The sequence below is a fragment of the Alexandromys fortis genome, unplaced genomic scaffold (genome assembly GCF_014885135.2).
Source record: "Alexandromys fortis isolate MF-2015 unplaced genomic scaffold, M_Fortis_MF-2015_v1.1 scaffold_6, whole genome shotgun sequence".
Classification (NCBI taxonomy): Eukaryota; Metazoa; Chordata; class Mammalia; order Rodentia; family Cricetidae; genus Alexandromys; species Alexandromys fortis.
The window spans coordinates 15,073,235-15,145,323 of record NW_026067902.1 but is presented as its reverse complement, the minus strand read 5'-3'; positions in this window follow the sequence as shown (position 1 = coordinate 15,145,323).

Here is a 72,089-nt window from a genome sequence, read left to right as displayed (position 1 = left end):
CATGCTAGGCAGTTCTAGCCATTAGAATCATCCAAGACTAAATGGAAAAATAATAAAAATTAAATTTGTTTAAAGACATCTCCTTCACATTGACTACATATTGTTACATCAGGCTGGGTTGTGGAGCATCAGAAACCAGATGCTGATGTGTGTCTAGGCTGCAAAGGGTCCCTTTGCTGGGGCTATACCACCAGCTCCTTATCACAGCCAGAAAGACACAATACGGGAAATGCATATTCTTTTCTTTACCAAAGGATGAATACAAAGTGACTCAAATCCTCTGAATATAACCAAAGATTTTATAAGGAGTTCCAGAAAATAAAGCCTTTATTTCATTTGATACTAAGCTCTACTATGAAGAGAAAAGCATGAGGATTAAGGACAACTGGTCAACTCCACAAAATCTGCAGCTCTTTGCTGTGACTCTGAATAACTGGCCTACCTTTGGAGTACAAAAAAAGAAGTAGAACCTCATGCAGGGAACACCCTGTGTAGACTGGTCAGACTGCAGCAGCATTTTTAGGCTCAACCTCAGAGTCAACCTTGAAAAGCAAGACAAAGACGGGGGAGGAGTGTGTGTATGTGTACAGATTACAGATGGAAACCCAGTAAAGACAAGAAGATAAGAATTAAAAGATACAAAGCAAACAGTTGAGAAAAAGGATCGTATAATTGAGTTCCTGGAGCCAATGAAGTACTAAGGACATGAAAATACGTGTGAAGGTATCTTTGTTTGTTTTATTTAAGGAATATTAGATATATGGAGAACTGTATGTCAATAAATTGTATATATTACATGGACCAGTTTTTACCGCATGTACTATGGGCTTTTATTATGGGAAATATTATTGTAAATAAAAAGACCATATTGGTAGTGTGAGGCACGATGTAGTCTAGAATTTAGGCTTGTGGATGTGCATTTGAAAATATAATTACTTCTACAATAAATCATACCAGAAATGGAAAGATACAGCATGCATGTTATGATTATCCCAGTAAGGAATTTAAAAGTTGTGTACAGTATTTCACTTAGTTATTTCCTGATTCGTTCTCCTGATTGATTTGCTTCCTGGTATTAACTGACTGGTATGTACTGTAAACTAAGATGAAGGCACAGAAAACTGTTCTTAGATGAGGAGGTCTTTGGGTAAAATCTTCTGTGGTGTATACAGGGCCAATCAGTTGAAGCTGCTCAACATCTAACACAGGCAGCAGTAATGATGCATATGATTTCTGTTGCCGTGGCTATCACAATTCACAAGCAGGTGAGCAAGTATGCTGGCAATGGAATTCTATGAGTAGAAAAAGATGCCATATACATAACACAGAGCACAGTGATGCCAGGACAGGCTGTGGGGGAGAAAAGAAGGGGTAAGCTCAGTCACTGAGTGACATCTCTCTGAAGAAGACTGCAGTTCTGCACAATTCTGGGAGTCGAGCATTGCAAACAGGCCAAGTATAAGATTGACTAAGGTAAGGTCCATCTTGAAAAATCTTCAACAATCCAAAAATGGCAATGGGAAGTAGACAGAGTGATTGGGCTTTGTAATAAAGAGAGAAACAGGAGGTGCCACTGTAGATGGGATCATGTGGCATGGGTCCTATGACAGAATCATTTTTGGTAACTTTGTAGTGCATTGGAAACCCACTGATCACTTTAAGTAAAAACTGAGCATGCTCTTGTTCATGTCTGGAAAGCTATTCAGAACACATTGCATGCACACTTATGGGGAAATCTTATTGCAAACAAAAGGACCATATTGGTACCAGGCAGCATGATGTAGTTTAGAATTTAGACTTGTGAATATGATGGTAGAACAGAACACAAAAGGCTGATGATAAGCTAGTTTTGATCATGAAGCATGGAAACAGACTAAAGGCTAAGGTTCCTGGAATGTGGTTCTTGACTGTAAATGTGTCTTGCATTTAAGTGTTTAAGGTTTTTTTTTTTTTCATTTCTAAAATAGTGCCAAGAACAGCACTTACAGGCAGAAGTAGTACAGCTTGTAACTATAGAAAGTAAAAAGCTCTTGAAATTGCAATGCTGTCTGTGACTTTAAGGTATGATTAAGAACACTGCAAATTGCTTTTCAAACATTCTATGCTATTACTAGCAGCTCTTTAATAACCTTTTATTTACGATAATTAATGTGATTAGTGTGCTAATTTTCTATAGTTGCAACCTGGGGCAATTGTGCAACAGTTATAATTTTAAAAATTGGGCAAATAAATAAATGTCAACCTATAATAAAATCCAAATGATTCCTTGATGAATGTTGATGGTGACTGGTAATTTACCTGATAAAATATTTTAACTGCCCAGTTACCTTGGAATAGCTGATTTCTCAAAGTAATTACTGTGCTGTGTGCAGAGGAGTGTCATCCTAGTCTAAGCACATAGAGAGAATTTTTAATTTGCCGATTTAAGCATCCTATTTATTAACGAAACAGTCATATTTCAAATCAAACAGTTAAGTCCGGAAGAGGAAGATGCACTTATTACTGGCACATCCCACTGAGGGCCACAAAACAGCAGGGGGACTTAAGGTTTTCTGGAAGAGCAGCCTCCATTACTTTGGATTACCGTGGAGCTCAGAAGACTTAATGAAATCCAAACAGGCTGTGCATTTTTTACCTTTTTAAAACTAATCTGCTGAACAACTTTCACAAATAAAGGTTAGAGCCCTCTTAGTATGAGAATCTAAAAGACATTGGATGGTTTCTTATCAGGAGCATCACCAATCATTACATATAACACATTTAACAAGGGTTCTGTTGGAAGCAGTGAGACCCCAGATGCTGAAACAACTTGTTTTCCCCTGATTTGAGTGCCTACAGCTGCTCTGAGCACAAGACCTTCAGGAGTTCCTGATGGCAGGAGAGTGGTTTCTGGTGGGTTTGGCTGGGGCGTGGCTATCTCTATATAATCTGCCCCTGAACACAAAAAAGGGGGCATTCTTGGGGAATTCAAGGATGGCCCGTGTCGCAGTCTCTCTGTCTGTGTGTGTTTGTGTATCTTAACCTCCAGCCCCTTGCCCGAAGCTTGGTAACTGGGTGCCAGCGCACCGAGAGCAGACACGGGGCCGCGGTGTGCGGCAAGTTATGTGCTTTTTCTCTTTGGTGAGATCATAGACTATGAGTTCCTGACATCTAGAGAAGCACACTAGTAAAGAGATGGTCTAAAATCACATGCTTAGCGACTCCCTGCTCATCTAATTTTTAAAAAGTTAATTTTTTTCTGACTTTGTGTTTTCTAAGTATCATAGATGCTATGAGCTTAAGAAAATGGTAAAAGAAAGGCTCTTGGAATCCTAGCTTTAGAGCAGAGAGAGTCAGAGACTGCTGAAATCAGATAGGTGGGAGGATGTAAGGAACACAGAAGAGCAAAGCAGCTTTGGAAACAAGTGCATCCTCGGGAAAACGTGAGTTGCCTCCTGAAGCTGATATTTAACATATGACCAACACTCATAGGTAAACATTAGTTGTGGCTTTGTGGACCTGCTCCACAGAATGACACATTATTTAAAGACCAGGCAGTCCCAATTCATCCTCAGATCTCCAGAGCAACAGCTCTGCCACAGTCATTGTTCTCATACATGTGGCCAGGGCAGTCCAGGGAAGGTTCATGTATTTTAAGTGATCCTTTCTATGTCTTATGATACACTAGAGATGTAAGATAAAATACATTCTTATTTAAAAGTTTAAAAGGAGGAAAAGATTGGTATGTTATCAGAAAATATATAAAAATAACTAATAAGCACATGAAAAGATGGTGAGCATCACTTTATGGAAGAACATGTATATAAAAACACATAGGCACGTGGAGAGAGAGACAGACAGACAGACAGAGAAGGGATGAATATGAAGAAGGGAAGGTTACTAGTGAAGATAAGGGAGAAATTTTAATAGAAGAAATGGGGGTGGGTTTAATCAAAACACATTCTATTCACATATATTTGATATATAAATATCAAATGATGAAAAATACACAAAAATTTAGATATAAGACAAAGCAAAAAGAGTGATAATATAATAACAGTTCTAGAAACACTGAGGATAAAAAATATAGTAAACCTTTTACACCATTTTCTAAAAACAACATCTTGCTGTAACATCCAACAATTGGTCACATGAAAGAAAAGTAAAGTGCAGACACTTTAAAAAGTTAAGGTAAATGTTTTCCAAGTAAATTAAGTGACCTATTTTAAGTTTTTAAAAATTTTACTGTAGACTCATGGGTTCCTTTTTATACCATAAATGTAAAGAGAATTTAAAATACAGGATTTTTGAGGAATTGAATTTGATTTTAACAATTTTACTTTGTTTGCAGGAAGATGTGTGTAGTTACAAGACATGATTTCAAATAAGAGAAGAAGTCCTAAGCAGCTCAGGCTACGTGCGGTCACACCTGAGAACCCCCGGGATAGTATAAGGTCATTCCTGCTACTCTACTGCTGCAGATGCCATTTTTCTCTTCCACAATTTTATCAAACATAAATAAGCAAAGACTAAGGATCTATCAGAACAATACACTCCTGAATGAAGCCCCAAACCAGGTGATTTCCAAAAACCTGAGGAATGATGTGTATTGGAATTCTAAAGCAATGTATAGGGATTCTAGCAAATTGAAACTGGCCTGCTTCTGTTTTGTTTCTTTTTTCAGTTTATTATTTATGTTTATTAGCATTCTGTTTGACAGAAGAAAGACTAGATGGGGAGATTTGTGAGGAAGAGCATTTAATGAACAGATGAGAGTTCAGGCCCCTTACCACTCACATGGTACCTGGGTGCAGCAGTGTGTTTCTGTAAACTATCTCTAGGGGCCAGTGGGTGGTATAGAAGGAACTTCCAGAGTTTGCTGTCCAGAAAGTTCAGTTAAAACTTTGAGCTTCTGGCTCAGTGAGATACTTTGTACTCAAAGAAAAATTATTACTATTACTCAAACTCAGCTATAAACTACAATAAGAACTTGTATGGCAATACATTCCACTGCGACATTAGGGAAATGAACATCCTGGGTTAGTCACATGCTTTCTAATTTATTTAAATCTTACTACCCAAAGTGAAGTCCGTACCTAACACCTTTATAGGACTAAGAGCTTGTGCCTAGAAAAATCATAGGGGCTAAGGGAGAGTCTGATGACTATGATGCTCCTAATCGGCATAGCATTAAACTTACTCCTAATGAGCAGTTGTCTCACACATAAATCAATCCGTATCTCAGCCTTACCTAAGCAGCTCCTTGTGCAGTAGAGAGTGACTTACACAGAGACCCACAAGTGGCCAAGGTGCAAAGAGTAAGAGACTGAAGAGTGCTCAGTCCTAAAAGATTCATCTATACATCACCTCCTCCTTCCAAGGTTTTAGGGTACGTCAAAAAGAGGCAGAAAGAATAAAAGAGCCAGTGGTAATGGGATAGAAATGATTATCTTCTGAATACAGCAAGGCAACTGCACACATGAACTTAAAGAGTTGCCATAGGATCAGTCAAAGCCCAATCCAGACCAAACCCTAGCATGGAGAGGGGAGCTGGTTAAGAAGCCCTTCTCCTAGCCATAGAGCTGCTGGGTTAAGGGATTAAATTGGGTTTCAAACAGGGACCAGATTCTTTATCCACATACAATGAACAACTTATAAATCCCAAGATAAGATTTTACAGCGTATTTTTTTAAATATTTATTTATTTATTTATTATGTATACAATATTCTGTCTGTGTGTATGCCTGCAGACCAGAAGAGGGCACCAGACCCCATTACAGATGGTTGTGAGCCACCATGTGGTTGCTGGGAATTGAACTCAGGACCTTTGGAAGAGCAGGCAGTGCTCTTAACCGCTGAGCCATCTCTCCAGCCCCGACAGCGTATTTTTTACAAGAGTGTTTAACCATTTATTTTGAGAGCAGCATGCAAATAAATGGTGGAGATAAAAAGATTTAAGAGTGGAGAGGAGAATGTCTAAGGTAAGAGACTTTGGGATCATTTGTTTGTGCAGAAGGCGACACAATTTGCGAGAATTTGTAAATCAAGTGCACCAAATTTTGTTCACTAATCCGTATTGAGGCCAAACTTTGGCAATAAAATATGAGTCCATGGAGGAAAAGAGAGAGAAAGAATGGCAAAGCAGACTATCTCTGAGGGAGGGATGTATAAGTTCCAAGAGGGAGCTGAGAAGAAAGCAAGCTGCAGAATGGGGAGTTGAAAGATACCTTAGAGAGAAGGCGGATAGGCTGTAGTTCCTAGGAGAATCATAGAGAAAGCAGGGAGGGTGGGAAGTAAAGAGAACCAGAGAAGCAGGCCAGAGCCAAGAGGTATAGGTAGCTGAGGCATGGTGATAAGAATTTCCATTCAGTGCATATCCAATCTTAATGGTAAACTTGTCAGAGAGAAAAAAAAATGTTTCAAATGGCAGAGGAAAGGCATCCTTTGTCCTTGTGAGTGGAGCTCAGTAGGGGCAAGAACAGCTTCCTGGTTCACTGGTGTGGCTTCTGTAGTATCAGTAAATAAGTCAGGCAGCTCAGGGTGAAAGTTATCCATAAGAAGGAGGAGAGCAGGCCAGAGCCCAGAGAGATGAGGAAAGCTGGTAGAAATCGGGTAAAGGGAAGCAGCAGCTGAATATCAGACTCTAGAATTTGGAATCAAATTTTGAGTGGCAGAAGCCAGCACAAACAGATAATCATGCATACTTTAGGAGAGTCTGACCAGCAGCTTGGTTCAGAATGGCGGAGTTCTCCAGAAGAGAGCTCATTTATGTCATTCCTGCAGTTTCAGCACAAAATGAATGAAAAAGAAAGAAGGAAGAAGAGGAGGAGAAGAAAGAAGGAGGAGAGAGAAGAGTGGAGAAGACGAAGGTAGAAGGAAGGGAGAGGATGAAAAAGGAGGAGAAGGAGAAAGAGAAGGAGGAGGAGGAGGAGGGGGAGGGGAAGGGGGAGAGGGAGAAGAAGAAGAAGAAGAAGAAGAAGAAGAAGAAGAAGAAGAAGAAGAAGAAGAAGAAGAAGAAGAAGAAGAAGAAGAAGAAGAAGAAGAAATATAAAGGAAAGGACATATGACTGCTCCTAGGTATGATGGAAGAGAAAGATTACTGTAGATATACTGGAGAGTGTAGTCAGAGGCAGGGACAGGGACATCTCAGACAATGACCAGACTGAGCCATGCCATATGAGGAGTAGGGAAGGGAAAGAGAAGACCAGGAGGCCCAAATATACAAAAAAGTAAGTAATCAAAATGGTTGGACTATATAGGAAAAACAGCTGAGCCTTCTATACAGTGGGAAAATGGTCTTTACCCTGTAAAGATTTGTCACTTGGATTGGTTTAATAAAACACTGATTGGCCAGTAGCCAGGCAGGAAGTATAGGTGGGGTGTCAAGAACATGAGAATTTTGGGAAGAGAAAAGGCTCAGTCTACAGTTGTCACCCAGATGCAGAGGAAGCAAGATGAGACTACATCACTAATAAAAGGTACCAAGACACGTGGCTAGCACAGACAAGAGTTATGGATTAATTTAAGATGTAAGAGTTAGCTAAAATATGCCTAACCTATTGGCCAAAGAGTGCTGGAATTAATACAGTTTCTTTGGTATTGTTTGGCTCTTAGCAGTCAGGAAACTAAGAAGCAGTCTCCGCCAACACCCCTGGGCTGGAGTTCAGGGTAGGGATAGAGTATGCAAGCTAGGGGGGCCCAGTAACAGATAGGGACTGTGATGAGGGGAAGACCTAGCAGCCAGGTCTGCTTTGTTGTGTTAAATAGGCATCTCAAACCTTTGTCCCAGGCTTGAAACATAACACAGGGGAGGGCCCAGTGTTTCTAAGAGCATAGGTCTAGTAAGTTGACCATGTTTTAATATAAGACACATATTCAAAAATATTTGAACAGCACAAATTGGTCTTGAAGGGGTAAAAAAATAAAGGGCACAAAGTAGGGTGGTAGAGAAGTGAGGATGTAGGAAGAATTGTAAAGGGTGAAAATTTTCAAAACATGCTTTAAAATTTTTTCTCGATTTTGAAAATTTCAAAAAAAGTTTCCAAAACTCTCAAATAGCTGATCTGTAGAAAGTTATAGAAGAGGATACTTGATGCCAGCTGCTGGCTTTCATAGGCATACACTAGGGCACACATACCATGCACATAAAATGGGAAAAGAATTTACGGTAAAAACAAACAAAAGCAAAATCTTTTAATTGTAAATTGTTAAAATACCACAGCACATCACACACACACACACACACACACACACACACACACGCAGAGAGAGAGAGAAAGAATGGGGCTAAATTACTTATTCCCATCACTTCCATCCCATTTCATTCAATTCTATTAATAGCCCACATAATGAGGCAGAGAGCTAAAGAGTAAAGACTCTGAAGGGCAAAATGCCATTTCCATTTTCAGGCTATACACATAATTGTGGTCATGCAAAGTCCAAAAGAAATCTCTCCATTTAATTATTAGAACTGATAACACAATTTAATGTAGCTTCAGGTATAAAAGCAGTGTAAAACTTTCATTTCTTTACATAACACATGGGAGATTAAAATACAAAATGATATCACTTAGAATAACATCAAATACTTTTGCATACCTCTAATCAAATGCATGAAAAGCCTATACAGAACCATGCTGCATTATATAAAACATGTATAAACGTAGATGTGTGATAGGTTCATGGATTGAAAACTGAATTAGAAAGGTGTCTTTTCTCCTAAACTAGACCACTGATTGTGATACCAATCAATTTCAAGGGCTTTTAATACTTTAAAAAACTGAAATAGATTCTAAAATTTAGATGAAAATTCAAAAGTCTTTAAAACTTTGGAGGAAAAAAAGGTACTTAAGTTATCAGACTTAAGAACTTATTATACAAATTGTGGCAGTAAAGACAGTGAAATATTCTTGCAAGGGTAGAGTTTCATCACTCCATTGTGGTTGTAATAAAATCCCCCAAGGTAAGCAACTTAATAAGGTGAGGATTATTTTGGCTCACCATGGTCATGGTTTCAGAGTCAAGATAGAAGGAGCTGAAAACAGCTGGTTCTATTATGTCCACAGTCAAAAGAAGAGAAGATGAATGCCAGTGCTCTATTTGTCTTCTTTATTGTACACAGTCCACAGTCCCAGACCAAGGAATGGTTCTGACCCCAGTAAGATGATCTTCCCACTTCCGTTCTTGTAATCAAGTTGATCTCCCACAGGCATGCCCAGAAGCCCACCTTCCAGGTGATTCCATATTCTATCAAGCTGTTAGTTAACACAAGCCATCACACCTTGCAGCTCTTGTTAACTTGACATCTAAACTTGTCACATTTATTTGTAACCTTCTACCCCTGACCCCGTAGGATCATGGCCATGTTATAATGAAAGTCCCAGAAACAGCCAATCTAACTTTAAAAGCCTCCATAGATAAAAGTTCCAACACTTTAAAATTTTAAAATCTCTTCATTGTAAACTCTAATAAAATAAAATACAAATTACACACACCTCCATACAAGGGATAAGTGTACAAGTGTAGCCTGGTTTCGAAGGTGGGGAGTAGGGGAATAACAAACAAAAAAACATTAGCCCAAGAGAGACAGAAAACTAGCAGAGAAAAACATCAAATCCTCGTCCAGTATATGGGTCTCCATGATGGAATCATTTTATTTCCAAAGGCTTTAGGGAGCCCTTCCCCCGGAACTCTGCTGCCTGTAGCACGTATAGACTCTCTTGGGTCAGCTCCACTCCATGCCTGTAGCTTTCCTTAGCAGTTGTCCCAGGGCTCTGGCATCTCACTCTTTGCTCCCCAGTGCAACTTAGGCTTTATCCTCACAATTCATAGTGACCTCTCAGATCCTCCTTGTAGGCACTATCACCCTGCCACACGCTGACCAACCTTAGCTGCTCTCTGGAACTACAGTGCAAGACACCTTGACCGTCTCAGTCTGAGTTTGCGATGGTCAGGGCACCATTCCTACTGTCCTAGGGCACACCTGGAAGTTTCCCTTTAATGACATTAATATCTTTATCAGTTACAGGTGCTTTATCATATGTATTCATCCTGTTCACAACTCTAAGCTTGCTTCACCAAGTTTCAACCTTTCTTCACCAAGTTTCAACCTTTTAGACCTCTTTTGTTCCACTTATTGCTCACTCTCACTGCAGTCACGAATAAGAGCAGAGAGCAATAGCCATGGTACAGACCCTATATTGTCCTGCCTTACAATTTCCTCTACCTAAAGAATTAGGACATACCTTGGAGTTCAGATGCATCGTTTTCTTGAGACATAGACAAAATGCAACCAGATATTTTGCTAGATGGCAACATGAATAACCCACACAGCCCGGTTTCCCTCTGAAACTTCATGAGCTGGGATTGCAACGTCCACATTGTTCTCTGAGATCTAACAGAATGGCCCTCCAATCTCTGCTCTGCCACCCAAGTTCTTCTCTTTTCCAAGGCTTGAAACTCTTCCCCATTTGCTTGCAAAGTGGTTGCAAATGTCTAAGGTTCACATGGTGAGTTTATCACAGTGTTACCTGTAGTGGATTACAATAAAGCAGTCCCACACTAGCTCAGAATGGAGTATAATAAAGGGTTCTTTATTTAGGGGTAGACTCACAGATCAACAGCCCTCTGCACAAACGGGGAACAGGAGCCAAATCCAGAAGCCAAAAGAGAGATTTTTTTTATAGTACCCAAGGTCATGCCCAAAGTAGTCCAGTGTCTCAAAGGCTAAAGGAGTTCTTCTATTACTACCCCCTTTTGTCTAAATAAGAGAATTTCAAACCTAATGCAAAACTATATACAATAAGAACAGATATCAAGTATAAAAATTAGAATTATAATCAGCATAAGTAATATCAGACAAGAAACATATGCTTAATGTTTTAATAATTATCCTATCCTAAGGAGTATAAGTCTTGCATTAGAAATAACTTGGCTAAGTCATAACAGGAAAGTAACTATGACTATGTAGTCTTTAACCTCATCAAAGACCTAGAAGGGAAATAATATTATTTCAGTAAACAGGAAGTCCAATCAAGCAACTTCCAAAATGTTTGATAGATGACAGAGAAAACTGGCTATCTGGGCAATCACCCAAAGTCTCGTTTGCAATGTTGGAGCAACCAACTTTGGTTAAAACCTAGAATAACTGACAGAATATTTTCAGAAGCAGGAAAAATTTTAAAATTGTCTTTTATCCTGACTTGGCAAGACTTGGCAGTTTTTGTTTGTTTGTTTGTTTTGTTGTTTTGTTTTGTTTCGCGTCCTCCTTGTTCAGCTTGAACACCATGCATTTTGTCAGTAGTTGAGACATGGGCAGTTCTTTGCCCAAAGGCCAGTTTTGCCAAGAAGAAAACAAGCTCCAAGTAGAGTGTCTTTGGTGCCCTACATTCTATTGGGAATAGATTGGTGTTGCCAGGAGCAATTGTGTCTCACATAAACAAAATGCTAAGCTTTTTAATTGCCATATGCAGAACACAATCTCTATGTATCTAAATAACTTGATTAGTCTAACTATAAGTATGAAAAACATAGATGACTATTCGTCCATAATTCTTAATACCTATATAGCTTAAAGTATAAGGCCTTATATTAGAATATTAAACAATCTTTAAACAACTGTGCAAGAAATGAGAACAATGACCTCAAAATGTAAATGATACATAAGTATTATGATCAGAGGTAGAAATGTATAGTGAAATTTGATAAATATATTTTTAAATTGTATCAATATAGAAAATGTCTTAAAGAGAGGTAGAAACATGCATGCATACAATATGACAAATAACATTGTTATAAGTGTACAAATATTGAAAACAGAAACAGGAGCATATTCAATATAACAAATAATTTGAATTTGTATCAATATACAAGAATCTATATCTATGTAAATTATTTATAAATAATAGATCACAAGTTTTCACTCTATTACTATTGATATTAGTGTAAGTAGCCTCACACTAATCTACTTATTATTCCATCCAATTTCCTTTTTTTTTCTTCAAAAGACATCCTTGAGCCTACATAATTTCTATCCCAACCCCCAGCCCTATACCAGTTATAATCAACTTTTAATTGATATCCTTAATCCCGAGAACAAACTTTGTAGGAAGAGGGGATGTTATCGTCTAGAATTACTTTCAGCCATCATGGGGGTGATGTTATTTATGTGGGGTCCTGTTAAAACTAAAGTGATGGTTAAGTTTCAAGATTACTGTCTGGTATAATTGTAAATAGTCTCTGAGTCCACCCTGTTCCACTGCCACATTAGGTGTCAGATGTAGTAGAGTACAATAAAGCAGTCCCACACCAGCTCAGAATGGAATATAATAAAGGGCTCTTTATTTGGGGGTAGACTCACAGATCAACAGTACTCTGCACAAGCGGGGTAACAGGAACTGAATCCAGCAACCAAGAGAGAGTGTGCACAATTATACATCTGTTTTTATAGTACCCAAGGCCACGCCCAAAGTGGTCCAGCATCTCAAAGGCCATTGGCTAAAGGAGTTCCCCCAGCATTGCCCCACTTCTCATTATCAATTATCTCTTAATTTCCTTTTCTTTTGCTGTGATGAAATACTTAAAAGCAACTTAAGGGAGAAATCACTGACTTTGACTTATAGTGGCATTTGAATTTTAAAAGCAAGTAAAAGGAAATGGGGCTGACTATAAACTCCAAAAACTCAGCCCCTGAAACTCAAATCCTCCAGTAAGATTCTTGTTCCTAAAGAGTTCATAACTTTCCTAACAGTGCCACTAGATAGAGGCCGTGTGTTCAACCTATGACACGCATTTCACATTCAAACCACAGCATCTAGACAAATACACAGGAAAGAATTACAAAAAGGATGCCCTGGCCTGCATCAACAAGGTACCATTGTAGTAGCCTTGTGATGATGGTACGTGGTGTTGAGCAACTAGATAAAATTAAGATAAAAATAAAATAAAGCAAAACAATCCATTTTATTTATGTTACTCTAAATGGGAAAGTAGAGTAAGAATTTTACAAGATACAAAACAAGAATATCTCCAGCATGCAACTATTTCTCAATCAAGTTATAAAAGCCACAACTTAAGCTGTATTTAGCAGGGTAGTTCCCTTGAAGGTAAAAGTCCAGATACAAATCGGAGTACCCAGGCTGAATTCTCAGCACCTGCATGACAGTTCACAACCATCTACAAATCTAGTTCCAAGAGATCCAGTGATCTCTTCTGGCTTCCGCATGCATTGAACAACATGTGATACACAGACATACATGAAGGCAAAACATCAATACTATTAAATGACAATAAAAATAGGTTTTAAAAAACTGCTCAGGAATGGTAGTTAATAAGTATTTGCATCTTATCATAATATGTAGCATAAAACATCTCTTATTGTTCCCTTATTATTGGCAACAGATTATTTATTTGGTGTGTGATACTTTGGTTGTAGTTTTCAAATCTTATTTCTAATTTGAATAATGTACATACATGTTTTTACATGTGAGTCTGTACATGTGGATGGTATCTGTGGAGGTTAGAAAAGGGCATCAGATTCCCTGGATCAGGAGTTACAGATGGTTGGACCTGGATTGGGTCTTCTGTATGAATAGCAGTCTCTTCATTGCTGAGCCAGATCTCCAACCATGTTATAGTTTAATGGGCTGTGATTTAGCCCAAAGCCTCATTTTTCAAACATTAGATCTATATCTTATTAACAATAAATTGTCAGTCTTGTTACTAAGAAGAAATCACAGTTCTTCTCAGAGATCCAACTCTGAGACCATAATCTATTTACAGAGGTGCAGTGAGGAGTAAAGTTAATAGAGAAAAAGTTTAAAAGGGAGCGAGGCAATCACAGGAAGCCTTGAAGTGACAAACCAGAAAAGTAGTTCCAGAGGCTGGCAGATACAGGAGTTGTGTGGACAGGTCTCCCTGAAAAAGTCTCAGTTAAGAGAGATGCAGCTTTCAGTGCAAGTACATCACCAGGCCATGGGGGAGACAGGAAAGAAATTCCCCCCAAAAAAAACTCCCACTGAGTGCACCATGCTGGAAGACAGCCTACCTAGGGATCTGGGTGATGTCGGAGTCATGGTTCCACAACAGTGAGCACAAAGCAGTTTCAACAAAAGAAAAAAAAATGAATCTAGAAAAGCAAACAAAAGATTACCAAAACAGGACATTCTGCTGAACATCCATTCCTATCTATTGGCTAGATTAAGAAAACTATATCTGTGGTTGGTAGGGGTGGGGGGAGAACACTGTACTAGTAATCTAAACCCAGGCAAAGTTTTAGCAATTTGTAATACTTTCTATAGACACCTAAATTTAATATTACTTAACAACAATACTTTTCATACAAGATTTGTGAGGAAACAAATACTCATTAACATGTTATTTAGTTGCTACTATTTCTGCTTTTGAGGCCAAGTTTGATTACCGTATTTTCCAATTCTCCATCAGCTATTCCACAGTCGAACGATAGTCGCCCAAGTTTTTGAATGAGAGATATTTTTGTCTCAAGATAACCCTAAAATTTCAAATAGATCACCTCTCCCATCTGTCCTCAATTTGCTGGCTGCAGGTCCTTGATGACTATTTTTACGGGGCATGTAAATGCTAAAATCTCCTAAGGGAATCTCCTGGATTCTAACCAGTATTTCTTTCCCAGTTTTATCTTGTTATTCAAACTTAATCACCCCAGTCGGTATAATAAGATTATTTGTTGCCAGTTAGCTCAGTGAGATCAGTAGCTAAAGATAGTGAGGGAACAGGTCCATAACCCAATTTGATGGACACATAATTTTTTGGCAGGCATTTTCCTTCCTTAGAAACCAGACCCAGCAAAGCCAATAAGGAGACTATTAAGTAAAATAATGAGATATGTCCTTATAAATTTTACTTCTCTCTTCTTAAACCTGTGCTTTAGGGCTTTGAGGACTATGGCATTATAGCTGTTGGCCAATGGATAATGTTTAGCCAGTACCATCATTTTGAATAATAGTGTATCCTACATGATACTAAACGTTGGGCATATGGGAAACCATTCCATCCTTCAGACAAGTCACTGATTGATGATGAGACAAATGGATTTTAGAATCATGACTCAATGGTAATTGTTCTTCAGCTTCAAAACTAATCCCTGGTCAATGACCCAGTGCTATGAGACGCTCTGCTATGAAGGCTGTATTTGCTAGGGTGGCACATGTAGAAGCACTGAGGTCACAAACAACTTTCTTAAATGCGTGTCTGGGATTTGTGGGACAGTTTGTTTTGTGTTGTTTTTCAGTGCTAAGCACTGAACCTAGGGCCTTGCTCTTGTTAACCAAGTGATCTCTACCACTAACCAAAACCACAACTCCATGTGTATCACTTTATTTGTAGAAGCATATTAATACCATTAGCTTGGGAGTTGGGGAGTAGCCCATGTTGACCTGAAACTCACTATGTAGCCTATGCTGGCCTGAAACTCAAGGCAATTATCCAGTATTAGCCTTTTAAGTGAAGAGATTAAAGTGTGAGCCACCACATTCTGCTTAAAGTATTAATAAACTACTCATCTACAAGAAAACTGACCCCTAGAAAACAATCCTTTATCAGGAACTTGGAGCCTCCCATTTTATAATAACCTACTAATGTACACATATATCTTAGGGTTTTATTGCTGTGAAGAGACACCATGACTATGGCAAGTCTTATGAAGGAAAACATTTAGTTGGGGGCTGGCTTACAGTTTAGAGGTTTGATTCCTCTGAGTCCTGGTGGGAACATGACTGCATGCAGGCAAACATGGTACTGGAGAAGGAGCTGAGAGTTCTACATCTGGATTCTCAGGCAGCAAGAAATGTACTGGCTCGAGCTTTTGGGACATCAAAGACCAACCCCTAATGACACACTTCCTCCAACAAAGCCACACCTACTTCCACAATGCCATACCTCCTAATAGTGCTACTCCCTATCGGCCAAATAGTCAATACATCAGTCTATGGGGGCCATTCCTAGTCAAACTACCAAATACGCAACAAACATTTGATAATTTGCCTAGCACCCAGTTAGTAATGAATTCTTCAAAACACATAGCTACTTGGTGTTCCATTGTTCAGAACATGCTAGACACAGTGGCAAACAAGGCTATTTAAAGAAAAAAGACTGTTTGGAAAAAGGAGATATGATATTTCTCCAAAATCATTAGAGAGATGAAGCATGAAGTATGGTTATCTCTTGAAAGCTATATACAAAATTTGATGCTATCTCTGTCAGCCTCAGATATCTGTTAACCATTAGATTGATTGAATCACACTGTCCAAGGAGGAGAGGAGCTTAGTGCACAGACTAAGCCAACTGAGGAAGGTTTTTTGGTCCTGGTCTCCTGTGAACTAGCAAGTAAGCACAGTAGAATTCACTCAGACCCTGTAACATAGGTTCCAAAATTCAAAGGGGTGCCCCTCTGTTCTGTCTGCAAAGTGAGCGGCATGCATTGCAGGTGCATGTCATTCTCTGTAAAAGCCATTTTCCTTGTCCCAGTGTGTAATAGCTATTGTGACCAATGGAGATACTTAACAGAAAGAGAAAACTGATTGACAGTTCAACCACAGAGGCCTTGCTCAAGGAATAATTTGACTGTGCAAGCAGGACGTAGGAACCCCGCAAAGGATGCCAGAATACCTGAGACCAGAAATTCAATCACCATTAGTATTCCCAAACTTAAAAGGACAAGGGTAGAAACTGCACTGAATCCAGGATGTGTCTATGCTGTTAGAGAATTACCTGGTAGAAAGTGCATGCATCAGAAGCCTGGGAAGATATATGGAAAATATGCCAGGACCTGTTACCCTCCCGTACCACTAGCTCCCTTCAGTGTTGTCTTGTGCTGATCCAGTTAAACTAGAAGGCGGTTTGAAGTGAATCAAAAAACTCAAATGTAGGAGTTTTCTTCAAAGCACTGAAGGCTGGAAAAGAGATTTGAGGAAAACAAATAGCATCAAGGATTTCTCTTGTCTAAGTACCTCTTCTCTGTTAATTTCAATTCCTGCACACAGAGTGTCAGTGAAATTTGTCATTTTATTTAATGATTTCTGCTATGAATGCATTCTGACCTTTACATTGTTCTAGGATCTATCCATGTGCTCTGTTTGCTTTACACCAGGCTGTTCTGTGTATTTGTGTGCTTAGAAGAAACTCAAAGCAGTTCAACAGGAAAAGAAAACAGAAAAAGCAAAGCCAGAAAATCCAAATAGGCTAATTTTAAAATAGGAAAATAATCTTAATAGACATAAATATATGTGTGTGTGTGTGTGTGTGTGTGAGAGAGAGAGAGAGAGAGAGAGAGACGGAGAGAGACAGACAGACAGAGAGAGACACAGAGAGAGAGATAGAGAGAGAGAGAGACAGAGAGCAGAGAGAGAGCAGAGAGAGCCAAGTAAAAGAAATAGTTTTGAATATCACTAGTCATCAGGGAAATGTTTAAAAAAAAACACACTGAGATATCACATTAACCCAGTAAGAATTATCATCATAAGAAAAAAATAACAGAGATAGCATACTAGTAAGGATCCAGAGAACATTCAACCAGCAGTATCTTGGTGAAAATTCAAATTAGGGCAGACATTATGTAAGACGGGTATCGAAGGGCATAGAAAAACTAAAGCAGAACTGCCATGCAATCGAGCAGTCCCATCACTGGGTGTATCTAGGTATATCCAGCCAATAGTTTCCAGCCACACATATACCAGATAATTTTCAACCTGAACCAACACTTTTGTTGATAATTGAGCAGTCCCATCACTGGGTATATTTAGGCATATCCAGCCAATAGTCCCCAGCCGCACATGTACCAGATAATCTTCAAAATGAACCAACACTATTTTTGATTGGCCCTGGCTGACCCTAAAGGAAATCAAGTCAGTCTGATGAAGAGACTTCTATACCCTTGCTTATTTCAGTGTAAAGATACTGAATATTTACAACTAGGCTGGTAGTCATCAACTGAGGAGTGAAAAGGTAAAATACAGTACAGAGGCACACTAAAACATTGTCTATACTTAAAAATGAAATGGCATAATTTGTGATTAACATGGGCAGACTCAAAAACATCATTTTTTTTTACTGATGTTGGAAAAAAAAAACACTTTATTAGCATCTAAAACTCTCCAGCATGTACGTACATTCACATTTTCATGACATTCTCCATATATAAATGACATAAATATTCATTTTCATATGCAAAATTCTAAGATTGTCTTGTGTACATGATATGTATACTTAATTTCTCTAATGAAATTTTAAATCACAACTGACAAGTGGTTTCTTCCTTTAAATTGTTCTGAATTCAAAGTTAATCTTTTTTTTTTTTTTTGAGAGATGGCTCAGAGGTTAAGAGCACTGCCTCCTCTCCCAAAGGTCCTGAGTTCAATTCCCAGCAACCATATGGTGGCTCACAACCATCTGTAATGGGGTCTGGTGCCCTCTTCTGGCATGCAGGCATATGCGCAGACAGAATACTGTATACTTAATCAAAAACATCATTTTAAATGAAGTAAGTCATACTCATAGAGATAAATGTCATATTTTCTCTCACTTACAGAATCTATGAAAATAATATCAGAAGAAAATGATGGACTAATGGTCACTAGAGACTGGGAAAGTTAGAAGGGAAGAGAAGGAGGAATAAACAGGATGGAAATGCTAAGTACTCTGATTCATCATTATACATTTTGTAAAGTGTTGAAATGCTATAACCCAATTACATAAAAATATCATATGTCAACAAAAGAAAGTTTAAAGTTGACTGAGTAAATGAATACATGGCTCAAGAGAGATGAATGTTGTGTGTTGGTGCATTCTTAACATGAGTGTGGCACAAGACAGTAGGCGTGCTCCTGCGTGAGAACCATGCTCTCCAACGTCCTGGTACAGCAATGGTGGACATACATTGCTCAGAGGCACAGGCCCATAGAGGAAAATACAACTGAATCTTCTCTTACATCTTACCACATATGTTGGCTCAAGGGCTAATTCTCTTCTTCAGAGGAAGCTTATGGATATCCTTGATATTTATGCATCAAAAGATTGGGCGATGTATTACTGAGAGCTCCTTCCCTATGACAGGCTGAGAAAAACATTCAAATCAGAGCAGATGGCTGGCGTGATTGCAGTATTGATTTCCTCTATGGGATAGGAAGTGGGTGCTTTCCTCTTTTTTTTGAATTTTAAAATCAAGAGTTGACTATTTCTGGAACTTAAGAAAATACCACAATCAACCATTCAATCTAGAGCAGAGTTTACTTTATTTACCCAGTTAAAATGTAATTCTTCTGTGATTTGTATTTATAATCTCTTGTAGTCCACATTTTTTCCATTACATTCCAATTCCTATCCATTGACTGTTGATTTAGAGTGAAAGCTAATTTTAATACTGTAGTATTGATTACTGAAGATTTGTGCTAACTAGTTTGCAGAAACATAAATCTACATTCACATTTGTATTTCATTGGTTATTCATGTGGACCAGTGTGAGAGAAAAGTGGAGGGTACTTCCCTTCTTCCACACATTATGTCTTCTAGGGAACATTAGAAACCAACAGAATTGAAGAAAGGGAACAGGTGGGAGAAAATGTTATATTGAAAACAGGCTGATTTCCTACAGGAAGACTCGGCCCCTAGGTGTCCATCTGTAACTCATAACTGCTTTAACTCTTCCACTGACCAAAGGGAAATCTTCCTTTATTTAGGTTCTTCCGTTTTTCATCTTGGACAGGAAAAGTAAAAGCTGTGCGATGACTTTTTGCTTATTAATCTCAGAAAAGCCTGGGCAGTCACAGACAGTAATGCTTTACAGTTTTAGGTGCCTTAAAAGACAGGGCCATGATCAGAGATAATTTAATGTAAACAATAATTTAAAAGTAGATATAATTTAAAGTAGATAATAATTAACAACAAAAAATTCTAAAGATATTCAGCATGAAACAGTGAAGATTAAAGGTAACCACATCAACGCTGTCTTCCAATATCTTAGAGCTTGTCAGTCATGGCCAGGATGACATATTTTATACACCTGAGAGAAAGAAAGTTGTATATAAACGTTGAGGCTGCCTATTAGAACATCTACAGGGAATAAATGAAAACTATGAAATTTGGATTACTCTAAGGGGTTGAGGATATAAACAGAAGGGATCTAACACACTCTCACTGAGTGGCATACTGTTGAAGAAATACGAGCATTATAAAGTTAGATAAACTGCTATACCTAGGTTGTGAAATATTTTCTACAGACTCCTGTACTTGAACACTTGATTTCTAGTTGGTGGTGCTGTTTTGGAGGATTGTGGAGGATTGTGGATCCTTTAAGGCACTGGACTTAGCTGGAGGAAGCTAGCTACTGAGGTTAGACATTTAGGGCTACAGACATACCCTGCCCTGGTCCCAGCTCTCCCTCATTCTGGTTCACTGAGGCGGGAAGAATTTTTGTCCCAGATTCCACTACTGTGAACTCTGTCATTATGTCTCTACCTCCATGGACAGCATTCTCCTAACAAAGAAATTAATAAAAATCTTTCTTCTTAAATCACTTCCATCAGGTATATTGTTACAGCAGTGATAAAGGAAAGTATTACCTGGATTTTTATTTACCCTTGCAATCTGATAGCCTGCCATTGTATGAAGCTGTGCTAATATTGAATGAGTATTTAAGGATCATGGCAGCCCCTCTTATTGTCATGCCAGCTGGGTTAATAGGAGTTGCGATTGCTCATCTGTAATGTCAAATGATGAAATCTAGAATCATCTGGGAGAAGATGCTCTGGGCAGGCCTGGGAGGGATTATGTTGATTGGGTTCCGTGACATGGGAAGACTCATCCACCAACAGTGGACTGGAAAAAGGAATAAGTGGGCTGAGCAAAGGCAGTCATCTTGCTTCTCCTTGAGTGTAGATGCAGTGTGACCAGCTGTGAGCTCCTGTCGCAGTGACAGGGCTCCTTTCCCTGAGCCATAAAGTACCATTGAACTGTTGGTTAGAATAAATCCTTCTCCCTTAAGCGGCTTGGGTCAGAGAATTCATCATACTAACTGAACAGTGCGTGAGACAGAATGTGGGAAATGCCCAACAAATGTGCTGTGGTGAGTGATGCTGTTGCCACACCAGCTTTGGAGCTGGGAAGGGTTGGCTTGAGTTTCAGTTCTACCTCTTTACCTAGCAACACGAAATTTTGAAAACTAAGTTATCTGAGATTCAGTTCTGTATTCATACTAGTGGTAATTATTCTAGCTACCTGGGAGGGTTGTGATCCGAGTTAAATTAAATACCACATACTCAATACCAGAAGCCCTTTAAGATGACCTAACAAGCAAATCAGAGTTACAAACTGAGACTTTTAAGGTAGAAAACAAAATGTTGTGCCCTAAAACGTTCCCAGGTTTTTATAACTTATAAGATTAAAGCTATAATTCAGTACTGAAAATGTTGTAACCAGGCAAACATAAAACAAAGAAAAAATGGCTGGTTGGTTTGGGATACAAATTGCAAAAAGAGAGGGGGGGGAAAGTAATATAAAAAAACTAAAGAGGATGCCATAGTCCCACAAGAAAAATCAGAATTGAGATGATATACCAGGACTTTGCCAGAAAAGGCATGGCAGGTACAAGGAGGGAATCAGGGGTAAGTGCTCTTCTGGGGGAGGGTGATAAAATTAAAACTTAAGTCCTGTCTGATGGACAGTGAGTAATAAAAGATGATTGGATTATGGCATAGAGTAAATTTAGAATGGTACATGATGGCTATAAACACATAAAAGGCAACACATAAAAGAAAACAGATTTTTTTTTTTTTACTTCTGGTTCTTATTCCATAACAAGAAACTCCAAACTTACTCTTACTTAAGACAAAAACAGTATCAACCTAGATATGGTCTGTGATGCAACAGTTTGAAGCATTGTGCTGCAAACATCTTTGAGGTACCAGTCCTGCAGTGAATTCCACTTCAACCTGAAGGTCCTTAAATGAGTCCCTCCATACCTAAGGCAAAGCAGAGAAGATGAAAGATAAAGCAGGGGAGGCCAGAATTCAAGGGGAAGGTCACAGTGGAAAACAACTTCCCAAGGAAGAAAACTGCAAACACGTACATGGGGTTTCTGAGACTGTTCTGTTCATGACTTTAAGATTTCACAGGTCAAAGAGAACAGTTACTGTGGACCAATGAGCTGGAAAGAAATCTACTTGATGAATAGAGCTGGAGGCACTTGAGAGACACAGCTAGCAATTTAGCTATTGTGTTTTGGAGAACCTGAGAAGGGAATGTTTTCTTTTTTTTAATTTATTAGATTTTTTAAAAAACACCAACCAAAGTACCCACTCCCTCCCCTTCTTCCATTTCCTACACACACACACACACACACACACACACACCACCCCCATCCAATCCTCAGAGAGGGTAAGGCACATTGCTTTGGGGATGGTCCAAGACCCTTTCTACTATATATAGGCTGAGCAAGGTATCCATCCAAAGAGAATGTGTTTTCCAAAAGCCAGCACATGCAGTAGGGATAAATCCTGGTGAGCCAGTGGCTCCTCAGTCTGCCCCAGTCATGCAACTTTCAACCGCATTCAGAGGGACTAGTTTGGTCCTATGCTTGTTCCTTCTCAGTCTAGCTAGAGTTGGTGAGCTCCCATTAGCTAAGGTAGACTGTTTCAGTGGATGAACCCTTCATGGTCTTGACCTCTTTGCTCATATTCTCATTCCTCCCACCCTTCAACTGGACTTTGGGAGCACAGTCACAAAGTCTCTTCCTCTGTTTCTATCACTTGCTGCTTTGAAAGTTCTATGATGATCTTTAAGATATTCACCAGTCTGACTACAGGGCAAATCAAGATCAGGCCTCCTCTCCTCTATTGCTTAGGGTCTTAGCTGGAGTCAGCTTTGTGGATTTCTTAAGTATGAAGTGCTTCTCATGATAAAGACTGTGGGGTAATTTTGAAGCTGATTTAAAGTTCATTTTAACTGATCATAAATTCATAAAAAAATTTTCACTTGTTTTTTTCTTTTCAAATGGCTTCAACTTCATAGCACAGCCTGAGATTATAGACCTGTACCATGTACTAAGCTAAAACAATATTTAATGAAGCATTTATTTATTTATTTATTTAATATTTATTTTATTGATATAAATATTTTTGTCTGCTCTTCTCCCTCACCATTCCCCTTCAACCCTCTCCCATGGTCCCCATGCTCTCAATTTACTCCCGGAGATCTTGTCTTTTCTACTCCCCATGTAGATTAGATCCATGTATGTCTCTCTTAGGGTTCTCATTGTTGTCTAGGTTCTCTGGAATTGTGATTTGTAGGCTGGTTTACTTTGTTTTGTGTTTAAAAATCACTTATGAGTGAGTACATGTGATAATTGTCTTTCTGGGTCTGGGTTACCTCACTCAAAATGATGTTTTCTAGATCCATCCATTTGCCTGCATATTTCAAGATGTCATTATTTTTCTGCTGTATAGTACTCCATTGTGTAAATGTACTACATTTTCCTTGTACATACTTCAGTTGAGAAGCATTTAGGATAAATGAAGTTTTTTATTCCATTTAAAATTCATCAGGATTTTAACATACAGTGTTAACCGAAGTTTAAGGAGTTCTGATACTTTTGGGAGCATTTTTTCATACATATATATATATATATATACAAATGCATCATTCATCTGTTAAGAGAGTAGACTTATATTTTCTATGTATCAAGGATGCTTAGATGAAAATATGAATCTTATAGCTATTTCAAAATAATTTATATTGCTTTGATGTACAGTGGCAAGGTATATAAAATTTAAATTTGAGTAAGTGCCCTAAGAAGAATTAGAGAATTTGATCATTTACTAAAATCATAAAGCTTTTAGTTAACAGTGGTACATGTATTGGTTAGTGATAACATAATATTATAAAGTACTATTTATTAAATATTATTAAATCTTCATGCTATTTTACTTATTTGTTATTCTTTTGAGTTTCCATACTGAACATCTGTTATTTTTTATAAGCCCATTTGTAAATGAGTCTTTAAGCAAGTCATGATGTATGTCAAATGAAATGCTACATGTTTTGTATTTTCTTTGTTTTGGTACCAGTTTGTATACAAATTATTCATTAAAATACAATCATGTTCTCGAATACAAAAATAAAATAAAATACCTTCATGGTTTAAAGCTCAAAAAAGTGAAGGGAAATATCCAGAAAATCAGCAGAGAAGTAAAAACTTAAAATCTTCATTACACCAAGAGAAAAGAATTCTAATTTGAATGAAAATAATAAGGACCACTGCTGACTTCTCATTGGAACAATCATAAGCTAGATGGCATAACTAATAAAAAGAAAAAAAGGTCATTTTAGTAAATGCAATTGTTAAAAAGCAAAGTGAATTTTGAAAACAAATGAATTGGTTTCCAACAGAATACCAATATATACAATATTAAATGACCTAGTAGGGAAAGATATTCATGGCACAATTTTTTACATAAATTTAGCAAACATAATGATGCCTAGAGATATGAACTACACAAGTAAATTAAATATTTTTGCATATTTTGCAGGCTGGAAGGCTGGTGTGATGCTTTAGTCAATAAGGTGCTTGCCATGCAAGCGTGAAGATTTCAGGTCTGAACAGCAGCATCCACGTTAAAAGTTGGGCATGCAGTATTACTGTAACCCTCAGGGGAGGCAGAGGTCCATGTATCTCTGGAACTCACTGACCTGTCAAGCTAGCTGAGTTGGTGAACTCCATAATGCAAGCAAAGGAGACATCTGCAGTTAACCTCTGGCCTTTGCATGCAGAAGCATATATGCATGTTTCTTACACGCATGTGTACATGCACTACATAGCACGCATAAATATATTTTTTAAAACAGTGAACTAAGAGTATATATCTATGTACAAGTAAAATGCATGCTAGTTGTAATGAAGAACGATAAGCAATGCCTGGAAATCAAAGTTCCACATAATCTCATGTGTGTGAATGTGTGATCTGCCTTTTCAAAGGTATCGGGGTCTGTGCCTGTAACAGCAATGATACAATACTTGTGGCACTAACAAAGGAGCAACCATCATGCTCTCTGGAAAGTTCTAGATATCCTGTCAGAAACTCAGCACATTGGCAGGTCATAGAATATTAAGTTTCAGACCACAGGGAAGCCTCAGGATGCTTGGGGTTTCCAGTTGTGGATCCTCCTAGACCGGGTGTCTTCATCCTGTGTGAAAGCCACTGCCTGCTGTGTAGTCACTCATAATGCTCCTATGGTCAGTGGTTTGTATAAGTCTATTTAATATGGTCATGGACTCAGAGATTTTTTTTTAGATTAATGTTTGTTGGAACAGAGTCAAATAATGGAGTTGTATAAGATTTCTGAATGCCTGTGAGAAAACTCCAAGAAACCAAGGCAGCATTCTTGTGACCTCATTTTTTTTTTCCAAAAACACAGAACTGTTCTTAGTTTATGCTTCTGTGCCCCTCCAAGGTGTAGGTGGATAGGAATGAGTTTACTTCAGATTACTCATTACAACTAACTATTACTATTTGGTTATATGCCTTTTTAGAAAAACACATTATTGCCATGTGTGGGTTGTCTGCCACACACAGCCTGCCCACCATGTGTGGCCTGCCCTTGTGATTGCACACTTTACTCATGTGACTCCTCTTAAATCTCAAAGTATAAATTGTCTGATGTCCTTAATAAAGTTGGCTATCGCATGAGATTTTTTTTGTCTCATTTATCAGCTCCATCCTCTCATGCCCCAGAGCCTCAAGAGCAGTAAACAAGTGGCTAAGAATCTTACATGTAATCTTAGTAGGCAATTCTAGATTGTCACCATGATTTATAAAGCTTCCTACAGAAACTGGAGAGGGAAGAGAAATCTTTGCAGTTATGCCTAAACTGAATTGTCATCAATGTGCCTTAAACATATCATAAGTAATGAGTTTGCTAAAACTTATGAATAAATAATATGTGAGATGCCAATTGCTAACTGGAAAGAACATCAAAGGAGAAGCACAGTGCATCACCTGGTTGGCAGTAGCCTATCTCTCATTGGTATTATGAAGTCACTGCAGGCAGTTTATTTAAGCAGAGTAATCATAGAAAAGAAGAGAATATTTCAATAGGAAAAGACACATTGGTATCCTTGCCTGATAGTCCCAGGTTTTCATCACAATTGTCATATCGATAAACACTGTTCAAGAAACTGATCATATCCGGAGTTGCCTTCCCAGTAGATTGACAACTATGGTTGGCTAAGGGAAAGGAGCTTAGATGCTTAACATTTAGAAAATATTAATGTTCTGCATTTCTTATTTTTCTCCTTCAGTAGTATTGAAACCTGAATCGGGGTTTGTGTCCCACTTGGTCCCATACCATTCAGTCCCACAGAAACAAACAGAGGCTTGTATTAATAATAAACTACTTGGCCTATTAGCTCAGGCTTATTATTAACTAGCTCTTACAACTTATGCCACAATTCTTGTCTATGTTTAGCAATGTGGTTTGGTCAACTTTTCTCATTGCAGCATTCTCATCTTCTTCCTCTGCTTCTGGCTGGTGACTGATTCTGCCTTTTTTTTCTTCCTAGAATTCTCTTAGTCTGGTCACCCCACCTATACTTTCTGCTTGACTTCTGGCCATTCAGCATTTTATTAAACTAATATGAGTGGCAAATCTTTATAGTGTGCATAAAGCATTGTCCGACAGCAGAAACCTTGAGAACATCATGGAATGATTGAAAGGGAAGAGTTAAATACTTTTAAGTATGTGTTTGTTATTAAATATTCCTTATATAAGAAACCAGATTCCAAAGAGATTTTTTTGCAACAGATGGAGACTATATCAGGGAGCCATGACTGGTCAAAATGCAGAGAATAAATGACTGTGTGGTGCTGACTCTCAGTTGTTACATCGAGAACACAACATCTACTAAGACTCATGGAAAATTATGGAAGAGAGAAAGACAGACAACAGATAAATGTTGTCTTCTAGATATGACAAATCAACTGTACCCATAATCTCAACAATACAGTTGCCTAAACAAGCCATGCATAAGTGACACAGATTCATGTGCCAAGATGAAGAGCTACAGGCAATAAATGGCCCATAATGAAGGTATATACAAACAAACTTGAACGCACTTAATAGGATCTGTGTGTGTGTGTGTGTAACAAAAAATATATGTAGTTATAATTAAAAATGAGGTCTTGAATTTGAGAGGGAGTTGTCCAGAATAATATGAGAGGAGCTGGAGGGTGAGAAGGAGGGACAGAAAACAAAACAAAACAGCATGAAATTTTCAAAATAACTGTAAATAAAATAATTAGATAAAATAAAAATACTACATAAGATGTTGGAGAGATGACTTATCAGTTAAGAGTACTTGAGGATCTTACAGAAGACCTGGTTATGATCCTCAGGTTTAACATGGTAACTCGCAACTGTTACAGGGGATGGGATACCCTCTGCAGGCCCCTGCAGACACTGCACACATATGGCACACAAAATCACATACACACCTATACACACTAAATAATAAAATATTTTAAATACTATAAAAATTTAAAGAAAGAAACCCAGTACCTATAAGGATGGCTTTACCTGAAAATTTTATCTAGAAAATCTTGGAAAAATGGTGTAAGAGGGTCAAAATTTTAGCTCAGTAAATCTCATGCAAAGATCATTCTGGAACATTTCATACAGCAATGACATCAAGTTTCTAAACTACTTATCTACAATATATTTTATATGAATGTCAGAATTCCCTTAAAATATCTAGCCCCACTTTTGCTGTTTTCCATATATATGAACAATTGTCTGTATAGGTGGATATACTCTCTAAAATTCAATTTTAACTAAAATTAAAATTGTCAGCACTTATGGTTCTTGGGAAAAACTTTAAAAAATACTTCAAAATCAAGATGGATGATTGGATGACTTAACAGATTCTACCTAATTTATAGTATAAGCGATTATAAATATTAACTAGCTTGGTAGTAATGAGGACAATAATGTCCTTATTCTTTTTCTGTGTGTGGTATTGGCAATGGGGTTTTGAGACAGGGTTTCTCTGTGTAGTCCTGGCTGTTCTGGAACACACTCTGTAGACCAGGCTGACCTCAGAATCACAGAGATCTGCCTGCCTCTGCTGACCAGGTTCTGAGATTAAGGGATACACCATCACTACCAAGCAATGTTTTATTATTAATAACTGAAAGGCAATAATTCAAATGTTACAAGACAAAATTCAAAGGGTGTAATGCAGTGTGAAACCTCAGTTACTTATGAGTACTGAGCGGTGAAGAGTAGTCACTGTGAGTTCACACATTAGTGCAAGAATCTCTGTTTTATGCTGACCAAAACAGTAGTGTACTCAAGTTGTGCCTTGCATGATAATATTCTCTTGAAGGTTTATGATGGGAAGAAGTAGTCTGTCCAAATAGCAATGAGAACAAAGAAGAAGGGTGGTGGGAAGTGTTTAGAATGTGAACTGAGACATAGAAAGTCTGATTGAGGTGTGTGTTATATGTGTCCTTTATTGAACGTCATTAAAAGGGCTGGTGAAATTTCTCCGAGGATAAAGTGATGCTGGATCCACCTTTCTTTAAATAATAACTAGAAACTTGAGAATGTAAAACTTTGTACATATGTTACAAAAACTATTCTTTCTGGTATTCCTATTATCTTTTAGTGTGGTTTTAACTTTTATTTATCTAGGTTTCCTGTGTTATTGTTCCTAAGGCTAGAGAAAATTTTTAACAAAATGCATATTCAGTGAAGAGAAGGCGACACACAAATTATCATCGATTTAGTATTTGTGGTGCAGACATTCTTTTTCGAAAGATGCCCATAAACATAACAAAAATCTCAAGACATAAGAAAACAGACTCTGGAGCTACTGTTGAGCATGTAATCCAGAGGGATTACACTGATTATCCAGGTGGATGCAATATAATCAAACACTAAAAAGCAGAGAATATTCTCCTGCAGGAGGAGAGACTATCCATGGTGGACAAGCATGGCGGCTCCTCTGCTAACTCTGACTGTGTGGAACTCATATAGTGAGACTGGCACTAGCTGCCCGGCACCAGTGGACGATACTGGCTGACATCAATAATGGAGCAATCCCCCAAACCCTGTGCAAGATTTCAGGAATGGTGCCCTCAGCTGCACGCAGTATAGCAGATCAACAACATCGATGAATTTGCAGTACTCTCCCTGAGTCGTCCAAGAAGTTCCTAGCCATTCTTAGCAGTCCCTTTAATTTGGGTTCCTGCGAGAAGCCACAGTGGAAACAGCTGCCAGCCAGCCTCCCATCCTACAGGGCTGCGAAGTAATAACCTATGTTGCTTAGGCTGTTGAGACTGCCATAATTTGTTAAGGTGGCAATAGAAAATTAATGCAGTGTTTCGGGGTCCTAATGAAATATGAAGGGGCTCTGACTTCCAGGGAGGGTGGAAAACATCTCATAAATCTCACGACGGCAGGAAAGATCCAGGGAACACAATGGAAAACATCTTTTACATCTAAACTTAATTTGTGTCCGATTCTGCAGCACCCCTCTGCTGGACCGCCCCTCTCCTGCCTGGTTTCCCAGACCTCATCCTGGGGATATGAACAATCCTTTCTAGTTACCCAAGTTTTTAGGAATGATCCTGTGTTTGTAGCTATGCTTGACATTCTAATTTTATTTATTTGCAGAAAAGGTTTTTACAAAACCAAAATTCCCCTTTTCAATTTCTCTAGTAATATGGAAAATAAAGTATTTTATCTGGAAAGAACTCCCCAATCTTTATGTAGAGTCTTAAGGACTTTCAGTCTCATATGTTTCAAAAACTGGCATCAGTGACTGCTGCCCCTAGATTCCCTTCTCTCCTCATCCCTACACATACCGTCCCCACCCTCCTGGTGATCATCACATTCATTTAAAATAGAGCGTCTTATTCTCATATTCAAGAGTAAATGCTATGACTCTATAGGAGTGTATATGCGCATGTTTGTGAAAACATGTGTGTCAGCACGTGTATAAGAGTGTGTAAGCATGTATGTGAATGGTGAATGTATCTGTGTGTGTGTGTGTGTGTGTGTGTGTGTGTGTGTGTGTGTTTATCCCAATCAGATCTCAAAAGCATTCAGTAAAGAGGAAATATCTACCAACTGGAACAGATGCTCCCTGGGATATTAAAGAGACACTAACCTCATGAAGAAAATTTAAAGCTCTTTATAGATAAAAATTTTCCTTTTGGGACATTAAAAGGAAACATCTTTCCTTCCAAATCCATGATTACAACACGCTCGAGTGAATAAGTCTGACTGCTTTCATAGGAACAAAAGGGATAACAATTGTGGGAGGGTACCTAAATTCATTGGCTTTAATTAAGTGTGTTTGCTCTAGACTGATTTAGAGTGCATTCTAATTGAAACAGAATACATAGAAAAGAATTACTAGATATTTGGGTCTGATTTGTCTGCCCACACAAGAATATTCATAGTCTACTGCAAATAAGTCCGGTACACAGAAGCTGTAAAAACTCTGCCATTATTACTTTTTAAAAGTCAAATATTTAAAACAATCTATATATAACAAAACACAGCAATGTTTTCTTTTATCTGAACTTTCATTTTCAAAACTAAAAGCTACTTAGACACTTTGAAAATGAAATGAATCACTGAAACTGAATGCATGATTGTGACAATTTCACTCGATACTGAGGGACAGGGCAGATATCAGAATGTTTCTAGTAACTTATTAATCCTATTTACTCCCCTCCTTGCATCAGAAGAAGCCAGAAGTTTCCTTCTATTTGCTCCGTTTAAAGTATCTGACTATTTTTCAACATAATTTATGCAATTCTGAGTGAATAAATTCACGAGGTCTTGTGACATGTGTGTGAGTATGGTATGAAAAGCCATGTGTGACAGCATTGTAGAAAATCTTTCATTTCTTCATATCCGACTAAACCCAGATGAGATGAGATCAAGTGGAGGGATGATAAGCAGAAGAACAAAAAAACTGTTTCTTGAGTTCATGTGGAAGAGGCGAGTGACAGGCTTAGACAAGAAATTTATGCACGAAAAGTATTCCCATTTTCATCTTTTTTTTTTGCCTCCTCTTTCACAGAGTTCCCTATGCCCTGAGGGTAGCAATTTCACGAAGCTATCCTGTCTAGGACTGACTGTTTCAAGGTCTCTCACTCTGTGCACGTGGTCCAGCTGTGCTCTCAGCATTTGTTCCCATTCTCCTGTAGCAGGAAGAGTCTGTGGCGTTGGCTATAGCAGAACGCTCCTCGTTTTAATTCTATGTTCCTTAGTTGTCCAAAGTGTTTGGTTTTCCCTTAGGTCCATGGCCTATCTGAGCATGGATGTGAGTAGCTGGGGAAGTGGGGGTCTCTGGGGTGGAAGAAACCATAATTAGACTATATTGTTGTAAAATAACTATTCTCAATTCTTTTTAAAAAAGGGAAAAAATATCTCCATTTTGTAGAGAAGAGAACTGATAGATGACTACCCCCAATTCCTTCAAAGTTCCTTAGGGGGACTCTAGGACTATTTATCAGTTTAGTCTCATCAGCTGGCTCTCTGGCACGACAGCGCGTTAGACAGGAGAATGCAGAGGACTCTCCAGTCCCACAGTGCAGCCAGTGTCTGAGCCGCGATGAGCAACGTGATGCCACCGTGGCAAGTGAGGACATTCAAGAGGGAGGTAAATGAATTCAGCAATCAGAGTGAATAATCCCATAATCTATCATAAAATCAAAACCAATACCAAACCTTCATCATAAGCATCATGCTACCACCACCATGAAAGAATTGGGATTTTCCCCTTTACCTTTGGCGAGGTACTGTTAATAAACCTGTTGAGCAGCTGTGCCAGAAGTAATAAGGGAAATGGTAAGCCAAGGGAGATGTGCACTTTAATTCAAACAATATTCAGGTTAAGCCCATGGCACGTTTTCTCAAATTTACTGTTTTGAAGTTAGACAGTGACTTACCATCCTTGTCTTGAATCCCTGGTAGTAAGGCAGTGGGGTTTTTGGAATTGCCTTTGTTTCTGCAGGAAACTTGAACTGCAAATCCTGGCCACACAGTTGGGTCCATAAAACCCTGGCTAATTTTCAACCAAGATATTCGTTATCTGTTGCTGGTCTGAAACCTCCTGTGGACACATTCTGGCAAAACAGCACTTAGATCTCCCTTCTTGAGCGACTTAGCAGCAAATCCTGGAAATAGTACTGGAACATTCTTTGTAAGAAACTGTATAATAATAATTAATGGGAGAAAGAACTCTTAAAGATTTTGCATAAAAATGATAAGAAAGCAGATCGTGGTAACATACCGTTCCATAATTCACCACAGATACCATGATTTACAGTGGTTCTCAATCTTCCTAATGCTGCGACCCTTTAATACAGTTCCTCCTGCTGTGGTAAACCCCAGAAATAGCATTATTTCCATTGCTCTTCCTAACTGTAATTTTGCTATGGTTATGAATTGCAATATAAATATTTTTGGAGACAGAGGTGAGTCAAAGGAGTTGAGAACCAGTGTTTTAAATCAACAGACCTGTTTACACTCACACTCCGAGAAGCCCGAAGCACAGCATGGCTACTTTGACCTCTACATTCCTCATAGAGGCTCCAAATAATAATCCATTCACACCTCTTCCTTGGCTTGTGATTGTCTATTCCAAAGCCAGTGTATAGCATCATTGACTCCTTGCCCCTGCTGTCGGTCTCCTCATGGATGCCTGCCACCTCTTCCTCTGCCTCTGTGAGAAGGATGCTGATGATAACATTAAGAGTTCACCCAGGTAATCCAGGATAATCTTACCCCACAGATTTTATCTTATATGTATCTTCAATCACGCTTTCAAACAAGGTAATATTTCCAGGATCTACAAACTCTCAAATGAACACAGTTAGTGGAAACATTAGCAGCCCACCAGAGAAAGGGAATATAAATTTTCAAACATGAGGAAAAGTGAACAAAGTTTACTCTGAGACAGCAACTGAAGGAACTGAAGTGTTTCTGCAGAAGGCGTGTTTCCTGAGCGGCATTTGCTGGGCTGTAGGGATGTGATCATTGTTTAAACTGTATACATTGTTTTATGTATAAAAAAGTATTTGTGCATTTTAAATATCTAACAAATATCTGAGAAGTTATAATGAGTCTATCAGGTAAGGCTTTCCATATGCTTACTGTTCTGGATTGAAGTATAATCTTGGGAAAAATACCTTCTCAAATCTGGGAACTCTATTTAAAGTAGATGCAGTGCTCTTGAGATGTTTCATGTCTAGTCCAGCTTCTCTTTCTCTCTTGTAGTGTTTTTCACGTGTGTGTGTGTGTGTGTGTGTGTGTGTGTGTGTGTGCGTGTATCTGTGGGTATCTTCCTTTCCTCTCCACAGAAATAAAAAAGCTTATGTAGTATGAATTTTATACATATAAATATTTTATAAATTTTGTAATAATTATTTATTACTTTTAAGTATGAATAATATAAAAAATCATAAAACACAGTAAATCTGTCAAAGTGACTTTATCGACCATTACTAATGGTTTTTTTCAGCAAATGTTGGTGATTTGTTTGTTTTTCCTTTACATGTCCAATATAGCTCAGTTTTTAATATGTTCAGCATATAGTATTTTTATAAAAAGAAGGAAAGCCATTGCCATAAAATCAGTTAAATGAACCCCATACAGATATTATAACAATGAAAATAAAAAACAGCTGTTCATAGCCCTTATTTCGTACTTATATTACCCATTATTCTGTTTGCATTACATTACATTAGTTTGTTTTTTTAACTATCACAATAACTTAAGGTGAGGCATATGAATTCAATTTTATACCTATTTCATACATGAAATGCAGGTGTTTTGGCACAGCCAACAGATGCTATTCTAGGTTATGGTAGACTGTTCTGCGGATGCCCAATGTGGCAACATAGTATCACTCACATTGGAATCAGATGGGTACATTGACATTTCAAGAAGGTATGCTACAAACGACTCAATGTAAAACTAACAGGTGAGCCTTTGTGCCTTGTCAATCTTGGTCTTATTTCTCATTCTTTTTATTTAAGCAAACCCCCAAAACGCACACTCACATACACACACACACACACACATACAGAGAATGGAGGAGTTTGCAGACTGTAGCTATTATGCACAGACGACAAGAAGTTTCTGCCAGAGGTATCTTAACTGCCATCTTCTTCCATAAATGATACTTTCTAAAACAAAGGCACAGAGAGTATTAAACCAAACTACACGAAATTGTGACAGAATTTTCCTGGTCAGACACTCAACCTGGGCTATCATAGAGGAAAGCGGTTCAGAGATAAACACGTCTGATGTGCTCTGACACCTGACTTCATAAAGTTAATGTTACAAACTGCACACAAACGTGAGCAGTCAGGAAGCAGAATGTATACCAGGAAAAGTCTGTAATCAGTGTTGTATTTACAAAACGCTCCAAATACTGCTGACTGGGCAAACCAACACACTTCCAATGCAGCCACAGCAAGAAACCTAAGCTTACAAGGCAGAAACAGAAACCAAATGAATTTTGATTTTACAACTCAATTACATCAAGGTTAGGAATGGTACACGAAATGGTACGTAGGCATTTCCTCCATAGCCCTTCAAACAGCGTGTTATTAAAGTTTGCAAGCAATGTAAGAAAAAGTCTAGAGAAAGAACACAGTAAAGGTGCAATTCCTATGAACAAAGGCGAGATTAGTTTAATTGCAAGCCAGAAACCATTGAAATAGTAGCATAAAAAGACGGGTCTTATAATCAGAGTATTCTCCTTCGAGTTCAGTTCATCTCCTCACTGTATAATATTCCTCAGATTTTTTTCAAATTTTAGATCATTAAGATATGAAAATCTGTCTTAATATGACAATGTTTCTGCTCACTTAGTCCATATTACTGAAAGATGAAAATAAATTTAGGTTGTAAATAATCAAGATTAATGACAAAAGCCTTCTTAATCCTTATGAACTAAAATTATTAGCTTATGCATATGTCCCATTTAACATAGAATAAAATTATCATTTTATTAAATGCTGCTTTTTAACATATTCTTTTCTGACAAACTAAATTCCTAGTGAATAGTTCAGCTTTGCACACAAGCTCTCCAAGACTGATGGTCTTATTTAGACAATTTCTGACCAACAAGGTAATAATAAATTTGCCTCCTTCTTCTCATGCATACTTCGAAGGAAAAGTATCATATTGATGGAATGTTAGGAGAAATATGATTTGTTCTTGAAGCTGGATATGTAAGGTCAAGAGTGGACTTTAGATCCTGCAGAAAATAGCATGACAACTGGGGGAAAAATTGTGGTCTGTAATGCATCTCCAGCGTGAGAATAAGGCAGTGGAATCTGCCTTCTACTTCTCAATTGTGAGGCCTTTGTTAAGAAAAAGGATTCTGTTTTGAGATAGACCAAAAGGACCAACAAGACAGGACTTCCAGGTGTTCCCTTGATGTCTTAATCAAAGAAGCACCACCATATTTGGGAGCCATTGTTAGGACTTTCGTCTAGCTCATTGTTCCCTTTCTCCACTTCTTGTTCCCTGGGAACCAGCCTGATTCATTGGTTTATATTTGCAATGTTTCAAGGAAGTTCTTTTTGTACCAAGCTAAGATACCTAATGTATGAGGTGCTAGAAGCATTTTGAGAAAATATGCCCTTTCTCCTGAGTTTTGGAATAACTTGGTTGGCCTCTAAAATAATAGGCTTGATTTAGCAGGCTGCTACAAGGTTACAAAGTGCTGTCTGGATCCGAAGTACTACTTTCAAGCTTAATGGATGTCTTTGTCCCATTTCCAAAGCTTCTGTCTGTTTAGTATTTGATGGAACACAATGTTTTCACCCACAGAGGAAAGCTCAATACACTTACTCATAACTCTTAATTGAACCACCCCTATAGACTCAAAATGTAGTCTGTGTGTCTTATAATTTGTACATTTGAGAATTTAGGGTCCACTTGACTGTGAACTCTGTCGCAATTGTGGAATATGGACTGCCAGGGCATGCAAGATATATTTAGTCTTACCACCAAACCTCATAAAATCTTGATTTCCCCTGATTTCTACTCAGCAAGCTAGTACAAGAACATGACACTAGTAGTATGTCCTCGGAGGAGCCAGGCATCTTGCACTCAGATGTTCCTTCTACATTACAACAGATGGAAGTTTTCCACGGACAGAGGGTTTACACACAGTTGGCTATATCACAATGGAAAAACAAAAGAAGCAGAATTTTCATTCACTGATTAACTATATAATATAATATAATATAATATAATATAATATAATATAATATAATATTCTTTCTTTAAACTAGAAAACTTATGAAAGTGGTACAGTAATTAAAATTATGCCTGGAGATCAGACCTCTGTCTGATGTGGGTTTAGTGAAGATCTTTTCCCATTCTGTGGGCTGTCATTTTGTCTTGTTGACCGTGTCCTTTGATTTACAGAAACTTTTCAGTTTCAGGAGGTCCCATTTATTCTTTCTCTCAGTGTCTGTGCTGCTGGGGTTCTATTTAGGAAGTGGTCTCCTGCGCCAATGAGTTCAAGTGTACGTCCCACTTTCTCTTCTATGAGGTTTGAAGGGGAGGGGAGAGGCAGGGAGGGGAGCAGAGAAAAATGTAGAGATCAATAAAAATCAATAAAATAAAAAAATATACTTGGGCAATGGTCCTAAATCTATGTTCACCTACCTATGTCTCTCTGAAGGTAACAATATTGAAATCATAATGCTGAGTTGAAAACCAATAATCTAAGACAGAAATACCAAATTTGCTCATGTTAAGAATCACTGAAGGAAAAGAAGCAGCACACAATGGACTTGTATTATTACAGCTTCTTGGAAAAGGGATTCGAGAACTAAGAGTTTGCAGCATTATTTCACTGTTTTGCTATGTAGTTTTCCAAACACCCTTAATATTATGCCTTATAAATTATTTTCTATCTGACACATAAACATTTTCCTGATATACTAAAAATGATTCATAAATGTTTAAAATTATTACATTATCTAAAAAGATATGGACATACCAAAATCAATATAAAGAGAACTGTCACTAAGAATGCTTCCGATGCCTGAAAACTGCAACAATTATATAAACAAATATTGGAAAACATATCCCTCGAATTCTGCTCAAAATGTATTTTTAATTGCCTTGAGTTATATTTTAAGTTTTTATTTATATTGTTTTCTTATTCTTGTGTTTTAACTTGCTTTTGGGGTGTTTTGTTCTTTAATTTTACCTTGATTTTGGTGGACTATATAGTTTATATATTGTGTCATTGCTTTAGCCAGACATTCTGCCAGTACCAGACACTAGGCAATTTAAACAAAATTATGTGTTTTCCCATAGCAATATAACCAGAAAACCAAAGATCTGGCTAGAGCAGGATATAGTCTCCAGTGGTCTTGTGCAGACAGCCAGCGTCTTCACAGGGCAGTGAAGGAAGAGTTCAGACACTGGTGGAGCTCTTCAAATGGAAGACCCTGAGGAACTTATCTAAACCTTATTAGCTCCCAGAGGTTCCAGATTAAATCACCATTAGGATCGGAATCACCGTCTTCAAAGTTTAGAGAAACTCAGCTGTGCTCATAATAATAAAACAGATGGCATTAATCCATTCTGTCTTCTCCCTGGAGCTCCATTCTCTCAGGAATTGACCGCTTTAAATTTTATTTAAAATGCAGAGTAATGGGTTTCATTGTGACCTCTCAAATGTACTATTGCAACTTTCTCAAATTCACCCCTTACAGCCTCCACCACTCCTTCTCCCTCCTCTCGTCGGCCCCATTCCTCACCTCAGATGGTCTCGCCTCTGCTTGAGCTTACACATCTAAATTTAGATTCTGCATACGAGCACAGTTATGTATTCGCCTCTAAGAATCTAGCTTATTTTTTTTAACATCATCTCCAATTCTATCAATTTGCCTGAAAACATCACATTCCCTTCTTTTTGTTGCTGAATAAAATTTCATTGGATCTAAAATAGATAATTTGCTTCTCTTTTGATGGCCCTCTGGGCTGAGCACACACTTTGGCTATTGTACTTAGTACAACCATAACAGCTGGCAAAGGAACCTTGCCTTGTGCTGACTTCCAGGTCCTTGAGTAGAAACTCAGGAATGTAGATCTGATTTTGCTAGCAGCTGCACCATTTTAAATTTCCACCAGCATTGTAGGTTTCCTCTCCCTGCCTCCTCCTCAACATTGGTGGTCATTTTTGCTTTCATTGATGACAGCATTTTGACTGTGACCAAATGGAATCTCCAATTAGCTTCAATCGCATTTCTTTCAGGGCTAAGTGTATTGAACTCTTTTTCATGTGTTCATTGGCCATGTACATTTCTTCTCAACTCTCTGTTCAATACATTTGCCTATTCACTGATTTGGGTGATTCTCTTTATCATTTAATTTGTGGGTTTCCTTCCAGATTCTTGACCTTAGTCTCTGGCCAGATACATAGGTAAAAATACATACATTTCTGTTTTCTATTCTGTAAACTGTCTTCACTTTGATAATTGTTTCCTTTCCTGGACAGAAGCTTTTAAATATCATTAAATCTCATCTGGCAAACACTGAGAACATTTTCTTGGAACATCAGAAAGTCTTCACCTCCTCCTATCCCTTTGAAGTCTTTTTCCTGTGTTGTTCTCTAAAAGTCTCGAAAGTTCCTGATTTTATATGAAAGTCTTTGATCCATTTTGACTGATTCTTACACCAAATGAGAGATGGTTTTCAGTTTTCTTCACATGTGAATGTTCAGTTTCTATGCCAGCATTTTTGAAACTGTCTTCAGAAATGTCTGTTTTGGACACTTCTGTCAAAAATTAGGTTACCACAGTTTGTGGGCTTGTTATGAGGTTTTGTACTCTTTTATTATTCTAAATGTTCATGTGCAACCAATTCCATGCAATTTCTTTTTTTAAAAAATAGAACCTCACAGTATAGCTCAGTGTAATACATCTCTAGAGTTGACTTTTCTACTTAGGACTGCTCTTGGACTTCAGAGTCCTCTGTGCAACCCAGTACAGTTCAGTGTTGTTCTGTCTACTTCTGTTTGTTGGAGGAATTTCAGCTGAGATTATATTCATTTTTAAGTTCACATTCAGCAGTGTGAGTGTTTTTATAATACTTATTTTGCTAATAAATGTGCAGGTGAGATCTTTCTATTTTCTAATGTCTTCATTTTCCCCCATCTGGACCAATAAATTTTCCTTCAGGGTGACTTTCACATCCTTGAGTTTACTTCTAAGAATTTTATTTTGCTTTGAGATTCTTGTGGATATCCCCCACCACATTTGTTTCTCAGCTGCTCAAGGCTGAGAGGTAGAAAAGCTGCTGCTTTTTAGATGTTGATTTCATTTCCTTACATAGCTGAAAGTATTTATCAGATCTCATGTGTGTACCTGGGGAATACAGTGTCATTTAAATATCAAAACAAAATATGTAGCTGTAACAGCAACAACACCGTACCACACCAGGCATAGAAATAAAATTTAAATAAATTAAACACAAATACTATGCCAAAGATGTTTTGGGGAAAAAAAGAAAACAACAAAAACAATTTAATCTATACAGTTAAGAATTAATTAGAATAAAAAAAGATATAATGAAAAGACAAGGAAGATGGCAGTGAAGGAGAAAGGGAAAATCTAAGTTAAACAAAAAAATAAAGCAAGCAGAATATAGAAGAATGTTGGGAAGAGAAAAGATAAAGGTGACCAAAAGCAATTGTATAATAAAGGAAGCTGAATAAACAAAATTAACAAGTAAAAGAAAAAGAAGCAAAGCCTAGGTATTCCCAGAGTCTCTCACCCTCTGCTTACTTCTTGGCCATCTACTCACAAAGATATCAAGAAAAACATTGTGAAGACTGTTAGACTCAATATAGCATCTTTCTCCTCTCTCTGAGAACCTGGGTTCCCAAGATATCCCTAGTCCATAACTTTAAATAGCTACTCTATCTTAATTATTTTTATCCTGCTTTCATAGCTATTTTTGAGATGAAAAAACACGATACAAATTACTTTGCCATAGCTAGAAAGAGAAGCAGGAGACTCTAAACAATGCTGGGTTATCAATTATTTAATTTCCTAATAAATTTCTCCTGAAAATGCCCATGCCTACTGATTTCGGTGCAATGGGAGAATGGTAATCCTTTTGTCATACTTTAGTAAGAAGATGTCGTATTAAGCTAAGCGACTAATAGATTATATGTTTCTAGCTGAAATTTACAATGCTTTTACACAAAATTAAGAAAACATCTTATGCAATTATTTATTCATCATCTGTACTGTTCCATCAGCAGCAGATTTTAAGTCTTGATATTTTTTCTTATCTTTATTGGGAATGTTGTAAGTCATTTTATTTTTATAAATTGTTTCAACTTATCTCAAAGAACCAGTTCTTGGGCTAATTTTTGTTTTCTTAACATTAGTGTCTTCTTCAATTTTTTAAAACATTTGTTACTCTTTTAAAAATATTTCATTAATAACTTTTAAATTTAATGCATTTCAGTGTATAATATTTTATAAACTCAGACAATAATAAAAGAGCAAATTATACTAATCCAATAGCATTGGAAATAACGTTATGAGTTTGGAAAAATGTATTTGCAAACATGGTAAAGCAAGTGTTGTCTAGCTAACCCTCAAGCCATAGTTATAGGACAAGCCTGGATAAAACAACACATGACCGCAGACGTTGGTCAGCTTCATCCGTCTTCAAAGAATTCTAAATATTTCTGCTCCAGCAATTTATCTTTTTGTATTTTGTTTTGCTTGCATTTTCTTGCTTACGTTTCGTTTCTTTCACTAAAAGGATCCATGCTTCATTTTGCTGTTTCTAGTGTGGTATGTTTGACATATTTATATTCTTTCTTATCTATGGTGAGCTCATTTTTCATACACTGTAGTTACCTGATACTTGTGATAAATCCCACTATTTCTTTCTGTATCACTTCTGGCAGGAGTCCTCTTTGATTTAATGGAACGCTGCTTTTTCAAATGCCATTACCTTTGTAACTCAAAGTCAATTGATGTGATACATATTCTGTCCTATCTTTTCTTGTCATATTGCCCTTGTTTTTCACTATTTAACAAGAAGCATGTTCTACACAGGCATAGAGAATATTATTTTATTATTTCTTCATGAGGCTCACATAGCACGAATTTTAATTGGTTTTAATAATAAAAACCCAGAGTCAGATATACAGGTTAATGCTGAAAGAAGCATTATCAGAGCAGCCAGTAACTAGTTCTTGCCTCTACTGAATTCTCAGAATGAGAGGGGTGATCATGGCTCTACAACTCCTCAGACCGAGTGCTTTGAGCTTCTGTCTCTTCCTGCCTTATATTCCCCTCTCTACTATGCCCTGTCCCTTCCTGTCTCCAACTCCCTAGTGCTAGGATTAAAGGCATGTGATTCCCAAGTACTAAGATTAAAGGTGTGAGTCACCACATCCTGGCTCTGTTTCTCTTTGAGATTGGATCAATCTAGTGTAGCCCAGACTGGCCTTGAACTCACATAGATTCATCCACCTCTGCCTCTAGAGTACTGGGATTGAAAGTGTGAACCACCACTGCCTGGCCCCTATGACATACTAGAGGCTAAGTCCATACTCTGATCCTCAGGCAAGCTTTATTTGCTATAGCACAAACAAAATATCACTACGGGCTCATTTTTCTCTGAGGTGTTTATTAAAATACTGAATAGAACATCAGCAGAGTGAATTTTGCCAGCCAGGAACAACTAATTCAGGCTGTTTTTAAATATTTTCTCCATTACCCTCTAATGTGTCCTGGTTTCTATCATAACAGTGGTCTGACTGGCTAGAGCCAGCGTTTTGCCTTGAGTGCCATGACCAACAATGTGAGTAAAGACAGATGAGGTGAAGGACCCACATGTACATCACCTACATATTCAGAGATGTCATGACTCCTCAGCAAAGAGATCAGTAAGAGGAGTCTGATAGAATGAACACATATTTTACTCCAACCCAACGAGGGCTTTTAGATATCAAAATTAGTCTGAAGATATGGAGAACATGCATTTTGGCCAAATTCATTCTGAGTTCGTGGATATGGATTCTGTTAGACCAACTACAAGAACTAGGTCTGTCTGTTGTGTTAACAGAAAAAAAAATTCCTGTATTTTCAACTGCAGGTCTCAATTTTCCATTCAACATCTCTAGTCAGAAGCTACCTGAGAAAATAGCCACTTGTTGCTTAAAATGTAAATTTTTTTTGTAATTACATTCTATGTCTGTCTGGGGTTTTAAGGCATCCTTTTTTTTAGCGGAATAAACTTGGGGAGAGAAGAGACTGAGGTGATAACGTCTATCAAAGCATAGTGCACACATTTTAGAGCTGCTCCATCTAATAGAGATAACAAGGGAGTATTTACAGATTAGCATTTCAATTCCTAGTTTAATGCATAGGTGACTATCTCGGGCAATTTTTTGAATTGAAAAGTCTAAAGTTTTGTTAAGTTGCCAATAGTAATTTACCATTTAAGGAAACTAGAGATTCATGGTTTTATAAGCTTAACTTGTTAGTTTTATATGGATGGCCTTAGTATTCTGAACTGTTTTGTTTGTCAGATAATTAAAGTGTTCCCGAAGATAATTGAACATATTAAATTTATAAATGAAGTTCAAAATCTTTAAGGGAGTTTAATTAACTAAGTTGTAAATGGAAGCAAACATTAATCTAAGTCCTCCTTAGAATTATTTTATATGTGAGATATACAAACAAAAGAAGGAGATTTTTAATTTAAAATCTAAAACTTTCTGTAAATAGTCTATTCATATCTAAGAGGCAGATGAAACATGCCTTGAAATGTCCACTGGTAATTGTGGTGAGAACTGTAAGCCGTTGGTTTCTGTTTTTGTTTTTCTTTTAAATGACAGTTACACTCTATAATCAAAAGTCTCACATCCTTTCTCTTGCTTTTGTTTTTGATTTTTGGTTTTTCATCTCTAATCTTAAAGTTTCCCACATGGACAGAGATGTATGAATCCAACAGTTCCTGAAGATCTGTCAGGTCAAATGTCACCATCTCAAGCTCCCCATTTCATTCACCATGTCTTCAGAAGATCTACTTTCAATTAATTTGAAATTTCATTGGTTTCTACTTGCATATGCTAAATACTGGTCTAATGGTTACCTGGCATCACAGAGTCACTAAAGGAAGAAAACAAACTTCATGATTCATCACCAAGCTGCTCTACTGATGAGCCGAGGTGTCGGCAGACAGAGCTCTCCTTCTCAGCCTCCATGTTTGACTATTCTAGCTAGGTATAACGTGTCAGGCTTTCCATGGTTGACTCTAGAGGTAAATATGGCTGCATTCTCTCTTAAGCACTTGATTTTCTGAACTTGGCAATTTCCTTATTTTTCCTTTCTGTGTTAGAAATAACAAGGCTGGGAAGGAAGGTGGAACAATGGTTACAGTGCTGCTGTTTGGGTTCTAATCCCCGGAATGCATTTACATTCAGAGGAAGTGGGATTTACCTATAATCCCAGCTCTTATGAAAGAAGTCAGGGATGGAGATGGGAGAATCCTTGAGAGCTCACAGTACGGCTTAGTGTATGCAGCATCAAACGAGAGACCCTTTCTCAAATAAGATGGAAGACGATGCCTATAGGTGTCCTTTGAACTCCACATGTACACTGTATCAAGCATTCATTTGCACTCACACACATGGGCATGCATGTACACATATATTCATATCACACACATATACTTTTTATATTAGAAATTACTGAATTTTCTCTTGCAGATTTTAAAGCTTTTTTAAAGCCTTTATATTTAAGTTTTTCGTATGATATATTTTGTCTTCTTTCTTCTCCCCACAACTGTTCCCAAGTCTTCCCTTCCAATCCCACCCAGTTTAGGTTCTTCCTCTCTCTTATCAAACAAAAATAACTACAAAAAAAGCACATACACACGTGCACTCTCCAAGCCATGGAGACCCTTTAGTGTTGGCCAAATACTCCTGAGCATGAAACCTGCCCTGCACTGTGGTTGATATACCAGGGTCTCTTCATTGAAGAAACTAGCTATTACCTCCTCTACTAACAATCGTCATGTATAGCTTCTTGGCTAGAAGTATGTTCATTCCTCCTTATCTTAGGTTTTTTTTTTTTTTTTTTCTGTGAAGAGACACTATGACCACGGCAACTCTTACAAAAGAAACATTTAATTGGGGTGGCTTGCTTACAGTTTCAGAGGTTCAGTCCATGATCATCATGGCAGGCAGACATGGTGCTGAAGCTTAGAGTCCTTACATTTTGAAAGGCAGGCAACAGGAAGTCAAATGACTGTCACACTGAGTGAAGCTTGAGAAAAAGACCTCAAGGCCCGCCCCCACAGCTACATACTTCCTCCAACAAGGCCACACCTCCTAATAGTGCCAGTTCCTTAGCAGGCCATTTTCAAACCACCACACTCCTCCTTTAAGATGGACTTGGTCTGGCTTGAGCCTGCACAGGTCTTATGCATGCTTCCACAGTCTCTGTGAGTTCATAGGTGTATAGTGCCATCATGTCTGGAAAACACAGTTTCCTGGGAGTCTTCCCTCACTTCTGGCTCTAACAATTTTCCCACTTCTTCTGCATAGGTCCTTAAACCTTAGGTACAAGGTTGTGATCGAGAAGATTCATTTAAGAGTGCATGTTCCAAAATCTCTAACTCTAAGCACATTGGTCACTTGTGGGGCTCTATGTTAATTTAATCTGTTGCAAGGAAATGCTGCTCTGATGTGGGTTTAGCGATGCATTAACCCATGAGTATAGCAATATGTCAATAGAAGTCAATTTATTGCCATAGTCTTTTAGCAGAATAATAGTAGTTGGTTTCCCCCCTGGGACCCATAACCTGTCTGGTCTTAGATTTTTAGCCTTATTAACAACTTTGCACTGGGTATGGGTTCCATCTCATGGAGTAGGCCTTAAATAAATAAACAAGTAAATTGAGTAGTAGCATCCATAACAACTTTGGCACTATTGCACTAGTGGGTATATTTTGCTATCCGGTCACTATAGTTATCGTATCTGGGTCAGAATAAAGAATACTTTTCTCCTCCAGTAGGATGTATAGTGCCTTCCAACACCATGACTTCTAGTTAGTAGGATGGAGCGTCTAGTCAGGTACCAGTTCAATTTCTCCATGTTTGATGTCTTAAGTGTGAGGTGTCTTCAACAACAGCCTCAGCATCTCTCTCTGAGTGACCCCCCTTTTCCTCTCTGGCTGTTTGGATCAACTTACTGTTTCTGAGTGTGCTGATTATGTTCTGGCACTAAGAGTATAATTTCATCCACTGATGTAGCCTATAATAGATATATCCCATCTAGAATTTGGGGTTTTACTTCCTTACTGTTTCTAAAACATTACTTATGAGTATCACCCCTGAAACTGTGGTCTCTCTTAAATGTGCATGCTTCACTGTTGGCACTATTGGATGGGGCTTTCACTCACTCAGGTCTTCTGTTCTACTGACTTATTTCTAATCACTTTTGCAGGAGATGGAGTTAACTTTATCTTGAAGGTTTCTTATTAATATTTTGCAACAAAATTTTAGATTCCTCTGCTATTATCTTCACTTATTTACTTTATAACATGCCTTAGTCCTGTTGCAGCTCTCCCCCCACTTCCTCCTCCTCTTCCTCTGAGGTGAGCTACAAAACATTTCAATCCCTGTGTAGATTGTTTGGTCATAGCCATTATTTTATTTTTTCCACATTTCTTCATATTGGTACCTATATTCTCATTGTTCTTTCCTCTATTTGTATTCAGAAATGCGTGAGGTTTGCATGAACCTTAGTTCATCAGTAACCATTGTCCAGTGTGGGCCACTACATGTAGAATGTACCATATGACACATTCCTTACTATGTCCCTTTACACTGATCCCTTTCTTCAGATTGAAGCTTTCAGTTCCCTGTCTTGGAGACACAGACACCAGACATAAGCTGATGGATGAGACATGAAGATTAGGGAGATCTTAGTCTTCAGGCAGCACTTCTTCAGAGTCTCCTTTAGAATTCTTCAGGTCAGTCACCTTTAGCTAAATTATTGGTGTTTTCCCCCTCTCATTTATCTACATTTTGAAAACTACATTAACAATAAAATTATAGGCAGAGTCAGGTCCCTTTTTCTCTTACTAGCTAGAACTATTCAAGAAACACAGACTAGTTTTTTTCTATGGAGTTTAATGGGATCTGCCTGATGCATCATCTGACCTCTAGCTTTTAGGAGCAGCATGGTTTGATGTTATTTTTTTATTTGTTAATAGTAAAATGATACTTTATATTTATTTTATAGTATAAATTTCTTTAAAAGTATAACTTGATATCTTGTCTCAAATACATTGGCCAAAATACAGATAATATTCTTTACAAATTTGTAAATTATCAAAGTGTTCATTTAACTTATTGCATTAAATGTCTGTCTTTTGTGATCTATTCAAAAAATTCCTCCTCGAATTAACTAAAAAATTATATTGGTCTTGCAATGGGAAATGATTAAATACTTTAAAAAACATTATATTATTTGCAAATGGTGAAAGTATCAAATTTATTGCAAAAATATAGTTGTAGTGCCAATATAGTGTGGCAGCAACTCTGTCAGGCTACTCCACTTTACTAAGGGCTACAGCTAGGCCTTAAAGTAATCCTTTTCTGTATGGGCAGTGCTGCTTTCATCCCTAATCCAAAGCAATCTTCAATTGGTTGCCACTGGTGAATAAAAAGTCAGTTTTCTCCAAGGGAGTCTTGCTGGGGAAACAAACCACTTTTTCTAGTAGACTCCGTGCCCAGCAGTATATGGCCAACAGAGAATAAACTCAATAGCATCTTTGGGGGTCATTTGACTTTTAATGTTGAGTATTAATTTATAAACAGGTCTTTTGTGTATATATTATGTCTTCCTGATTGGCACGTTTATGAGATTCCTCTGTGTGTGGGAATGTGTGTGTCTCTGCATCTATATGCTTCTGCTTTGACACTTTTCCTTCTGTTTCATTGGTCTGCCCGATTCTGATCTGTTGGGGTTTTTTTTGTTTGTTTGTTTGTTTATTTCTTTGTTTTGTTTTACCATGCTGTATTTCATTTATTTTTATTGTTCCTTAGTTCTTGTTTTTTTTTTTCCCAATGATAGAGAGAAAGGGTATGGATCCAGATTGGAAGAGAAGAGGGGCAGAGTATGGGGAAGGAATCTATAGTCAAAAACAAATTATATGAAAAAAGCCTATTTTCAATAAAAGAAAAAATATCTACGGACATTTTTCAGGATTGGTACCACATACCAAAATTAAATCAAGACCAGATAGACAATGAAATAGAAGCAATCATCAAATGTTTCCCAACAAAAAAAAAAAAAAAAAAAAAAAAAAAAAAAAAAAAAAAAAAAAAAAAAGAAAGAGNAAAAAAAAAAAAAAAAAAAAAGCCCAGGTTCTGGTTGTTTCAGGGCAGAATTCTACCAGAACTTCAAAGAACAGCTAATACCAATACTCCTCAAATTGTTCCATACAATAGAAACAGACAGAAGGACTGTTGCCAAACTCTTTATAAGACTACAGTTACCCTGATACCCAAACTGCACAAGGACTCAACAAACAAAGAGAATTACAACCAATATCCCTCATGAACACTGATGCAAAAATACTTAATAAAATACTGGCAAATTGAACCCAAGAACACATTAAAAATTAATCTACCATGATCAAGTTGGTACCATCTCAGAGATGCAGGGATGGTTCAACATAAGAAAATCTGTCAATGTAGTCCACCACATAAATAAACTGAAAGAATAAAAAAAAATAAAAAAGTAATAATGACAATCTCATTAGATGCTGAAAAAGCCTTTGACACAGTCTAACACCCCTTCATGATAATGGTCCTGGAGAGATCAGGGATAAAAGGAACATATCTAAACATAATAAAGGCAATATACAGCAAGTTGGCAGCCAACATAAAATTAAATGGAGAGAAATTCAAAGTGATTCCACTAAAATCAGGAACAAGACAAAGCTGTCCACACTTTCTATATCTATTTAATATATATTCCAAGTTCTAGCTAAAGCAATAAGCCCACAAATGGAGATCAAAGAGATACAAATAGAAAAGGAAAAAGTCAAGCTTTCACTATATGCAGACGTTAGGATATCATACATAAATGAGCCCAAAAGTTCTACCAGGGAACTCCTACACCTGATACACATCTTCAGTAATGTATAGGATCCAAGATCAACTAAAAAACTCAATAGTGTTTTAACAATTTTATCACTTTTATTATTTGTATGCATATATATATGTGTGTGTGTATGTGTGTATGTTTGTGTGTGCATGTGCATATATACATTTCGCAAAGGTCAGATGATAACTTGCAGGAATCTGCTCTTGCCTTGACCAGATGGTTACAGGAATTGAATTTGGGTCATTTGACTTGGTTCCAAATCCCTTTACCCACTGAGCCATCTTTCCTGGTCTCGATTTTTGAATGAAACATTAAGTAACCACATTCCATATTAGTATACCCCCAGTTGTGTTTAAAAGTTCACACATTCATTTATGAATTGAGTATTCAGATTATAATTTAAACTATCACCAGGAACAGAAGGAAATGGGGGTGTGGACAATGGGACACTTCAGTTTGCATTTGATATATTTCTAGAATGTGTGGGTTTTCATAACCAAGCACTATGAAATGTTATATTATCATATTACAATTTGTGACATTTTACTTTAGTTAAAATCAAAGAAAAAGGAAAAAAGCCAGGTGACAATGGTAGCTGTCAGAAAATCATTTTAACCAACAGTCTTTGCTTGCTTATTTCTGGTACTCGTACATGCCTTCTAGAGTAAGAGGCAGATTCCACCCTGTATGTAATGAGGATATAAATATAAAAATGAGGAGGCCTGCTCAACTGGATGCTCACTCCACTTCCAGTGGGGAGTAATTCATTCTATAAATATTCAAGAATGTTTGCTTATTTTGAAAGCTTATAAATTGTATATGTTTAAAGATCAAATACATTGTCCGTACTTTATTTTTCAAAAATTAAACACTGAAGATCTAAATAAATCAAAGGGAAACATATCACTGTATAATGGTTTTATATAGATTTTAATTTTAATTACAGGGTTTATTTATTTATTTTTATTTTACGTGCTTTGGTGTCTTGCCATGGGTGTCAGTTACCCTGAAACTGGAATTACCGACAGGTGTGAGTTGCCATGTTGGGGCTCAGAATTGAACCCAGGTATTCTAGAAAAGCAGCCAGTGCTCTTAACCACTGAGCTATCTCTCCAGCCCCTGGTTTTATATTTCTAAGTAAGCTCATCAACTGGTAACACCAAGTCTCTCTCAAATTATGTGAACAAGACTGTGGTGAAATGAAAGGCAAAGAAAGAACTTCAGGATGGAATTGAAAGCATTGTAGATTGCCGAAGGTAAACCGTCTTCTGATGGGTAGAAATTATGTAGTTCTTGCCATGTGTGTATAAGCAACTAGTTCCTTTTTATGTAAGTAGGGTAAAGAAAAAAATAAGAGATAAAATGACTACAACTAATCTTACTTAAAAGTCAAATCATGTAAGAAACCAGTATCACCCATAAATAGCGAGAGTAGAACACCCCCCCCCACCTTTCTCACCTACTGTTCTTAGAATCCAATGGAAAACTTGCCCTAAATTTGATTTTATGGGATATCATAAACAGCAAATTTTCTCATTCTTCTTTATGTATTAACTAATGAAATTTCTAAAAGAACATTTTTCTTAAATGTTTGTTCTTTTTCCCACAAATATAGTAAAACAGGGTTAAAATATAATTAAACAAGACAAAAAGATAGATAATTTATTGATCTTGATTCTCTAGTTTCTCTCCTAAGTAACATATTGGAGTTGCAACAGTCTTTTTCAATAATTAAAAATGTTTTTCTTCCTCCCCCAACAGGAAATTTTAATTTAATTGCAGGCAAAAGTTTGTTCAGCAAATAATTCGTGAGTGCCTGCTTTGAGGAAACAGGCAGCAGACAGCAAAGCTAAGAAGGGAAATTTGGGGTGTTCTGTGAGAAACCTCGGGAAAGGCAAGGATCTTGCTCAGGCTGGGATTCCTCTCCTCATAAGCTTCTCTGGGAGCACCCCCACTGCCTTTGCATCCATTGCTCAGGTCTATATGATCCCACACCTCCACTGAGGCAGGAGTCAGCAGTCCGTTATAATGTACTTTTCTGCCAGCAGGGAAACGCCAGACAATCTGACTAGGGATGTAGCAAAATAAGATGCTCAAAGGTGGGGAAGCTTGGAGTCCCCTTCTGTGTCAACACCTTCCACCCTCAGAAGAATGAAAACAGGGCCTGTAAGGCTACTCTCCTACAGCCCTTGGATTTTCTTATGCAGAGAGAATGAAGCAGGTTTCCTGTTTATTTGAGGCTCTTCTTCTTCTTCTTCTTCTTCTTCTTCTTCTTCTTCTTCTTCTTCTTCTTCTTCTTCTTCTTCTTCTACTTCCCCCTCCTCCTCCTTTTTCTCCTCCTCCTCGTCATCCTTGTCCTCCTCTTCTTCCTTCTTTAGCTCATAAAAAATTAGAAGCATTTTTTCTCTAATTGTTGTTTTAAAAATCCATTATTATTCTTGTCTTCAAATTTGACTTTATGTCACCCTCTCTTCTAAATTTTCAGTAGTTGATAATTCTTTCTCTGGCCCTCATGATTGTGGGGTAACCTAATTCGATTTATTTGTCACCTCCCACAATTTTAAATGAGGAGAAACAGAACATATTTTTCTCCTGATTTTTCAAAGAATACCACAGAGAGGTAGAAGACCAAGCAGCGGCAAAGTGTCATAAGCCAAGAGACCCCAAAAGCCAAAACTTAAAATGAGAAAAGTGTTCCCAGTTCTCTTGCGATTCTGTTCCAGGGAAGTAGTATTTGACCTCTGAAGCTGATTCATTCTATTGGAACACCTGGGACCCAGCAGGAAATGACAGCAGAGAGACCCTGGGAAGAAAGACACTTCTGAGGGGATAAGCCATAGAGTTGTTTTCAGATCGGAAGAGGGAAAATAACCATCTTATTTGTCTAGCAATTCTATTGAGAGCTTTCCACTACAAGAGCAAGTGTGTGTGGCAGGAAGGGAATTGCGCCACGTTTCATGTCACGTGGGAAACGCAGGAAAATCTCCCTTGTATCCTTGAGTACCACGTTCTGTTTACTGATTGCCTCTAGATTCTGTGATTTCTTTATGAATAAGTCAGAGCATGGTGTTACCTACTTTCTCTGCAGAAGTGCGCCTCGAGTTTCACTTTGTTGTTTCTGGGACAAAAACACAGTCAACATTTCCAAAGCTTTACATGGAATTTTCATAATGAAAAATACACTCAACGGGGAAGCTAAGGTGTGCATTACAGAGTCTTAGTGATGATAGCTGAAAAAAAACTTAACCTTGAGGAAAGGAAGTAACTGCTGGAAACAAAAGAGGGAGAAAGGCAGCATTAGCCCACACTGATGGAGGACAAAACTCAGCTCGATTGAAATGGCATTGCTAATTGTGCGCCCTGAGTGCTTGTGTCCAGTCCCTGCCTTATGTAAACCCCAGCTCTCAAGGTTTCCCAGATGGGGCTTTCCGTGGGTAACTTCTTTATGAGGACACATTCCTCCAATGTGTTTATGAGTAAGAAAAAATGACAGAGGGTTTTTCCTTGGCCACGTGAGCACATGAAATAAGGCAAGGGTGCAGCCAGGCAGGGGCATCCTAGAACTTGGGACACAGTCAGAAAGTCATCACAAATTCAAGATCAGTCTGCTCTACATACTGAGTTGTAGGTCACTGAGGTCGACATAGCTAGACTTTACTCCCTGCCCCCCCCACACATACTAATAATAAATAAAATAAGGAATGAGGAGAAGAAAAGAGGAAGACAAAGGGTTGCAAAGCAGGCTGAAGAACTCAACCTGTTTACACCAGATCTCGGACTTTCAGATTCCTGTGAAGTAAATCCTTTGTCTTTAAGTTCTTCATTGGATGGAATGCAATTACAGCAACTGAAGTTAAGTACGGATCAATTGTCTATAGGTGAGGGTGGTGCAGATAGGATGGCCTGAGGAGAGGAGACTATGCAGTATGGAGGTGAACTGTTTAGTTGTGGAAGGTCACATCCCATATGGCCTCTTCCTTACATTTTAGACACCCCTAAACATACCATACACCTTGTGTGGTAGCGCTGTCCCCCAAAGGCAAGGATATTTCTGTGATTTGTTCATATCATCAGTTTATTCACCATTGTTAACCATTTTCATTAAGCTCAGTTGAAATTCCTTACTTCATACAAACTGCATGCGTGTCTTCACTCATGTGCTAGAGCAGAAGGGAATATTTTTCTGTCAGTGATTATATTAGTAGCAATTGTGTCAAAATTCGGAGCCAAGGCTTATATAAGACATGTTCATCTTGCAAAAATATTAATGTTGAAAACAGTGTATGCTGTTAATAAGCAGAACATAACAATTCCTTTGATTTATCACTAGCCCTCCTGGGTATTAATCTTCATCTTGGTTTCACAACTAAATCTGATAAAATCCAAAGTGATTTTAATCTCATTTGGGAAAAAGACAATATATTTATTGATCTATTATGCAACTGAGCAGAACTCATCCTACAGTCTTTCCTCAGTGCTGAGATAAGAGGTTTCTCTCTCATCAGCTTCTGTTACTTTTCATTCTGTTGTTAGAATTTGTCTCCGCTAATACAATGCCAGGATTTCATGCATCAATCATGTTTTGATAGTGATCTCAAGTTTAACCTTTGGGTTAGGCTGTGTCCTGGATTTAATCTCCTCTGTGTTTGCAGTAGCTGACAACACAGAAAGCCAACTGGTAAACATAAAGACTAGGAGACTATGGGATGCTTAAGCCTAAATGAGACAGTTATGTCACACCCCCTTCACCCATGGCTTAGCCATCTATGGAAATATGGGATAGAAAAAATATATATGAGTCAGAGATGGTGGATGACTTCAAGGAAACACCCTTTTCCAGACATACTAGGGCAGAAATACATAGACACTCACAGAGCTTGAGAGCATGAAAAAAGACCAGCACAAACTCAAACCACACAATATCCCAGGACTGAGGGGTGGAGGTGAGCATGAAATCCTACCCCTACCCGAGGAGCTACTGGCGACAGATAGCTGTGAAAGTATAAAAGTTACTTTTCTTGAATGGGATAACACTGGGCATATCAATCACACAACAGGGCAGGCCCCATGTTCAGGTGTAGTTGGCCGACTCAAAATCAACTTCGTGGGTTTGTTTAGCTTTACTTTAACAGTGAGAGAGAACATGGAATTGAGTGATTAGGGAGGCAGGGAGTTTGGTAGGAGTTAGCAGGTAAGCACATGTGAAAGCCATGGATGATGTCATGAACCAATCCCATTCCTCTTCCCCACTTCATTGAGTCACAGTTTCTCTGTCCTACTTAGGGCTCATAGATATGGCTAGTCTCATTCCAACACGTCCTGAGGATCCCATCTCTGCCTTCCCTAGGCTAGAGTCACAGGCAAGCCACCACACTCACCTAGCATTTACATGGATTTCTGGGATCCAAATTCTGGTCCTCAAGCACAGCAAGTGCTTTAATCATCGAGTTATTTCCCCAGCCCTGAATCATTATTTTTCAATTTTAGCTGTATAATGTCAAATGTTGTACCTAAAATTTGCTGCCAGAATTACAGTTAAAGCCATAGAAAGGCAAGGCCAGCTCAGTTGTCAGTCCAGTTTCTGCTCTTGCTGCCTTTTTTTTTTCCTGGCTGTTTTTCTCTAGTATTTACATTTATTTTGTCATCCAAAGGTTAAGTGTAGTGCCTGGAACACTATCTATCTATCTATCTATCTATCTATCTATCTATCTATCTATCTGTCTGTCTGTCTGTCTGTCTTCTGTCCGTCCGTCCATCCATCCATCCATCCATCCATCTATCATCTATCTATCTATCTATCTATCTATCTATCTATCTAATCTATTTATTTATTTATTATCACGTTGGACTGAGCTAGCTGCTAACAGTATCTCTTAGTAGGCATTTTAACCATGTCTACCTACCTTACTTAATACTTTTTCAATATGCATTACAACCATATCTTTAGTTTGGTCTCTGTCGCTGTGATGAAACCCTGACCAAAGGCAACTTGCAGAGGAAAGGGTCTCTTTGTTTTACAGGTGGCAGTCCATCATCGTCCAGTTACATCAAGGCAGAAACGAAAGGCAGGAGCTGGAGGCAGTAACTGAAGCAGAGGCCATGGAAGAACAGTGCCTACTGGCTTGTTCTCTGTGGCTTGCTCAGCCTGCTTTCTTATATTACCTAGGCATACCTCCTTATCTACTGTGAGCTGGGCACTTCTACATCAATCAGCAATCAAAAAAATGTCCTCATCGACATGTTCAGAGGCCAATGTGGTGGAGACCTGTCATGTCTCCTTCTTCCAAGTTATGTTCAAGTTTATACAAAGTTGGCAAAACTGTGACACCCTATCCACCTACCTTAATAATATTAGTTAATAGGTACTGTAACCATATCTATCTATCTTAATAGTATCAACTCTAACCTTTGTGACCATATTTGCCTACCTCATTTCCTTTCCATCTTTTTTCTGAATTTCTCCTGTTTTTAGTTTTTAATTTTTTTCCAGTTTCCTTTTTTAAGATTTCCTCACAGTTTACAATCAAAACTCTGTTCCCTGCAATTAATAAAAGTGTCCACTGTTTACCACAGGTAAGGTGTCACATTTTATTTCTGCCAGTGACAAGAAGTACTTGTAGTGTTCCTTAGCTAATAAATATATATGGGGCACACGCATGTAGGGGGATACTTCTTAACTCATTTCTGTGATCAAGAGCAAGAATTCCCAACAGATAGAGAGCGGTGAGTAGGGTTAGGGTTCACTAAGCGACTCCAGGAAGTCACAACTACAGTCTTTTATCAAGGATAAAGCAATCATCAATGAGCTTTACAGATTGTTTGCTACCAGAATATTGGAAGCAAGAATTTTCAATTCATTGATTTTTTTTTCATTCCCGTTATGCCTGTACATCTGGCACTGTGTTTATCAAGCAACTAGTGAGTGATTATGGCTGCTATCCATGGGAAGCAGTTACCTGTTTTCTCTTTGCCATCAAAACCTAATCAGAAAATGGGGTAAATTCTAAAAGGAACTGGAAAGGAGTATCATCAATGAACAGAAAATGAATATAGCAAACTGTTCCATGAAAGGTGTTGTTGGAAGAATCTAAAATAAAAGCGAGCATTTAGAAGAGTAAAGATGCATCTTTTGTGTACTTCTATTTTAATTCAACAACTCTGAGCAACAATCAGAACCTTAGGAATGCTGGATTGTTTCTTTCACCTCCTCCTCCTGCCAGACAAGTCCAGACCAAAGTGTCTTCTGATTCTCAGTATGCTAACAAGTTACCATGTGGAAAGTGCCACATAAATTATTCTAGAAATGCATGGGAAATGCATTGGTGTTTTCTAGTAACCTCCAGCTTATAATTCAGTTTGGAGATCATACTATATAAATGCAGAAACACTGTAATTATGTTCATAAATTGTTTTTTTAAACATGCAAATGAGTATGGTACAAACTGAATGCATAAGTGTGGGGTGCGCTGGGGAATGATGATCAATACCGCTGGGATTAATCAGGGAAAGATTTCTAGTGGGGTGACTGAATTTTAAGCAGAATTTGATATATTTGTTTATGTGGCACCCACTTTATGTTTTCTAATTATAAATATAATGTATTCATATAATCTTATGGCAATAAGTGTGCAAATTCCAAATTAATAGTAAGAATAAAAATGAACTAGGAGCCCACTGACCGCAGAAACCGATCCATAACTGACAGGCAGACACTGAGCAATACAAATGGCTCAGGGACCTCTTTAGCATCTGTCTGTAGAGCAACCTTCCAGCCACACACTGCACTGTTGCCAGGAAGCTAATCATTCAGGAATTTCTGAAGTTTTTGTAATAGAAACAGTTTTGCTGATAACTCTCTTGCCCTTAGAATTATTTTAAAGTGTATTTCAAAACCTCATTATAACAAATCATGGTTTGTGATAACTTTAAACTTCCTAATTTTTAATACTCATGAATAATAACATCACCTCTGTATTATTATGATTCTATATGACACATTTCTGCCCTTACTAGCAATTCCAGAAATATGTCAGCATGACAGTTATTGTTTTTCTCCAAACCCTTTCAGTAGTAATAAGTTTGTTAGTATAAAATAATTTACAGAATTTAAATTGGTATCATTAATGTATTAGTTAAGGGCATTGCCACTGTCTTTTTCAGTTGTTTCTCTTGACGTTCTAGATAGTAAAGGTGCATTAGGTAGATATTCCATCGAGGCTTTGCTACAAGCTAATTTAGCAGACAGTCCTTGGCCTCCCTTACTACTGTATCCCTTACTACAAGCTAATCTAGAAGACAGTCCTTGGCATCCCTTACTACTGCATCCCTTACTACAAGCTAATCTAGCAGACAGTCCTTGGCATCCCTTACTACTGCAGTCAGCATCAGCTTCGTAACGGTTCTATGAATGATACGGAAACATTTCCCCTTTCACAGCATCTGTCATAAGATTTATTTCTACTTTACTTTTCTATATTTATTTCATTTTAAATTATGTACATGCATTTCATTTCTGTATGGGTATGTGCGCATGTTTAAGGTGTCAGTGGAAGCCAAGGATGATGAAACACCCTGGGGTTGGAGTTACAGGCAATTGGGAGCTACCCAACGTGGGTGCTGTGTACTTAACTTTTTTAAAGACACAAGTAAAAGTTTCTATAGTTTCTAAGTTATGATCTCTTAGTATCATTACTCTTATACCCCTTTCCTAAATTATAATCTCTGTATTAGTACTCTCAAACTCCTTTCCTCAGAATTTTTTGAAGATTTTTTTTCTAACCTGCTAATTTTGATATTCATCTTTTCTTTTTCTAATAAAATTTAAATGTAATCTCCCTTAACCATATAGCATCAAACCCTCTACAATGTATCCATGCTGTTATTCCCTGAGCATTCTTGCAGACTCCTGCTAGCTCTGCGGAGTCCCTGTGTGTTCACTACCTACAGCTCCACAGTGTTCTTTACTCTTGTCCACAGTGCAGGTAATAAGTGGGTAGCTAATGGTGAGCAAGCTCTTTTTTAAAACAGTTCAAAATAAAGAAAATATCTACTTACTGTTAAGGGTAGTTTAAATCCATACATAGGTTATCCTCTGTTTATCCCTTCTTTATTTATCTGGTCAGTTATAAAATTCAACTACATATGATGAATAATGATAATACCCCAAGACTTCCCCAAAGTGTGTAACAAATGTGATAACTGACCTCAATGTTTCTCTACCTTATTTTCTTATTAAATATCAAAACAAACATACAAGAATACAGTATGCCCTGAGTTGTTTCCTATGTAGTACCAGATGTCAGGTGCTAGAGCCTTCAAAGACAGGAATAGAGGAAGCAAGTCTTTGTATTGAGTTATCACCAAGCAGGACTTGGTGAACAAATAGCAAATCATCCTTCTTCTTCCACAACCCTCCCATGAAGGGCTGTTTCTTCTGCTCTATCTTCACTAACAATAGGTAGAACAGGCTTGGTATTTGCAACACTATTTCAAAACAAGGAGGAAAACAGTAGAACACTACTCCAGCCAATCATTCATTTGAGAATTCCTATTTCTTCTTCTCTATAAACACTCACTCATGGACTAGACAATAGGAAAACAGTAGTGAGCAAAACAGAAAGATTTCCTGGCCATATAAAGTCTGGATTCCAGTAGAAAAAAAGTAGTAATCTGATAGGAGCCAAGAAATATTAAATTCTACCCAGACTGAACCCTGCTTAATTAGAGAAAGAGTGACATCTAGGAAGGGAACTATGTGACTGACAAACATGAATCCTATTTTTGGAGTGCACTGTTCTAGGAAAAGACAATGTATAGCTCTCAGCACAAGACATGGCTCTGACACTGCAAAATTACCCTAATCTAACACTGCTATCACTGAGGAGGTAAGAGAAGTGGGGTGGGTAAACATATAGAAAAGGATCAAAATGTCAGAGTCTGTAACTAGTTTGACAACTGCAGGCTTTTACCTGTCAAAGCCAGTTCACAGAGTGGGAAAATTGATTGTTCTAAAAAGATATTAAAAAATCAGAAGTATACCACTAAAGGGACAAAATAAAGACCAAGCAATTGAGTCAAAGAATGGCAATTTGAGTACGTGGCAAATGATTTACAGTAATAATCTTGAAGAAGTTCATCTAGTTATAGGAGGGCTTAAGAGACAACAAAATAAGTCATGAATAAAATTCACTGATTAATGATGAGGAGCTATATGAGTGAGTCAAATGGACACCTGGAACTTGATAAATCACTGTCAGAGCAGAAACTTCAATAGAGCTTCAAGGACAGACTCCATCACATCAAAATAAAAAGACTTTGAAACTCAGAGTAGGTCATTTTCCAATGATTTTCTATGATCCAGTTAGAAGAAAATGAGGAAAACAAGACTGAGGGGGGAGAAAGCCTCTGCAACTAAAAGTAAGAGGATATCTGGTGCTCTAAATTCAAGAAGAAAAGGTAAGAAGATAAAGTTTATTCCAAGAAATACTGATAATGAAAAGGCTTCCAATTCTGGGTTAAAGATCATCCAAATGCATGTCATGATCCAAATGACCCTAAGCAGACTACAGAATGGTTGTAACACATAAAAGTCAAGTAAACAAATGTGGAAATTACCAGAGAAAAGCAATCTATCTTGAATTGACAAACTTGGATACAGTGTGGAATGGATTTTTAAGCAATAAACCTCATAATTCAAGATGGTGTGCACAGTGAGCTGAAAGAAAACAGGAAAACTCTGATGGTCAAGAATGCTATACACTTGGGAGACTTATCAGTACTATCCTTTAGTGAAGATGAAATGAAACTTCCCAAAATAAACAAAATCAAGTGCTTCATCAACATTAGGCCCTCAATTGCAATAAATACAGTTTTCCAAGTTTAAAAAAGGGAAATCCTCATTAGAAAAATATACATTAAGAATATGTTGCTGACAAGGACAGATGTTTAGACAAGATGTCTTTGACAGTTTAATAGTATAGTAGACACACATAAACAACTTACATCAAAGGAGTTATCAAAGGTTGGTTACTGTAATTATCTAATTTGGGAAGTAAAAAAAGAATGTGCACATTCCCCATCCAATCAGACATAAGGCATTGGTAAGAATGAGTGTAACTGGGGTTTCTCTCCCTTGATGTAGGAGGTCCTTCTATGTGTTGCTTTTATTGGTTAATGAATAAAGAAACTGCTTTGGGCCTATAGCAAGGCAGAAGTTAGGTAGGCAGGAAAAGCTAGACGGAATGTTGGGAGAAAGAAGGGTGGAGTCAGAGAGCTACCATGGAGCAGTCAGAGACACATGCTGGTCTGAACTTTAGCCAGTAAGCCACAACCACGTGGCGATATACATATTAATAGAGATGGGTTAGTTTAGGATATGAGTTTAGCCAAAAATACGCTTAAGCTATTGGCCAAACAGTGTAGCAAATAATATGGTTTCTGGGTGGTTATTTTGTGGCTGGGAAGCTGGGCCGAACAAGCGGCCTCCTCCAACAAATTGGTGCAACTCCTGCCCAACAGTTCAAAAATAACCACTCTGAGGCTTAATATTAGTTACTAACTATTTGTCCTATTATCTTAGTCTTGTTATTAACTGACTCTTATAACTTGAATTAACCTATTTCTACTATTCTATATTTTACCACGAGGCTTTTGGCTTGTTACCTCACATCTTGCTCCCCTACCTTCTTTTTTCCTTTGTCTTTGCTTGGATTTCCCACCTGACTCCATTCTGCCTGGCGATTGGCCAAAATGGCATCTTTATTAACCAATGGTAATAAAACACAATTACAGCATACAGAAGAGCATCCCACATCAAATGAGCTCCATATAAAACTCCTAATGTGTCAAGTCAGAAGTTGTATCCCTGATGGTAAACATAAGGTTAGATCTACCAACTTTGATCTTCCACGTTAATTTGTGTATCACAGGTCCAAAACCACCATCACAGCTACAATTCCTGGGCAAGCTACCCATCCTTTGATTATCACCCAAGTAAAACCTGCATGCCCTTGAGTCTAAGGGATGCTGGGCAGGCTTCTGGTCTGAGTTAGTATTTCAGATCTATTCAAAATACAGGAATCATGAAAAAGGATATACAAAGTTCATCGTTTTTTAATTTTAACTGTCATGAACTCTTCTCTTTTGTGGTAGATAAAATACATAAACATGTAATTGATAGTGAAGGCTTTAAAATTCACTGTAAAGCCCAAGAATGGTTACTCCACACTGTAGACATGTTCATTGAGATGCATAGACTTCAGGTCTGGGCAAGTGCTTGTGGGCAAGTACTTGTTTAAATGACTGTTAATTTAATTGCATGATGTTTTTAATTTGCCAGTTGTTTTTAACAATTAAGTGATTTTATTATAAAAATGTAGTTGTAAAGCTTGTTCCATTAATATCAATTGTCCATCTTCTGAATAAAGATACAGAGAGGCCTGGTTAAGTCAAGACTCCCCCAGCTCGGCTCTGTCATTCATAATTCAGTTTAATTTAAGGTTTTGCTTTCCCAATGCAGGAAGTTTCTCTTAATATGTATAAGAACCCTGGATCCATTTAAGATGTTCGAAAGCAGATACCAGTAAACTGCCTATGGAGAGAGAGTGGGAGAGAGGAGAGCGAGTGAAAGGGAGTGGGGAGAGGGAAAGAGAAGGAGAGAGACCTAGAGGATAAGTTAAGAACAATTCTTTCAGGGTAATGTGCACAGAGTTCTTTCTCGGGGTTCTCATTGTCTCAATAATCCTGACTCTGACTCTTGCACCCTAAAGGGCAATTTCACTGTCTTCTGGATTTAGCTTTACTGTAACAGTAGGATGAAGCTCAATCAAAATCAAAATGAAGTAAATTCAGATTTTCATTAAGAGAATATTTTCTAAGGTACTTAAAAGTCTGATAGCCTAGGTGAATCTAAATTACCCTTGTAACACAACAAATTTAAGATTACTTGTTGATATATAATTAAGCAATAAGATTTTTGTCTATTGCAAATGCTGGGTTAACTGCATTAACACTTGTATTTCTTTAAAGGCTCTTTTACATACTTTTACTTCTTCACAAAACTCTGAGAACTGAATAGCATTACATTCCAGCAAGGGTCACCTGAGACGGCAGCTTCTGATAACCTTGGACAGGAACTATCTTGCAAGTAAGAAAATGAAATATGCACAAAGCTATAAATCTCCATACATTAACCCTGCAGTTGAAGTTTGGGATATGAAGGCATCTATCCCCCTGAAGAACAGGGGAGATAATAAAAAGAGAAGAAGTCTGATGGAATAGCCTGTATACATTTGATACTGAGTACAGTGATAACAAGGTAGACTGAAATCTTGTACTTCTAGTGGCATGCAAAGAGTTGCCCAGCTGAACTCCCATTGCCCGCTGCTATGTGAGTTGGGAAAAAGGGGAGCTCCATGAAATGTCAGAAAGCAGTTTCTTCTTGCCTCAGAGTGATTATCTAGGAACAAGAGAAAGCTACCAGGAGAATGCTTGGTTTGGACTGACTGTCTTTAAACATCCTAGTACTTCAAATAGCCTACTGGTCTATATTAAGAAAAAAACAAGCCATGATTAACTTCATTCACAACAGAATTTTGTCAAGATATGTAAGAACTGAAAAACAGCTTGTTCACAGAAAAAAAAATCACCTGAATTAGGGTCCACTTTATAGTGATTGCACTTTAAGAGTTAAGTCTGGGCACAGGGAATATCTCCCCATGTGCCTGGTTATCTATCTGAGAAACAAATCTAGTTGGAGGGTGATGTTAGAAGTAGATTTATAGTAATCAGGTTTCTACATCCCTATATCATAATATGACCACCTGTGTTGTAAAAGAAACTGAGTTCTCTTCACCTCGTTTGGAGAGTGCTCTGCTAGAACTATGTGTATCAGTAGCATGCAATTAAAGGAATGTCTAAAGAGAGGGAGTCCTAACATCTCATCTCACAAGATCAGGCTTTCTCCCTTGCTGGCTTATAGTCAGCCTCAACTGTGGTAAGGAAAGCACTAGACATTTTCCCTCAACATCTGAGAGTGAAAGGAGCACCAGTGTCTCGGCATGCACCCAAGATGTCATGTTGAAGAAGGATACTTAACCAATTGAAGAAAAAAGAAAAAGAAAAGGTGTTTCTTTGATTCTGCCTCTTTTTTCCTTTTATTCAAACTCCTAAGGTTAGGGGTACATGGCAACAGACACTCATGATTGAGGAGGATCAAGGCATTCGGGAATACCTGCTCTTACCTTGTTCAAGGAGAATTTCTGTAATCCTCTGCCAATTTGTGATTCTTCAGACTTTGCAAGGAAAAGGTGTGATTAGACTGACTTATACCATCTGGTCTTAACAGCATCCTTCTCGCATTGTCTCCTGGGATGTGTTGAAGCCCTGTATCCTACCACACCCTTTTCGATGCTTTCTACAGCACACTGTTCTCCCAAGTTCAAGAGGTTTCACTCCCAGCAGTAGTTTCTCTTGTCTCTTTATCTTACCATCAATTCCCCGAGACAACTCTCACCCCAAGACTGTCTCTAAGTTCCATCCTCCTCAAACCTGACACAATTTTCTCCAACTTTCTAGGACATATTCCTTTCTAAGTTTGTTCATAGCCTTCCTTTCTATTATGGAAATACCTAACCATTATTTCTTAGGAAAAACTCTTAGCAAACATAAACCCTTCCTTGCCTAAAAGCTCTCTGTAACCTTGGCACTACCTTCTACCTACCTTCTACTTAATGGTTCTTTATCACTTTATTCTTTCACACAAATGCTGTTATCCTTTCTATTCCTTTACCACCAAAATGAGTCCCTAAACTATAAAATCAACCCAGCATTTCATCTTCCTCTTATCTTCCTTCCTTCTATCACTTCTATGCTACCAAGAGGGCTTCTATAAATAGATGTCACCATACCCATAGCTGAGACTTCCCATCACCTTTAGTATGCACATCCTCCATCTCTCCAGTCTTTGCTGATCCCACCTACATCACACTATCTCAAATCATCTCTTACCAGAAAAAAAACTATACTCATTTATTTCTTTATGATTATACTCTCTTGGTCCAGAGGTAACTGCTTTTGAAGCCAATATACCTAAGCAAAGTTACTCCATATTTTCGGGGTCATATATCCTGCCCTAAGTTTTTGTTTGCCCAGTTTCTATGCTTCATAATCAAGACCCCTATAATCAACTTTCCTCCAATCTATCACAATTGAAGGAGTTCCCCCCTTCAATCTTACATGAGAAACACTAAGAGAGAGTACCCAAATATAGAAAGCCATAAGAAAGTTTCTTGTCAAGTTCCCTTTAAGAGAAATTGAAAATATTCAAGATGCAAGGCTGGCTGCAGATCTTCACCAATATCCTAATAAGTGGTCAGGGACCAGATTCACTCAAAGGGCTTCCATTTGTGCTGGGGTGTTACCCTTTGCAGAAGCCTTTACTTGATTCGGAACCTGAACTCAGCTCATCATAACCAGAACATTTCCACAAAAACAAACAAACAAACTTTAAAATAAAACAAAATCAACAAAACAAGTGCCAAGCATGGGAAGAGATGTACTGAGTTTTCCTCAGCCTGCCTGACTCCTGAGAATGTGATGTTCCTTTGGACTGTCTGAGTTTCCGTGTTTTACTCAAAAAGACTATGGCAGCACACAGAGGCTACAAGATATAAAATCATACTCTTCACTTACGTTTCCAAAGAGACACCATCTATTTCCCTCCAAAATTCCCTTTTAAAGATCCTCCCAACCAATCTAACAACTGAGACAGTCAATTCTCCCTTTTCAACAGAGTCCTTATAACCAGGGCTGCTCCAAGTAGGAACTCTGTGCCAACATACCAAGCTGCTATCAGCTCTAAACCTCAGTTCCTGATGCTGGGTATCCAACCAGCTTCAGCTGTGCCTGAATCTTTTCACACAGAGCCATTTCCTTCATTCAAGTTGCAGGTAGACAACATGCAGGGCTTCTCCTAAGCCTGTCTTCTGCTATGAAGAACAAGGATGAAACTTCTCCAAACACTCTAAGTAGGGTAGGAAATAGTTCAGTGGAAAGGGCATTTGCTGTTTAAAAATATGGGCAAAAGTTTGGATCCAAAGAACACACATAAAAGCTAAGTGGGTGCAGAGGCCCTCTATAACATCAGAACTAACGTCAGACAGGGCATTCCCAGGGCAAACTGGCAAGCTAAACTAGCTAAATTATTGAGCTCTGTGTTCAGCAAGTGTCCGTGCCTCAACATATAAAATGGAGAACTGATGTGGGATTCCCCTCTGTGTGCTGTGATTACCATTAATTAATAAAGAAATTGCTTTGGACCTACAGCAAGGTGGAACTTAGGCAGGAAAAACTAGGCTGAATGCTGGGAGAAAGAAGGGCAGAGTCAGGAGAAGCCATGGAACCGCCGCCAGAGTCAGACATGCTGAAACTTGGTGCCAGTAAGCCACTGACATGTGGCGATACACAGATTAATAGAAATGGGCTAAATTGATATGTAAGAGTTAGCCATTAAGAAGCTAGAGCTAATGGACCAAGCCGTGATTGTAATAATATAGTTTTTGTGTGATTATTTCAGGTCTAAGCTAGCCAGGTGGCCGGGAACCAACAAGCAGCCTCCCACTACAGAGAACAATCAAAGAAGACAGCCAGTGTTGACTTTGGGATTGACACACCCTGAAATTCTAGTCTGGTGGGTATTTCTTAGAAAGACTTGCTTGAAGACCTATTTGTCCTTCCGGCTTTAAAGAGGTATCAGCAGCAGCAGCTAAAATATGAAAATAGCAAAAAGGCACATCACCAGATCAAAGCCACATAACACATGTACACAAATGTATGCAAATATTAATCAGTGAGGAGAAGGAAATTCACACACATGCTAAATCATGGATGAAATTTTAAAATATTACACTTACAGTCTAGATGTAAACCCCTGATGCATAGGAACCCCTGATGAGGGTGTCAGAATATTGAAAATTTCTAAGAGTGGTTATTGACAGTGGCTGGAGAGAGGTGGGAATGTGGACTTGTTGAATTGGTGGAGAATTTTGACTTTTTAAGGTGAAAGAATTCTGGATATGGATCCTTGTGATGATCATACAAAATTATTAATGGACTCCATACCAAGGAACTCTTTAAAATGGGTTTCACAGTGAATGTTTTTACGTCTATTTAACCACAATAAAATTAGGGGTAGGGTATATTTTCAGTCCCTTGAGAGCTACATTTTCAAGACATTTAAGTATCAGAATATCCTGAAACTTAAAATAGGCCTTGCAAGTATCTGGTGTGCCTTCTAGAATGAGTATGCTTGTAAAGTATAGTGTGCCTTGTGAGGTAACAAATCACAGGGCTGTGCTGAAAGTCTGTTATCTTTCCATCTCTAAAGCAGTACGATTATACCCAGGACAAAGCCTACCTCAGACCTTTGTCTCCTTCTCCATGGTATTACTAAACTTTGTAGCACAATTAATAAAAACTCAGAGACTGAAATTGGGGTTCAACCTGAATGTCAGAAAAACAAAACAGCCATCCACTAACTCTTACTTCTACCTCAGTCCGAAATGGAGATCCTGCCTTCAAGAATCCTCAGAAGGAGACTGTGTCTGAGAGCTGTCTCCTCCTGTCTTATATTCCTCTCTAGTGCTAGGATTAAAGGTGTGTGCCACTACCGCCTGATTTCTATGGTAAACTAGCATGGCTACTGGAATTAAAGGTCTGTAAGGATGATCAATGCAACTGTTTTACTCTCCGAACTTCAGGCAAGCTTTATTTATTAAAGTACAAATAAAATATCACTACATGTTTCTCTCCTTCTCTAAGGTGTCCACTATTCTGAGGCCGCAGGATGATCCTCATTCATATTTTCTCTCATCCTATTAATTACTTAGCATCTTAAAACATATTTTTATAATTTTTAAAATAATATATATGACATGCCTATTTTTGAAAAAAAATCACTTAACTTTTACTTGGTGAGTTTTATCCATAATTGTTTGTATAAATCATTTGAATTTTAATGCAATATTTACATAATTAAATATACCTCATCTTTAGGAAAAGTGAAGTTGATTCTAAAAAAGCTATTAAAATGGAGCTTTTAACAATATCCTACTACTGTAGGAATGGTAAAATATCTATCTAGAGTCAAAACTCTGTAGAGAATATAATAAATCTCAAAGTTTGCTTGTTCTCAACTTTAATGGTATTGCCAAATTGTTCCTCAAAAAAAAAAAAAACTATTTTAAAGCCATTCTTTGTTTGCAAATTTCTATTTTAATGTGTCGTGAAGAAAAGCATCAATTTTCTTTTGGAAGAAAATTGAAAATGTCACAAGGGTCAGGCCCACTTAATTTGCAAACTCTTGCCACCTCCTTTTTCCAAGATAATTCTTACACCCACAAAGCCAGTAAGATAATTTCATATCTCAGTGAAAATGCCCTTTCATGCACTTCGCTGAGGCATTCCTAATCACACTAGCAAGGGAATAAACTATTAAGACCTAGAGCACCCCTAGTTCAGAGTTTGTCTTCACTAGGGAACTGAGATGGATACTTGGCCCAATTATAATACATAATTAATGGCAGGGAAAAAAACAACACAGTCTTTGTTTTAAAACTGTGTAAATTTGCAACCCAGATTATTCAGAAACCTAGTCTTCTGGCACTGTACATAGCTTGCAAAATGGTACATTTATAAGTACCGCTAATGGCAGGAGGCACAATAGCAATCATTAAACAAATACAACACATTTACTTGCCCTGGGATTTCAGGCTTCTGTGACTATGTGATGTAAAGGGAGAGGCAATGGTGTCTGCAGAGAGCATTACAAGTGGGATAACTGGCTTATTAAAGGAAAAAGTTCCAGTTAACCTTGGAATGTCCAAAACTCTAGAGCATTTATTTATTCCTAGCTGAGATTTCTTTTATGTTTAAGAGGTCCTTCTCATTTTTTTTTCTTTCCTTTTTTTTTAAGGACAAACAAGTGAAAAACTTAATGTACTTGAATAAAGTTATTAACCAAACTTACTTCCATTAACATTTCAAAAGCATCATACCCAACATATAGAGAATGCATGATTTTCAAGAACACAGGGAGTATTTATTGTATTAGGTCTTATTCTGGGGAATAAAAAAGGCTAAACAAATCTGACAGGACTCAAGCCATATAAAGTGTGTTTGTGATCATAACCTTTTAAAATTAGCATCATAAACATAATATTTGGAAATTCTTCCAATACTGAAAAAAATGGAGCTAAATAACTCATGGGTTAATAACTATGTCTCCAAGGAATTTTATAAACACTTTGGAAAATTAAGGTAAAAATACAAAACACAAAAATGACTACTACTGAAACTATGCACAAAGGGAAATTTAAATTTGATCATTTAACTTTCTACCATGGAATACTTGAAAAATTTGACAAATAAGATCAAAAATGAAAAAGGAAAGCTAAGGTGGATATTTAAACAAAATTCTAACATGGAAGTCTAATCAAAATAATGTAAGGTCCCTAAAAAATGAACAAAATCACTAAACCTGTACCTAGATATAAAAAGTGACAGATGAATCAATTGTTGGAGGAGGAAAGAGACAGTTAAAATCAGGAATAAGTGTAGGAGCATCCTCGCTTTCATTGACATGGATTTGAAAATAAAGAAATACTACAAACAAGAGTGTGCCAGCAAATTAGACAAAATGAACCAACCCTCCAAAACGCACAAGTAATCTAGACTTGCTGTAAAATATACAACATTAGCAGCTCTCCATAGACTATACAAATTAAATTTACAGTTCACACTACCAAAATAAAAAGTTTCATGCCTAGAAAATTCTTCTTGACTTGCAAGTGAGAAATAATTTTTACTTCTAAAACTTTCTTCCACAAAATAGGAAAAAAAATAGGAACAGTTCAGTACTAATTTCACGAGGCTATCAATATTATAATTCCAAATCCAGGCAAAGACAGTATAAGAAATAAAAAATATAGATGTATCTAGAACAGTAATGCACCATTGACTAGGATACTGCATTATAATCAAATGTGGTCAATTCCAAATTGATGGGACTTTTCTAACAACTAAAAGTCAGCACATATAATGATTTTAGATAAGCCTAAAGAATAAAAACATGATTATGTCAGGAGAAACAGAAATTCTAAGAAACTTTTATACAATAAAGCATCTACTCATAATAAAGACAACCCAAGAACTTGAAGTAAAAGGTAACTCCCCTTGTATAGAGAAGGATACCACAGGGCTCATCTAAATTGTGAGCTATATCAGCATTCCTTTTAAAAACAGTCATCCATGGTTTCAGACTATTTGTGAGGACCATTATTTTTCTGTGGGATGGTTTCTGAAGTTGTTCAAAAAGTAAATAGAACACATTTGTTTGGGTCTAATTCTGGCCTCCTACCTGTTTCACTTACAACGCAGCCTTTCCCAAGTTCCATTTTTTCTCAGTTATTGTATCTTGCAGTTGGTCTTGAATGGGATAGTTTCAGTCCTCCAATTTTGTATTTAATTTTCCCAACCATTTGCTTATTCTAGTTCTTTTGCTTCCCATATAAGTTTAAGGATCACCTTGTCGATATTAATATTTCACATATTTCATGACTAAATTATCACTGGGATTGGGTCAGATCAACAAGAAGTGCTGACCCAGCTGCCTGCACTTCTGTGGCCACACATGGTCATCAAGAAGAGACATAGTGTGTGTGTAGAGCCAGACCAAACTGAAGTATTTACAATTAGTCTCCAAATGCACAAATAATATATCTCTCATACTCAAAGATAGGCATAAATTTTACTTTTTTGGTTGGAGTGGTACTTTAAAAGTGATGTTTTATTTACTAAGATTTTATAACACTAGCAAGATTTCTTTGTAATCATTTATTTGAAAGAATTCCAATGCCCATGAGCAGTTAATATAGAAAAAGCAGTTGATGTAGCTGTGTGATATAATCGCAATGAAAATAATGAACTCCATGTACACAAATTATCCAAATGTCAAAATAAACATGTTAAAACAGCAGCCTGTCTAAACAGGAGCACAATTCTGGGATTTTATTTATCTGAAAACATAGAAAAGTATGAGCTAATTAGGAGTGACAGAAAGCAAGAAAGATATCTCCAGGGGATAGGGCTGTAGGGAAATGGACATGAAATGGAATACTTATTCGTGGCGTAAACTTTGGGGATGACTGGATATGACCTCTGATCTCCTTGTTACTATGGTGATGGATTCATGGGTTTATTCAGAGGTCAAAGCTGATCCAGTTGTATAATTTACATGTTAGCAATATGTTTTATTATAGTTATCACTCAATGAAGTTCTTGTTAAGCTTGAATCCTTGTCTACATATTTAAGCACACTTTAATACATCCTATGTCACCTGCCCCTTACTCTTGCCTCCAAGTAGTTTTTAACATTTTCATGTAAATATAAAACTCCAGCGACAGTCTACAATGGGTCTATTTTCCTCTGAATTTATTCCACTTACAAAGTAACAATCTAATTACACATTTATAACTAAATGCTCAGGAAGTTAAAGTGGTATTTTTTGTCCCACAGAAGTCATAAATGGCAATGATATATTGCATTAGGCAATTATGGCTTTGAGGAATGCATAGTGTCCCGCTCAGAGTGGCTACTTAAGACCTTATAATGGCAATGTCACACTTATCGCAGCACATGAGAGGCACAGTACTTAAACGCAATGGAAAGGCCATTAACTTAGAAAGGTTTTAGAACTGTCATCAGATCCATTAGATTTGATACCAGTATTTTACATAAAAATTGCCTGACACGAGAATAAGGAGTCTGAAATCAGATTATTGGAAGAAAGAGAAATCAGATATCTGATTGCTAGATGTCATGGCTGTTAACACCACACACACACACACACACACACACACACACACACACAAATTTGGAAGCACTAAGGAGGGAAATGACCACAGACAAACCCCCTGAAGCAATGTCCAAAATGACTTGACTCTTGGATTTGGTGATGAAGTAAGATGGAGCTGTTTTCCAGAAAAAAACTTGGGGGAGATAATTTTGTCTATGATGGAACTACATTCAACATTGCAAACTCCACCAAGTAACTCACTCAAGTATGTCATCAAAGTGACCTTTGCTCTCTTCCTTCCTAAATTTCAATGTAGAAAGTACCACTGGAAACCTGCTTAAGTCTTCACTGTCTGGCATGCTTCAAACTTAGTATTGCCTCTCATTGACCAAGGTATGTGTGTATGTATGTATGTGTATGTGTGTGTGTGTGTGTGTGTGTGTGTGTGTATTAATGTACAATAATACGGAATTTTGATCATATTGATTTTTCCACATAAGGATTAATGTGCAATAGCAAGCTGTTTTACATCTGGTGTCATTCAAAAAGAACCAGCAGTTTAGAATTCTGGAGTGAAGCCTACCTGAAAGCTATGTTCAATGTCAGCTGAAGTGTTAGTGATTTGTGCTTTTAAAAGAGACAAGTGACTAAAAGACAAGATCTTCTGAGTAAATTGGGAGCTTGGGGACCTTGTGGGAGGGTTAAAGGGGGAATGGGAGAGGCAGGGAAGGGAGCAGAGAAAACTGTAGAGCTCAATATGAATCAATAAAAAAGGAGACTAATTAATTAATTTAAAAAGAGTCATACAGAAGTGTTTAAGAGTAAATTGTTATGCTATCTGCAATTACCTTCAAATGTCATTTATTAATTATGGTTATGTGTACCTATATACAAAGATAAAATAAATGTCTTAAAACATTAAAAATTTGCTTAATAAAAAAAGAAGCAACTGAAGGAAGAAGACAGTTTTGGAGTGGTGCATGTTTATGTAACAGAACTGTAATAATTTATGGTCATGTTGCAAGCTGGGCTGTGTAATCTTTGAAGTTTGCTGTTGTCTATTCATGATTTCCTTTGGAATTTTCCCTGTTTTGTTTACAAACCCTAATACAGATAGGAGTGCTTTCCCAAGGACTCAGAAGCCTCACTTGGACAGCTGAATTCTGAGTCAAGTAGGTGACTTGATTCAAGATAAGGATTATTCTCGAATGGAAAGTATTATTGATTAGAAGGGTGTGTGGGTTTGAGCAAGCACAGGAACGCTTTAAGCCTGTCTTTGTGTCCCTGTATATTATAAATTGAGATGCTCAAATCAGATTAGCCACAGGGCTTGCCTTACACAAAGCTTCCAAACTCCAGGGTCCACATCACCTGTGTCTTGTGGCCATCGTTGCTAACATGTGCGTTTATAGTTAATCATGTTTATGATTATGCCAGTGGTAATCATATCAGGGGTGTTTCTCAGAGGTATTCCAACCGCAGGATGTACCTACAGGGCCCACGGCCAAAGAGGATCACTACAGAATTCACAGCAAGGACGAACGCATCTTCTTTTGTCTACATTTACTTCGTTTTCAGAATATTTTAATAAAATTACATACATTTTTTAAAAGATGAAAAGTTAAAGAAAACATTAAGATTAAGTGTTTCTTAGTTAGAGTAAATTTTTAGATTAATGAAGACATGAAACAGAAGAGTTGCTAATCAAAGGGCAATTTAGGAAGACATTATACATCCTCAGCAGCATGCAGAGGCCCAACAGGAAGAGCGATGGCCTAGCATCTGAATAATTGCTGCTTTCTTCCGGCGCACATCTCTAGCACAGGTCACTGCTTCCTAATTTGTTATCCCATGAAATCAAAGTCTTCTACTTCAGCTTCCTTCAACACTATGAGGATCTCTAGCCTCAGTTCAACACTGCTTCTTGGTGACTGTTTCACTTTTCTGGCCACTTTGGCGCTTAGCTCCACATGACCTGGTGTACTCGGAAGAGATAGCACAATCTTCTTTGTTGGTCTATCTT